This window comes from Pseudopodoces humilis, chromosome 2 (assembly GCF_049639895.1).
Source record: "Pseudopodoces humilis isolate 2021_Gansu_Grassland_sample_001 chromosome 2, ASM4963989v1, whole genome shotgun sequence".
NCBI classification, from domain to species: Eukaryota; Metazoa; Chordata; class Aves; order Passeriformes; family Paridae; genus Pseudopodoces; species Pseudopodoces humilis.
In genome coordinates, this window is record NC_142201.1 from 33481847 (window position 1) to 33553935 (window position 72089).

General features: G+C 38.4%; 1 long non-coding RNA gene across 1 annotated transcript; it reads left to right on the forward strand.

Moving 5' to 3' along the window:
• The first annotated feature begins 18382 nt into the window (after positions 1–18382).
• LOC148184832 (uncharacterized) lies at positions 18383–23894 on the forward strand. Its single transcript, XR_015771956.1, has 4 exons — positions 18383–18561; positions 18718–18749; positions 19096–19162; positions 22941–23894. It is a non-coding gene; the product is annotated as an uncharacterized LOC148184832 (long non-coding RNA).
• The last annotated feature ends 48195 nt before the right edge of the window (positions 23895–72089 follow it).

Here is a 72089-nt window from a genome sequence, read left to right on the forward strand (position 1 = left end):
CATCTTAAATACATATATCCATCATCCTGTCCATTTCAGATAATTTAAGACATTTAAAATTAAATGTGATTCCTTTGCGAGTGCCGTGATTTTTGCACTTTGGTGGAGAAAGAAAACTTCAGAGCCTGTAGGTACAGCTGTAACTCTTACACTGAGTAGTACGTTTTCCTTGTGTTGTCCTACAGCTCCTTCTAGGTACAGCTGTAACATATGTTGGAGACCCTATGATTCATATTAATCTTGAGACAAAAAGCATTTAGGACCATTTGAAGTGGTCCTAAATTTTCTCATTGCATTCTGTCCTTGGGACAGGATATGGCTATTGAATCCTTCAGGTATTTGATTCCACTCACCCTTCTTCATTCCATCTTTCTAGATATGTTTTAGGTCCACAGTTTGAAGATGTTATTCAGCCTCCTCTAGTGAAAACAACTGGAGGACAATCCTTTTGGAAGCTCCTACCTCTTCCCTTAATCACAGGAGGCGTGGTTGGTAAGTGATGTAAGGCTTGCCTGTCCTGAGGGACTGAGCGCTCAAAGCTCCTCCTGATTGCTTGGGGAACAAGAGAGCCAGAGGGGATCCTAAATCAAGCCCTGTCTTTCACTCACCAATGCACCAGTTCCTGCAACAACTCGTTTTCATTAGGAACGTTTTCCTCAATTAAGGGAGGCGTTGTCAAGTGTTCTACTTTTAGAGCTCTTAATTTGTTATCTTTACTGGTAGAATTTGTAATGCCATCTCAGAGTCCATGGCACCTTCTGGGACAATATATCGTCTGCTCCTGTGCCATGACATATCACCATAAAACAGGTCTGTGAGAGCCTATAATAATTTATGAGAGTACATTAAGTACCCATGTATAATTTATCAAATGGGCATTATGGGGGCAGGGCTATGCCTGACTGACAAAGGTTACCTCTGTAAGGGTACTGAGAGAGTTTCTCATGGAACCACACAGGGAACAATCCAGTTGCTGACATTCACTCATTACAACCAAGGTCTTACTCCACAAAATGGGCACTCCAAAAACTGAAGTTGAGAAGCATAAAAATGATTCCTTAATGTTTTGACTCCGAATTGATACTCTCTACAAGATTCAGGTAGGGGTTTCAATACACATGAAACCTGGAGGAAACTAAGTTTTTAAGGGAAGGGTGATATGAAGACCATTCGAACTTGAGCCAGGATCTAATGTAGATTTAGCAAAAACATCTGTGGGGCACATTCAGAATTTATTCAAAACTGAAGTAAGGAACCTGTTGAAACTTTGAGATTCCCATTTCCTAGAGCCTGCTAGAACTACAATAACAGCTCAAACATGACTTCACACAGCTTTTGGGGCTGAGCACTCTTCTACTCAATTATGCTCCCACTGAATGAATATGAATTGACTCATCTTGGAGAAAATCTCAAATGCTGTTGGGTTTGATCCAAACTTAAGTTTTGAATGTTATTCACAGTATTTTTATTTTCTAGGCAGAGAAGTCTGAATAGAGCCCTGAGCAAAGCCTCTGCAGCGTGGTGCAGTACACTTGGTCATATATATGATTACATATTTTTCAGGATAAACTGGCTACACTCTGGGTTGAGCCAGCAATTTATTCACTAGCTGTGCTGCCTTAGCCTTTCTTCTGGTCCTCCTGACCTGACCAGCTGCCAGAAAAATCAATTGATCACACAGCACTGTATATCTAACTTTTTATCCAGTCCTCAGAGAAAGAAAATTATTTACAGCCTGGAGTTACCAAGCATGGCTTCTAGCTCAAAGTTCAGTGGCTGTACTTTTCAGGTTTCTTTACTAAAATCTCTAATTTTGGTATTTTTAATAATAGCAGATGGAAGCTGATAAATTCCTTTTGAATTTGATATCACACAGTAAAAAACTTGCTTGCTGCGACTCTGAACTAAATTTGTTCATTAATTCAGGACTGAAAAGATGCTAATATCCTGAGGAATCTGAATTTTGTGCACTAATATTATTTCCATGGCATCAAAATTATCTGTTTCCTCTGGGGAGGCAAATAACTCATTGGGTGGGCTCTGGTCTGGGATTTAGGGCATTTGAGTTTTCTTGCATTGTGAAACCAGTTGAGAAATACTTTTAATGAGTCACAATTCTCAGAGTACAGTTTTGTTTCCTTTAAAACACTGGAGTTTTTTTTCTCATAAAAATATCATTCCGTTGTAAGCAAAACAAAAATAGTTTCTTTTTTGAAAGCTTGCATTTTACTTACCAATTTCCTTTTATTACTTGTGGAGGAATCATCTTCCTCTCCTTGCTCCTCTTACCCTCCAAATTTTGGATGATGTCACCTTATTACTTCTCTTGGATAAATTCCACCACATATCCTTCTATCTAACTACAAGTACACAGGCCATTACCTGTGCCCTTTGTGATAACGTTAGACTCATCTTCTGGTTCTCTCCCTGAGACAAGTCATCTTATGTCATAACAAGTCATATTAAGAGATGACAAGACACAGAAGTCTAAGACTGAAAACTCAGACACCCTAACTCGTAATAAGAATATCAACTAAATAAGAATATAAGAATATCAACTACTAGATTAAAATCCAGATTTGAAAGTGCTTGGATGTGCAGAATGGGTGGAAAAACATTAAAATATCAGTTATATTTTTTCTGCTCTTGTTTTAGGTAGATTTTTGTGCCCAATTTGAATCAAAAGCAAAAAGGTCTGGAAATGCAAATATCCCTCCAGAACTGAAATCCTGCTTCTTGCACATTGATACAAATGACACATCTGTTAAGATACATATCACAAAAAGTCCAGCCTCAGTTGAATAGAAATAATTAATATGAATAATACATATTATATCATTATATAATACAATATAAATTTCTCTATTTCTTTCATGTTACCTCGGCTGTGTGATCTGGAAATAGTGAAAATGATCCTGGCCTAGTTCCAGCTGGCTTATGCAGTAACACAGGTAGTTATAGGAGTTCAGATTTATAATGCTCATTGGTGGCATACCCTCCAGGAATCAAAATATACTTTTGAAAGGAGTTTTGAAGCCCTTGTTGGGAAGCTTTAAGGAAGAAGTGAGTTTCTTAAAATAATTTAACTTGGTAAACTGAAGATTAATAGCCTCACATGAGGAGATGATAGTACCTTGGGATCTATCTGCAGTACACTTTCATATTTTGTGTGAGATTTATCTAAGAGATTATGAATTACATGCAAAAAAACCTCTGGTATTTTTACTATTTAGAGGAGAGTTTAAAAAAAAAAAAAAAAAAAAAAGCAAGCAAGGCCTGGAAGCTGTTGCCTAGAAGTGTGTACACTTGTTTATTTTCAAAAGTTGGTTGAGGGCTTACAGGGAACAGCAGGGTAATGGAATATTCATGAAGCAAATGCCCTTCACTTAGCAGAGGGCAAAAGAAAGCAGATTGCTAAGCCCCTGCAAACTTCCTGTGCAAGAAGCTCACGCTACAGAATAATGAAACCTGTGTTTGCCACCCTGCAGCACAGCAGTGCTAACCTGGTACCACTCAGCTCTTTCATCTCTCTCTTCCCTTTTGACTCCTCCTCCTATTTTCAAGCATGGATCCCCGATGCTGCTGCACAGTGCCCCTCTGACCACAGCTGCAGCGGCACGGACTTGCAGAACCGATCAGTGCCTCGCAGGAGCCCTCCTGCTTTTGGGGATAGGATGAGAAGATGCAAGGCACCACGGTGCTGCTGCAAGCATGGTCCTCACCTGTCAATACCTGAGCAGGGGGTGGTCAGGGCCCATCACTTGCTGGCCCAGAGATGGAAACCGGTTTTCATGTTGTTTCATGGGTTTATTTTAGAAGCACTGCAGAAACCAGAGGAAAACTTGATCTCCATTATCACTGGACGCAGACAGATTTCAGGACTCAACCAGCTGGTCTCCCACCGTACCCAGGTGCCAGCCATTTTCAGCCCCACAACCACAGAGCATTTTGAACGCCCCCAGCCTTACAGCATCCCAACAAGCCCGGCCTTACAGCATCCCAACAACCCCAGCATTCCAGCTCAGGCAGCCGCAGGGGGACACCCAGGGCCGGCAGCGCTGCTTGTCGCGGCTCCCAAAGCAGCTGAGGGGGCAGTGCCCTGCCCAGGCCCGCCCGTGGCGGCTCGGCGTGGCCAAGCGCAGCGTGTGCGGCCCGGCCCGGCAGATCGGTGTCACAGCCCGCGCCGACAGATCGGTGTTACGGCCCGGCAGAGCGGTGTCACAGCCCGGCAGAGCGGTGTCCCTGCCCAGCAGATCGCTGTCCCGGCCCGACAGATCGGTGTCAGCTGCCCGAGGCCCCGGGCCGCGCTCCCCGGGGGCCCCGCGGGCAGAGGCGGCCGGCGCACAAAACCAGCAGGCACGAAGCAGCAGGTGGCCCCCGCGGAGGTAATCAGGATCACATTCAACGGGAGAGCCGGCTCAATTTTCAGCCCCGTGTATGCCGAGGGGCCTGGAGCTGCCTTGTTAATGCTGCAGGGAACACGTGGGACACATTGACTGCATTAATTGTCCCCACTCATTCAGCGGTGGATGAATTATAATGTTACCACTCCAGGGTAAAGCAAACACCTATCATAACAATCATGTCATTAGTGTGCAGATGCCGGCTGCTCTGCTTAACCTTTTGTATCTTTTTTTTTTTTTTTTTAGGCGTGCAATAAGAATATTTTTTATTGTTTTTCATATAATTGATTTTTAGGTTGCAAGTGTAAACCCTTGAAACAAGCTCGGCACATTACTCAACAGCCAGGAATAAGCGCACGGACTGGCAAAGCACAGATTAAAGTTGCTTTAGAGAGAAGCAGCAAGGCTTTAAAAGTTTATATTTGCAGTTTGGTTTATCCATTGCAGTGTGACTGATACACTCGTTATTCACATAGCCCGCGCTCCAGAAGGACCATTAGGTCCTTAAAAAATGTAACAGCTTTAGAAATGCTTCTAATTTAACTACAGCTACTAGCGACCAAAGATTAGATATGCAACCCCAGATAAATAAGACATTCTGGTTTGAAAATTCATATCCCTGAGGAAATTCTTTTTGTTCACTGTTACATACATATATGCACATATGGAGACACACACACACACACACATTTATATATATATATATACATACATATAGATGTAAATTCCTTTTTATATATGAAACTTTATATTAGTATGTATATTAATCTACATGTAAAATACTATCTTGGCTTTGAGTTGCTTTTATTTATACATGCAGCACAAAGCTTCTTTGAGTGTCGCAACATCATTATCATACAATAAATGATCCTGAGCTGGTGCCATGTTCTCATTTGTCACTCAATCGAGCTCTATTCAGTGTTTAGTGGTATCCTTAAATGGCACTGCCAAGTGTGCTTGGAACTTCCCACTACATGTTCCTAAAGCACTCAAGTACTCTGTCAGATGTGCCCTGAAGTCCCTTGCTTTGCTGATTTGCAAGCAGAGAGCCCACTCCCAGCAACACTTGTACGTGTCATTAGCAATTGCTCATCCAAGCCTCCAGAAAACAATACTGGGGGGGTTGTGAAAGGGTTTTGCAGAGTTTGGCATTTGGTCCTAACTCTGCACTGATGTCTGTCAAAACATGCAGATCCCTTACGCTTGTGCAGACCCTGCTGGAGCCAGGAGCTTTGTGTCACTCTGTATTGCAACACCACAGAGAAGTTAACTGTTCATTTGTCTTCCATACCTGAGCATCAGCATGCATTCTTTGTGAAGGTGGCTCCCCATCTTCCCTCTGCCCTCTCCCACCACTTCTACATGCCCCCTTCATTAGTTAATCAGCTGAGATCCCCAGCTTGTAGACATTTGCCAGTCAAATGCTTGATGTTACCTGCTGCAAATAATTTCCAGAGGTTCAATGGAAATAGCCACATGGTGTAAAACCAAGCTTGCAAACTGATCTTTCAGTGATTTGCACTAAACCATGGCGCAAGAGGTGGGAGAAGTGCATGGAGAGTATCAGTGAGCTGTTTATACAAGCGTAGAGTTGCTTTATTCATCGTTTGATACTATTATAGTGAATTGGGTTTAGAATGAGATCCAACAGTAGACGCAGTGTCATAAAGCAAGATCAGGGCACAGGGGAGGAGCGACTGAGTAGTAGCAACACAATTACTGATCCTAAATACATGTGAAACCATAGCAAGTGTAAGTGCATGGCAGGATGAGGTTAAGGATGAGGTTAAAGTTTTATGGTTATTGTTTTGGTGTTTTTTAAAGTCATTAGATGCTGACTAATTTTGTGTAGGTGCTTGCGGTTTGTGAAATGGAGAAGCCATTTAAAATGCTTTAGTCACATTTTAGCCTTAAATGACTATTTAATTTTTACATATGCATGTAAAACCATGTTGTTTATTGGTATTTCCACTGGAAATTGCTGTGATTCAGCTCTTTTGGATGCATTTCAAAAGTGTAAAGTGGATTTATGTTCCATAATCAGTAGAAGGTGTATTTCTCTGAAATCAAAGAAGCCATTTTTTATTATGATGGTGGATTCATGTGAGAATATAATAGCATTTTCTGGTATGCTATATTTCTATAAAACCAGAATACAGTCGTACATAGTCCTTATAATGCTATATACAACTACATTAAACAGTATAATCTTTTTTCCATACTTCCCCCTTAGCTTGTTTGTGAATGGGAGAATTCATCTTTCAGACTTTCATTTGCTTTATATGTGCAAGTACACACTGTCAGACTAAAAATTCTGCAGTTTCAGAAAAGTGATTTTATGAACAAAATAAAAAATTGCAGTTGTATCCTGTGTGATCATTTTTTCCCCCACCAGATAATATTTATGGCATGTTTTTTCAAGCATGCATATTTGGGTGATGAAAACCAAACAATGTTATTCAGTAGTACTTGGGTGTCTGTGCATGTACTTTCCCCCACTGTAACCTAGGTTAAAATCAACTTTATGCAGATTTTTTTCCCCCCCTCATCTCCAAAAAAATTCTGTAAAAATGAACCCATATGAAAATGAGTTCTTGTATGTAAAATAGTTTCCCACACATTGCTTCTGCTGGATGTTTTCACTTAGCTTGCTGAAAATGGTGTGTCTGCACAAATAATGAATGTGTGCTACCATCACACTGGTTCTTACATTTTCCTATTTGAAAAATATGTATAAAGTATGGACATGCTGTAGTTTGGGAAATAAGTCCTTTCTTTTTGATTGCATAATATTCTACTGCTAATTAGTAAAACATTTGCTGGTAATTTGACCTGCTGCAATATGTTGACATTTGATTACCATTTTTTAAATGTATAAGTATGTGTGTTATTTGCTAGCATATGTGCACGTATTTATTAGCATTCCAGCAGCATGTAGCTATGGACAAGATTGTATCTATGGGTGGAAGAATAATAGATTGTTAGGCACACTTATTATTTCTTAGATATTTTTGCTAATCCCTGGATGATGACCAAAAATCTAACCCAAAGATGAGATATGTTCCAGTTTGCTGTAACAGTTACTCTAGGAATATTATTCAGACATGAAAACCACTTATGGTGAAGTACCACTTATCTGCAAGTAAATAAGCTTATAAACTTAAATACTGAGTTATACCAGCTGAGATTCTACTCTCCAAGATGTTTTTCTTTTCCTTAGTAGTCATGGATTGTTTTATATCCAAATAACTGGATAATTAAAATAGCTTATAGTTCCCCATATAATATCCATTATTCTATTAACAACACTGCTAAGAAACATAAAATTAAATTCAGGGCTGTTTTCTTAAACCCTTCATAAATATTTTAGAAGTTAATTAGGAGACTACAGGTATGAATAGGCCAAGATTTATTCATAATTAAAAATCAGATATCACATGTCACCTCTTCTGATAGAGAAAAACCTTTAATTACCTGTAATTAGGCAATTGTCCCTATAGTTTGCTAAAGAGGATTGAATTGGAATGAACAATGTAAAAAGAGATACTCATGGTAATAAGCTAAGTTTCTTGCATTTTCTTTGTTCAGTTTCTTTTTTTTACATGTTGGTACAGGACACGGTAGAAATAATAAAATATGCATATCTTACTGATACATTAAATCATAGGAAATACCTTTATGTAAAATTTGATATAATTTGGCATCTGACCTTTATCTAATTCCTCATAACTTTACATGCCAATTATTTTGTCTTCCTTTACCAAAATGTGAACAAAAAAATGAGCTCATGAATGACAGTATATTCCTTCAGGAGACCTAAGAGATATTTTTCTAAAGTTGTAATTAGCATTCCAATTTTCTCAACAGATTTTCTAGAGCCCAAATTCTTAGGGTAACTTACTGATCTAAACAAATACCAGACACGTTGTTCAGGTATCTGACCCTGAAATATGGTGGTATGATATTGTGCATAGCTAGAGCAGTTCCAAGAAGATATGGGGTTGGGAAAAAATTATAAACCTACCTTCTTTAATGCAGTCATTTACATTAAAGCATCTTACTATAAATGGTGTAATTTCCTGCAATATGAACATCTACATATTTTACCAAACTCAGTCAGGACTACGTACGCTATTTGATAGTTAAGGCAGTTTTAGCAGAGTTTTTACATCCTGTAAAGACTTGAACATATGCTTTACCTGGCATACTGATTCCTTTTGGAGTCACTGGAACTTCTCACAGTGCACAAAGCTAAATCTGAAGAAGCTGTTGCTGTGTGCAAGCCAAGGGTTTGACTCTGGAATATTCTTGTCCCTATACTAAGTGTCTTTCTAATCAATAAAATATTTTATTTTGCTTAGAAATTCCAAGCTGCAAATCTACTTGGACTTGACTCACCCTCTGTGATCAGGCAGGAAACTCTTATCTCAGACCTGCTGGCCCTTATTCTTTTGGACTAACCCATGCTTTGACAAATGCTCATTCTAATAATATGACTGTGCCAATCTTGTGCCTGCTCTCTTAAACTAAGTAATAAAACAAAGTATTAGTAATTTAGGACAGAAGCATTTCAAGGCATTTCATATCCTTCAGTTAATCATATTTTTCTGCTCAGGTTCAGGTCAGAAATTAGGCATATTTCGGAAGTTCTTTGTATATCTATCAATCTATCTATCTATCTGTCTGTCTGTCTGTCTGTCTAATCTATCTATGTCTATGTCAATGTACCTACATACCTTCCTATATACCTACTAATACATATATATATATAAAAATATGTATTTACATATATATATATTTACATATATATGTATTTATAGATATATATATACTGTTGCTTATACAACTTCTGGATAATGTTCCTTTATTTTGCCCTTTCTAAATAACCTTAAACTCTAATTTTTTTAGGTCTCCAGGATTTATCATCTAGGATATTTTCAATGCTCTTGATATTCCTTACGTTTTTTTGGTTGTTGCTTTTTTTTTTTTCTTCTTTTGCCCTTTGTAGCACCTGTAACTTTGATGGTTTTGTACAGATTTTTAACATTTGCTATTTAGCATTGGCAGAAACTTTGAAATTAGCCCATACTGGTCATCCAGTGCAGAGGGTTGCGATCAGCATCAAAGGCCCGTACAGAATGTCATCAGTCATTTATAGCCTTGTGTTTCGAAGTCTCTGTTACTTTAACCCTGGAGACAGGATTCTTGAAGCCTTCAGGTCACCTTTCAGTATTTGCAGTGTGTACTGCAATGTCCTTTTCTTCCTCTGTCATGTTGCTTTCCAGCTGGCATTTCTTTTCACCTTTCAGTAATATGGGAATACTAAAACTTCTATTAAGGAGCAGTTGCTAAATGGCAATTCTGCCTTCCAACTGTGGGTTTCTGAAGTTGTTGAGAAAACATCTTACTTTAGATTATTATCTTTATCTATTAGAGACACATCCCAATGACATTGAGAAACACAGTAACATGTTAGTTTTTGAGGAGTTTCCAGCGACCTTCCCTACTTACTGCAACCCAGAGTTGGAGTTCCTTAAGATACTTCTCACCAGAACCAGAGGGGCATAAGCATATTTAAAGATACTTGTGATGTTAATGAATTTGTCTTGGTAAGAACTTCTTTTTTACAAGGAGGATATGTCTCAGCCTAATTTCAGCCATCCAACAGTGGGATATCCTATTTCAAGTGGTCATGTAGAGTCCCTTTATAGTCACTGAAGTTAGAGGCACACGTGTTTTGGAGGCAGTTCATTCCATCTATTTTAGATGCTCATTTTAAGGATCAATTGCCCTTTACAGGTTTATTGCTGCTTGCAGTGACATTATATCTAGCCTTGGCGACCAGCTTAGACTGGATGCTCAATTTTCATATTGCTCAAATTATGTGAAATTAATTAAACTTTAGTTTTGTCACATTTGTAGAATTAAAAGCATTTTGATAGCCTATTACATAAAATACAGGGTCAGATTTTGTACTTCTCATTTTGTTGGCAAAATCTGCATGTCCAAAGATAAAATTCAGATTCTTAATTAGCCCTTCCTGGAAGTAACTGAAATCCTGATATAGCAAGTTACCATCTCTAGACAAGAGAAACACGTACTGGGCAAAAATGAGATATGGTCCAGTGCATGTATTGTATGTAAATATGTGCGCAGAGTCATATCCTTGTAGAAATACATGGAGATACAAATTCATACACTCAGAGAGTCGTAGCCCAGTTCTGCTGATAGTGTTGTCAGTTAAATGCATGTGGGCATGGTATGAGTGAATACAAATGTCTGAACAGTGAAAAAAAATAAGGGCTGTGAAGCCATTAAACTTTACAGACCAAATATTAGTTCTCCTTTAATCAAAAAATACCATTGATGGTCTTCCAACAGAGTCTAATATTCTGTATTTCACAACATATTACAATCAGTCACAGAACATCTGCAAAGAGTTAGCTTAGGAATGAATAATTTCCTAGTGGTTTATGGACGTCAAGATTGGTGAATTGTAAGGCATTAAGCCTTTAGAAAGACTTAAAGGAGACTGACAAGAACCTGTGTACTAGTGTATGATTTACAAGCCAAACCACTCTCCATGATATTTGAAGAGTCACGGAAGTCAGGTGAAATCCCAGGTGACTGAAAAAAGGGGAACATTGTACCCATCTTTAAAAAGGGTGGAAAGGAGCACCTTGGGAAAAGTTGACCTGTCCTCCTCACCTCTGTACCTGGGAAGATCATGAAACAGATCCTTCCAGAAACTATGCTAAGACATGGAGAACAGGGAGGTGATTTGAGACATCCAGCAAGACTTCACCAAGGGCATGGTCTGTGTGACCAATTTAGTGACCTTCTGTGATAAAGTGAATACATCGGTGGACAACAGAAGGTCTAATGACATCATTTATCTGGTTTTCTGTAAGCCTTTGACACAATCTCCCATAATATCCTATTTTCTAAGTTAGAGAGAGACCGATTTGATGAGTGGACTGTTTGATGGGCAAGAGAGTGGTTGGATGGTCACATCCAGAATGCAGTGGTCAACATCTCTACATCCCATCTGACATCAGTGACAAGTGGTGCCTGTCAAGAGCCCATACTGGGTCCAGTATTATTTAATATCTTCATCAACTACATAGAAGAGAGTATCAAGGACACCTTCAGCAAATTTTTAGATAACACCAAACTGAGTGGTGCTGCTACCACACCTGAAGGATGGGATGGCATCCAGAGGAACCTGAACAAGAAGTGGGCCCACAGGAATCTCATGAGGATTAACAAAGCCAAGTGCAAGGAATGGCACCTGGGCCAGGGCAACCTCCGGTATCAACGCAGGCTGGGGCATGGACAGATTGAGAACAGCCCTGCTGAGAAGGACTCCGGGGTGCTGGTGGGTGAGAGACTGGACATGAGCCAGCAATGTGCACTCACAGCCCAGAAAGCCAATCAAAATCCTGGGTTGCATCCAAAACAGTGTGGCCAACAGAGCAAGGGAGGGGATTCTGCCCCTCTGCTCTGTCTCTGGTGAGACCCCACCCAGCCACATTTGACGGTGCTCAGAGCAACTTGGTCTAGTGGAAGGTGTCCTTGCCTGTGGCAGGTGAGTCGGAGCTAGGTGATCTTTAAGGTCCCTTCTGACACATGCTATTCTATGATTCTATGACTATGTGATTCTATGATTCTATGGTTCTATGATTATATGATTCTATGATTCTATGACCTAAGCAATCTGGAGGCAAAAATGAAAACTGTAATAAAAGTTTATTTAAGGGAGAGGAAAGAAAACATGCTAGTTTTGAATGGAAAGCTCTTCTTTTGAAACTCCAAACCCATTGTCTCTCTCAGATAGGAGTCATGGCTGGTTATGTTACACCTAAATCTATGTAGCATTTTGGGGGAGTACACAAAAAGTTGAGATGACCTTGGCAAAGAAGCCTACAGGTACTACCTGCAGTGCTACCATTTCCTGCCACCAGGAGAATCTTAGATTCTGTATGGTCAGGCATGACCTAAGGGGCCATTAAAACGTGCTACCACTTAACATGTCCAGAGACAAAACTGACTGGCTGCTTGCAGACTGTGGTCTGCCAAGGAATCTGCTCTCTGGGTACGTGAGGTGAACAGAGGCAAGCCTTGGAGACCAGCAGAAGTACAGCATCAGATACTGTATTTTTCAGCCTTCTGCATAATACCAGTTACAGCTGATGGCACAGTCAGTAGGGAGGGTTCAACAGGCAAACCCCTGACTCAGAGTTGAGCCCCAAATCACAGCCAAAAGGCAAGGTCTCATGACCTCATCAGGTCCTCCACGTGAAACCCAGTCCCAGCAGAGTATCCCCTTGAACTCAATGTAAATGATCTGCTGTTCTTAAACTTAAAGGGGATGTCTGTGTCCAGACAAACTAGTTTGTGGAATGGTATCTGCACACACACCTTTCTCCCAAACTATACCTCTGCGGTGATATTCTATCTGAGGTGTAGATTTGTTGATGTTAATGATGCGGCTGAAAGTCCACACGAGGCAGATATATTTTTAGTGCTCTTTGAATTTTATGAATACCTGAACCACATGCTTTAGATCCTCTTTCTTGAGGTATTTAAATACTTGTCTAAAGTAGAATAATATAATTTAGTGTTAGATTATGATATATATGCATATGTATATTTACATATATTTACCATACAATACCCATACACACACATATAAATTGCTTATATGATTATATGCACATTGTTCATAAATCCAAGTGAAAAGATAAGTGAAAAGTCTCACATTTGAGGAAATTGAAGGTATAGTCTTTCACAATTCCATTGTTCTAATGCTTTGACTTTTATTCTGAATGTAAAAGGATTTTAACAAGTTTCAGTTTGAAAAAAATATTTTTTCAATGCCCCTATGATGTGCTGTTTCTTTATATGATCCATGTTCTGCTTAAAGGGAAGATTTCTAGGCTATGATTACCCAAAATATCTGTTACATTCATATGATCTTTATGGAAATGCATCATATAACAGAGAGATACTGCTGCAGTATTTGTTTTTCCTTCTCCCTAGCAAAAGCACGCAACAATTTTGTGCAGTGTTTTTAAATGAGGACAAACCCATAGCGCAGGTCTGTAAGCCACAATTCTGTGTTTTATTAGAAGACAAAATATGAGAGGGTAAGTGAGCTTTCAAGGAGTTTCTGCAATCTGTAGGACAGTATAAAAGAGACAGTGGTAATAATTAGCCTTTTTAAATAATTCCTCATATCCTTAAGCACATTATGGAAATTTACAGTACACATCAGATGTCTGTGGGGTTATGTGCATGTACGTGCATGTATGGGTAAGTGAGAGAGTAGGGAGAGGTTTCCAGTCGTCTTTTCATGGCTGCATTTGTTACTGAGCTGACATGGTGAAGCAATTTGTAGTGGTGTCAGTTGCTTCTTGTGGGAAGCTCACTGAACACATGTCATTAGGTGCCATACAATTTCCTTGGCTTGTATGGAGATCCTCTGTAACACCATTCATGATATGTTTTTAAAGATTATAGCATTCTTCTCTTTAGAGGTACTAATGTTTGGTTAATCTTAACCAATTCGAAATATTCCACCATTCCCATCCTACCACTGCCAAATAAGCAATCAAAAAACCTTTTCTCCTCTTTGCAGAACTAATGTAATTCCATTATTATGTTAATCAGTAACACATACCAGAGGACAATAAGGTGATGGCCACTTAAGGATTCCAAGCTTTTCACCAGAAAATAAAATTATAGACTCAGGTTCAGGTAGGAATGCTCCTTAAAGATCATCTAGTTCAAACCCCTCTCCCATAGGCAGGGACACCTATCACTACACCTAGTTGCTCAGAGCCCCATCCAACCTGGCCTTGAAGACTTCCAGGGAGGGGGCATACGCACCTTCTATGGGCTACCTCTTTCAGCACTTCATCATCCTCTCAGCAAAGGTGTTTTTTCTAATGTTTCATCTAAACCTACTCTCTTTCTGTTTGAATCCATTACCCCTAGTCCTGTCACTACATGCTCTCATAAAATGTCCCTCTCTGTCCTTTAGACTCCCTTCAGGTACTGAAAGACCACTATTAAGTCCCCCCGAAGCCTTCTCCTTTCCAGGCTGAAGAGTCCTAATTGTCTCTGCCTTTCCTCCTAGAAGAGGTGGTTCATCCCAGTAATCATCTTGATGGCCCTCCTCTGGACTTGCTCCAACAGGTCCATGTCCTTCTTGTGCTGGGAACTGCAGAGCTGGATGCAGCACTGCAGCTGTGGTCTCACCAGAGACAGAGCAGAGGGGCAGAATCCCCTCCCTTGCTCTGTTGGCCACACTGCTTTGGATGTAACCCAGGATTTTGATTGGCTTTCTGGGCTGTGAGTGCACATTGCTGGCTCATGTCCAGTCTCTCACCCACCAGCACCCCGGAGTCCTTCTCAGCAGGGCTGTTCTCAATCTGTCCATGCCCCAGCCTGCGTTGATACCGGAGGTTGCCCTGGCCCAGGTGCCATTCCTTGCACTTGGCCTTGTTAATCCTCATGAGATTCCTGTGGGCCTACTTCTTGAGCTTGTTCAGGTTCCTCTGGATGCCATCCCATCCTTCAGGTGTGGAAACCACACCACTCAGCTTGGTGTCATCCTTGAGTTTGCTGAGGAGGGACTTGATCCCTTTGTGTCACTGAGGAAGATATTAAATAACACTGGTTCTAGTACAGGCTCCTGAGGAACACCACTTGTCACTGATGTCCATTGCCACTGTGAACCATTAACCACTACCCTCTGGATGCAGCTGTCCAACCAATTCCTTATCCTCATTGAACAGTCCACCAATCAAATCCTTTTTCTCCAGTTTAGGGAGAAGGTTGTTGTGAGGAACTGTCACAGCTTTTACAGCCTCGTTGTGTGAGATTATGGGATTGACTTCCAGTTTGAACAACCACATATCCACAGATTTGCTGTGCATATAATAGCTGTTTGTCTAGCACTTTTTGACACCTGGACTTTCAGTAATTACCACCTAGGATATCAGCTTTAGAGAAAAGGATCTGGGAGGTCCTGGAGGATAAATCAAGCATGTGCCAGAAATGTGCCCTTGGAGAGCGTCTGGGGCATGCTGGGCTGTGCTAGCTCTTTCCTTACCTAGTCAGAGGTGGAGAGAATGATCTTTCCCCTCTGTCTGGCATGTGTGAAATATTGTGCCCAGTTTGTGGTTTCCCAGTCCACATAGCAAACTCCGTGCCATATGAGGAAAGGCTGGGGCAGTTGGGTCTGTTAATCCTGGAGAAGAGTTTTCAGAGGGATCTGTTTTCTGTCTACAGCCACCCAGCAAGAAGAAAAGCCAAACTCTTTTCAGATGTGTGTAGGGCTAGGACAGGAGGCAAATGGCACTGTTTGAAACACATGAAAATACAAATATTCTTGATGTAAGACACTGTTTTTTGATCAAACATGAGGTTGGTCAAACACAGGACGAGGTTATCCAGTGAATCTGTGGGATCTCTGTCCTTGGAGTTGTTCAAGATTAAACTGGACATTGTCCTGCACAACCTGATTTGAATAGACCTTCTCTGAATAGAAGGTGGGCCCAGAGAACTCTTGAGGGCCTTTTCAGTCTATGTGGTTGGTTGTCTGATCGTCTGATTCACTGAGTCCCTTCTTCCCCATGGCCCTCGTGCAGTTCCATAAAATATCCTTCATTTTGGAAAATGAGATTAACAGATGGTAGAAGTAGCTGTAAACTGGGAGTTAGGCTATACATTCAATTCTCACAAGTGGTGTGGAATGCATGTCTCCTGTGTCTTATATGGTGCTTTAACTACTGGGCTCTTGGATAAAAGAAGTGAACCATCTCTCTCCTTCTGCAACCTGTCTCTTTGTTTCATTTACTGTTATTTGCAGTGTCTCTAAATGAACTGTTCTGTTCCCAGTTGACCCAAACACGTTTTTTTTTTTATTATTATTATTTCTCATTTCTTTAAGAAGAAACCTGTTTAATTTAGTTCAGTCTGAGACAGCATTTTTTTAAAAAAATGCTCTGATTTGGCAGCTACATGTGAGTGATTCTCACTGCCCTTAAAAAGGAATAGAAAGTTCAGTGGCTTCATTCCCAATTTATGGGCCAAGACAGTGGCTGGGAAGGATTGTTTTACAGCTTTAGACTCCAGCCCAGGGACTGAATTTCATTTCAGTTTATCCTCTGCTTCATGCTCACACTACATCCAATCTTCATAATTTTTTATAGAGATGAAAACAACCAAAATTTAAAAAGATTAAAGTACAAATAACCATTGGCAACCTACCTAGAACTTAAATAGAAATCTCCCTCCTTTGATTGCTTTATGCACTGAAAAGAAAACAGATAGAAAGCAAATATCTAAGTGCATTTCACATTTCTACTTGTTGTTGTTCACAGATTTTCCAGAAGCAATCTAGAAAATTCTAAACTAGAAAACTTCTAATCTAGATTTCTTTTTTCCTGTGTGAAATTATACAAAATATCAGTTCCAACATGCAAATATACCAGTATTCTAGAGCTATTTATTATTTTTATTATTATTATTTAGTAGTAGTAGTAGTAATAGTAGTAGTAATACTACTGCTACTACTACTACTACTACTACTACTACTACTACTACTACTACTACTAAATATTTTAAAAAGAAGGATTAGAGGCTGAGTTAAAATGGTAGAAAAAGTGTGCTACATGGACATGTGCTCCGATGGGAATTGAAGACCATATGTTTCCTGTGGCCTCAAAAGAAAGCCTAGGAGCTCCATTTGCCATTTCTGGAAGCTCAAGGCCATTTATTTTATGCTTTAAAAGCATTGAGCAGAACTCCTTTTGGGGAAGGTGCAAAATTGATGTGTATGAGAGGACTCTTCCTTCATAGAAGTACTGGCCAGGGTTGCACCTCACTGCTTTGAAATTGGTTTTGGTACATGAGACCAAAGTTGGCAGCAATGAGGATTTAGGAAGGCTTCAAGCCTGGCATTGTAAGGTTCTTGTTTGATGCAGCACAGACTGAGGAAGGTACAGGTAGTCGTGTGTTGAATTACATAATACTGTCTTTTATGGACACTTTGATAGATTTTGGTATTATATTTAAGTAAATGCATCCTTGATGGGCCAGACATAACTTTAAAAAAAATAAGTTTTAAAAAAACACCCAAACAAATCAACTGAAAAAAAATGAAAAAACCCCAAAACCCAACAACTTTTCCTTCTATTTTTTCATTTTGCGTTAAGAATTTATGTTATTACAATTTATTTTGTCTTTTTCTCCCAGGAGAAATACACATGAACCTTCTGAATTCATGGAGTGTGAGAGCTATTTTGACTGGAATAAATTTTGTAGAAATTTTTCTAGTGATGTCGTAAGTTTTCTTTTATTCAGTTTCTTCTAAGAATGCTGTAATTCTGTGGACCTTCCCTGGGAAGCTGCTGAATACTTTCACATTCCTGCCACATATCAGGCTTGGCAAGAATACAGGCAAAGTTTGGTGGTGTGTCTGTATCAATTCACACCAACACAAAGAGACTTTAACTAATAGGAAATATTTTGTTTATAATTGTCGTATTAAATAGATTTTTCTAAATTTTGTGTTTATGGACATTAATTATCAACAATTGCATGAAGTCTGAATATTTGTGTAAAATGTGTTTAACCTTCAAAAGTACTGACCACTGTGAGAAGAATGTAATCAGAGTTTGAAAAACATGGAAAGATTTAGCTGGAGAACACTTCTGTATGTGCCAAACTCCACGTACATAAGCCTGTACTTTGTGCTTGGCCAGGCTGGGGTCCTGGTGCTCAGCACCTTGCTAGATCAGTACCTCAGGAAGGACAGATTACCATTAATTCCTTCCTAATTGAGGATGTCTTGTCTCAGCTGCAGCTCTGCCTGGCCAGACCTGTCCTGTTAAACAACTTCAATTCATGAAGATGCTTGGCTGAACAACAAAAAGCTCACACCTGCTTTCCTTCATGGCCATAGTGTCCTTTTCTGCTGCCACTCTAACACCAGGGCTTCCTGCAGCCTCTCTGTCTGTTTTTGCATTGTCTCACTCTGGGGAAGGTGGGAAGCAGGCTAGCAGGAGCTGCAGCCCTGGATGGACTGGAGAAAGCTTGGCTGCCAATCACCCCTCTCTTTAAGCTATGCTACCCTTATTCAATAGAGGTAATGGGTCCAGTGGGCAAGTAATAGGTCCAGTGGGTCTATTACACATTTTTATTGAAAAGCAAAATAAATAGCCCTGTAAAACTCACACAGTGCCCCAGGGCTACAATAATTTATGCAGCTTCTTTTTCCTTCTTTTTCCCTTTGCATTTTCAGGGTTGTTTTAGTGAACCTTTCCAGAATGGCAGGTAAGAGCTTTTGAAAATTCATCACCAGTTGTCTGAATAAGACAGCATTTAAAATACTGCATGTTATGTGGAGAACTGTGTCAGGCTTTTTTTTTATTATACACATGTGTAGTACCAAAGCAGATCACATATTACTCAGCTAAACTTGTTTAATAGAAAGGGTGTAAAAATCAAAGTATGTATAGTATCAGGTTTACTTTCCAGAGAGAATGTGTTTTTCCACAAAACTAAGGAAAGAGTAATTTACCACTCCAACAAGCTGGGAAAAGGAGAACATTCTTTCCTAAACAGCTACAATTATGCATTTGGCAGGCAGTAGTAAAAGCAATTCTGCTTTCTTTCTTAGCCCATAATAAATCTGTACCTGGGACTGATTAGAGAGCAACTGGAGAGGTGATGCTTTTCTTTCCAAGGTCTGTCGATGATTTTTTTCTTTTGTTTGTTCTTTCAGAACATGTTTTAACAGTGGAATTAAGACTGTCTCACCATCTTTGTAGTTGTGTCCCACTTGTTCTTAATTTGTAAAAGTACAGATTTCTTATAGGTGGAGTAGAGAAGAAACCCCAATGTTAGAAAATCAGGATGATATTCTAAAGGACATGATAGAGGAAATAATCCTTATGGGAATCCCTTTATGCTAGCATAAATCTATCTTTTCTTGAGTATCATAGGACCAGTATTTTAAATTGTGCATTGTCTGCTCCAAGCCTGATCCAGATGGTGTAGCACAATACGGAAATGCTGCACCTTTAAACTCTTTAGAGAACACCTTAGCAAGGTAAGCATAGCTTTGCTGTACCAAACTAAATTACTTGCTGCACTTCAGCTCTGTCTCTTAAACCTGTTGCTTCATTAATGACTGCATTAAGCATCTTTGGAAAAATTTACCTTTGCAGTGAGGAAAAAAAGCCTTAACTACATTAATTAGAAGGTAGCATATGCCCAAGACCAAAAGAAAGATATATTTTCTAAAATTCTTTGTTCGTTTTTATCCTTACTGTTAACAATTTGGATAGTCTCATTACCAGGTGTCTGTTGTGCAGGATGATTTTATCTCAAACAGCTGTTTTCCTTTTCTATTTCACTCATGAGAGCAATGCAAGAGGAAAAAAAAATCAATTTAAAATAAATAAATAACCCTTCCTAAATTCAATAGAACACTTTAGGCCGAGTGCTTGAGGCAGATGTTAAGGAAAGAGAAAACACAGCCTCTTTATGATTTACTCCTTCCCCTCTTACAAAATTGTCATTAACACCTAGAAACTGGGAGACAGTAGTAATTATTTCAGACTGCAAAACAGTGAATAAAACTTTATTGAAAATCTCCTGCTAAGATTAGTTCTCAGCTGGAAACTCAGATTGCCATGTGGACAATGCCATGGGATAACATGCATGAAAAGAGATGCAGTGGTGAAACTAAACAGGTATCCAGCATGTGGAAAATAAAAGGATAGTCCTGGGACTGTATCAAGTGAAAGGTCTTGTGTTCTGTAGTGCTCTGCTCATGTAGAGAGGGTTTGGAAGAGGCAGCTGATGGAGGAGAGCAGAAGAGGAAGCTATTACAGTGTGGAAAGTTAATTACTTAAGCTTAAACCAGAAGACAAAATTTAATAAAGAGGAGAACTGTCTTTATGGTGGTATTTTTCTGAAGTGTTTGGTGTTCATATTCTAGTGAAAGCCACCAAGCTAATAGTCCTGAAAGGTGACGTGTCTCCTGGCTGTAAAACTCTAAGAAGGTGACCTGTAGAAGACTGGCTTCCCTACCAAGGTTAGCCTGAAAGACTTCCCAGAGAGATGCAAAAAGATGCAGGTTACTCTCAGGAGTCCTAGATTCCAAGCCTAAATTCTTCTTAATATTTCTTCTAGGCAAACCTCTTGTTTGAGGTGTTTTTCTGACTATTGAAATTATCAGGAACCTCAGAGGTACCATGCTTTCTCTGTTGATAAGAAGTACAGGGGACCTTGGTGGAATGCAGCTGAGATAAATTTAACTCCCTCTGCTCATTCAGCCTAGGAAGCCTTACTGGAGACAGTGATGCAAAGTAAGCTTTTGTCTGCTAGGGCTTGGGTTGCACTGTCCGTGCTTTACTGTGTGAGCACAGCATAAGCAGCCTGATTACCTATTTTGAGTCTTTACAGGACAGATTTCCTTCTGTATGGGGTAATGACTGTGCACCACTATTTGGGAATGGTAGAGAAGCTAAAGCAATAGGAGTGCTACAGGCAGGCAGAAGGAAGTCCCTGAAGAACAGAGGACTTACAGATGGACTAGGGAAATTCAGGTCTAATGTCTGGATTTAATTTAATTTTTATGCTGTTGTTAGAGACAGCCTCGAGTTTCTCTAAAGAATAAGCAAAGATACTGTCCTTTTACACTCCCAGGAGCGTAATCTTAAAAAATATCTTCACTGTTTTTCCAGTGGCTACAGCCTTCCATCACATTGAGTTACCCTGTATAGTGAGGACATGTGGAGGGGATTCAGCCCTCTGGCTCCAAGTGAAATTGGTACTGGTTGTCTCTCACCTTCCACTCTTAAAAACACTTGACAATTTGACATTCTCACTGCTAAATGAAACTGACAGAGGCTCATCAGCAATAGGACATTGTTATCAGCCCTGGCAGAAATCATACCAAGAGCCTTATGCGAAGTGATGACTTGCATTTACTTCCAGCAGGATGAATGCAATTGGGTGTCAAGTGTTCCCAGTGTATGACTAGGGAACAGTGAGGAAGTTACTTAAAGAACTTGTGTTCTTCCTGCTTCCATCTCAGTCATCTTGGAAGTAGATTGCAAATTGTTTAAACCCTAAAATACTGCAGAGTAAATGTCTCGTTATTACACTGTAGTTTGATATGACTAGGAAAAAAAACTCTAATATCGTTCAATGATTGTTTTCAGATGTTGGTCTTTATCAGACTCAAGATGCTGGGCAAAAGATGAAGGCAAATTGCTAGTACCGTTCTGCTTGCCAATAATTCCTTCTTTCTTTTTTTTTTTTTTCTTTCTCTCCTTCCTTTCTTCCTTTTTTCTTTTTCATTTTTTTTTTTATCCAGTTGTATTAATGAGACTAGTTGAGCAAGGCACACTGCCCCTACATATCTGGGACAGGCATACAAACCCTGCCTTTGGCAGAGAGAAGGAAAGCAATTCACATCTGAGGGCTATAAAAAACCAAGCTGAAAAGAATTCTGTCAAGTCAGAGCTGAATTTTTCTTGCAGAAGGATTTTCCTTTCCCTCTACTACTGCCACCCAGCTCTTTTTAAATGGTCCAGGATTGGCTGTTTAATATCTCAGAGTTCCAGGGTCTGGGGCTGTTGGGAATAGAAGGGTTTTATTGATGCCAGCTGATGGTGCTCTCATCAGGTGAATGGAGGTGTATTGACAGTCCTTGGCTGTGTGACTCAGACATTCAGGTTCCTCATGGAACAGTGACCTTGGAGAAAAGTGTATGAAGAAATTAACACAAGAATTTCAAAAGGGTTAGGTTTCCATCCCTGTCATCTCATTTTGTGATACTCACTTAAGAAATAAAGAGATAGGTTAAAAATTTTCCACTCATTTCCCTGTCACTGCGCATGCCTGCTGACAAAAATAAGTAATATAGCATTTGACTAAAAAAAAACCTGACTGAAAGTAGGGCCCTCTCTACTTAAAAAGAGACATTATCATGTTGCATAAAATGAATTGCTGTAAAAACCTTAACTCAGAAAGTGAAGGTTTTTCATCTTCGTCTTTCCTAACAAGAGGTTCTGGTTTTGGTGCTTTTAACCCTTAATTTAAAATGCATTTCTAAAATAGAGGTATATTATTTGAAAGGGCATCTCAATAACAGGAAAATAAGAGTCAAAAAGACCCTCCCAAAGAAGCCATCCACTGTTGTTTATTTTTTGTTTTATTTTTTTTTCTGAACATGGAAGCTGCAGCAAAGGCTATGGGTAGGAAAGAAAGGATGAGGCCTTCAGATTTGTCTCTTGCTATAGCTGCAAGTCTCATGGAAGTCCACCAAGATAGGGTTCTCTGGTGGCCAAATCTTAGTCCTTGGAGCCTCAGAAATGCAGAACCACTAAGTTCTTCTTCATTTCTTTGGCATCCACCGGGAGAAGCTCGAGTAACACTAACCCAAATAAACAGGTGAGAGAGTGCTTAACTGTTACCCACATTATCCTTTGTTTTTTCCTTGTTTTTTAGGTGTGTGGTGCTGTAGGAAACACCTGCATGGGGCTCTGGTCTCTTTCTACCCAGCTGACTTTTTTCAGCCATGCACTGGCTTGGGGTCAGCCCTCTCAAGCAGGTGTTTTCCTTCAGAATAGCTTTCTTGTCTGCATCCAAGTGGATCACAAGGGCCGAACTTCACTGCCAGAGGTCACGGGTCAAACACGGCAGCACGGGGTCCCTTGGGTACTGTGCTTACCAGGTGTTTAATATTATCAGAGGTTATTTGCTGAAACCGTGATAGAGTGTTCTCAGCGATTCAAAATAAATTTAACGAGAACAGTTTTAAAAGCCCCCACATTAGAGGATGTCTGTTCAATGGACAGAGAGGTTAAAGTTAATTTGATCAGGCATATGTACTTTCTCCAAAAGGGAACATATGCACCCAGCGGCTTGGCCCCATTTGTTGCAATTTTGGGTCTCATTTCCATTTGCAAGAAAGATAACTACTTGCATATGGAAGCAATAAATAAGAGAAGTCATTAACATTTCTCTAATTTAGGGGAAGAAAAAAAAAAAGTCTTAACGAAGTAATATCTTTGCCAGGGCAGACAGAAATGTAAATTGGAGATTGGAAGGAAACCTATTAAAGGAATTGCTATGTTACTAGTCTTTTTTAATCTAATGAATTTATGAATTGCCACTTGTTAGGTCATAGACTTCGTTAATTTCCTATGTGTTTAGTTAAGGAGAGAAAGTATGGGGCAGGACGAAGGAGGGGTGAAAGTAAAATGCTTGTGAACAATGAACCTGAGCAAATATTTTTGTACAATGTGTTAAGGCTATTAGGTTCAAAATTTGTGACTAAAACCAGCTTTATTTAGAAAATCTGAGAAATGTTGCTCTGTACATCTATTGAACAGAACAATAGAAGTTTTTAAAACTTTTCCTGCGCTTATTTTTTCATATTCATATGTCCTTGAAAGTTGTAAAGGGTTTAAAGGTTGTGACATTTGCTGAATAATTTTATTGAAAACAAGAAAAAATGTAAGAAAGTAGTGTAACATTATGGTGCCAATTTACTAGTCACATATCTATGGGCAATACTTGCAAAAGTCATAGGTAATCAGATACCTCTTGGGCTTTCTTTGCTGTAAAGCATGAAGAGGAATTTTCATTCTCTTTTTTCCTGTGGATTGCAGAAGCTAAAATAGATTCTGAACCTTGGTTCTCGAGAATCTTAGTACCCAAAGGTAGGAATTCTTTCTAGATTTTTTTTTTTTTAAAGTTAGCCTTTATTTTGAAGGAAATGACAGGAGGACAAACACCAAAAATATTACAGTAAGCCAAGAAAAATAAAGCCCTGTTATCTTCTGTATAATTATTCAATACTGTTCAACAGTGCTTTGTGCAGAGGATATAATTTTGCAATCCCACCCTCTCAGTGCACTGAAAATGTAATGCACTGGTCCTACTTCCATCAATCATTGCAGGCCTTCCCATGGAGCCCTGTCCTGACACACGTAGTGTGAATGAATGATGCCAATTCGGTGGCTCTTTAAAGTGTATGACTTGGAGATAGCAGAGCTAACAACTGCATCGGCAATTGCTCCCTAAACATGCAGCAGCTTTCCCTCCCAGACAGGCAGCTGAGTGAGCAGCATACTGAGCCTGCTGGGTAGCTGCAATTTCCTTCAGTCGTGGAGGCAACCGAGTCTTGAAAGCAATTTCTGAGTTGGCTGGATTCTTGGGTGTTAATGAAAAATGTTCAAATAGCAGCACGTTGAGGTACCAGGTGGCTACTTTCTCATCTCTGGGGGCTGTGGGGGAATTAATTGTAATAGTATCCCTTCTGAATGAGCCAGCAAGAATAGACTGAAAAATAAGTTACACACATATGTGTGCATGCACAAGCGTGTGCACACTCTTGGAAATTCAAACCAAACCTCGATGAGTTTTAGAAAGTCCCCACTGCACTTCACTTCAGCGTAAATCTGTGCTTCTGAGTGACACTTCTGGCTCCACTTAGACCTCTCGAAATGAAGAAAAAACCCAAAACACCCAAACAAAAAACAATCCAAACTCAAAACAAAGGCAGGTTTTGTTGCATTTCTGGCATAAAAGGAAACAGAAACTAATGAAAATTGAACTAAAATATCTGTTCTCAAGAGGCCCATGTCTGCATTCTTGAGGTTTCAGATAGTTTGGATAAGCTCTGTACAAGTATTTGAACTTTTTGGTAGGTCTTCAAACTGAACCTCTGAAGCTTCTGAGGTTCACAGGTGGCTTGCCACTTTTGTGCCATGGAGCTGGACTCAGTCTGCTTTCTCAGGCTCTTGATACTGAAAATATTTACCAGGTTTGCAGAATCCAGAGAAATCATGAGTGTGTCCTTTGGGTTTATTTCACCGCTATAAGGGAAAATTTTTCTGCTAATGAATTAGTCATCAAGAAATTAAATAGGAGTTGTTCAGACACAAGTCTAGGCCAGAAAAGATCTAACTTTGCAGTCAGGTCCTGTTTACTGACCTCCTATGGAAGTTAAGCTGCTCTGAACCTCACTAGTGTGCTTGCTAAAGGGGAATATCTGTGTTACAGCAATGAATTGGTTATTTGTCAGATAGTGTGGAAAGGAGCACATCAGAAAGCCTACAAATCTACTAAGTAATTCCAGAAGGATGAGTAAAATACTGTAGTTTTAGTTGGCTAGTCCTAGGTACAATCCAAGAAGGAAATTCTTAGGAATCCTAATGGACTTAAGTTACTACTTTGCTTGGTGCTCAGTAATGTTTAAAGCAGCTTGGATTTTAAACCACATGAAAAATATGCCACCCTGCTGTTTCCACCAACGTGAGCCAACAACTGAAGATACTACATCTAATTTTTGTGCCAGTAATACATTAATTATGTTTTCAATTACATGTCATACTAACTTCCATGTGTAAAACTGAAAAATATAAGCATACACCCTCAAAGAAATATCCATGTTTTTCTTAGAGCAGGCATTGTATCTTTGAAAGAGACACCTTTCCCCTTGACCTCAGTGGAATAATTCCCAATGAAATGTGTGTGAGTCAGAGTGGGAGTCCTTTTCCTCTTCTGAAAACAAGCAGGCTACAGTAAAACCTTCTGAAGCTGTATAAAGTCAGAGGCACGACTGATGCTGTAGATTATGGAACCTCTTGGGACTAATGACCATTAACACCAGCACTGGAGCCAGTGTGATGGCCTGGAAATAAATTAAATATATCTGTGTTTAAATAAGAAAAGAAGTGAATCTGAGGTGAAGGGGCTTTTAATAGAAATTTCCTGGGTTTTGATAACATTGAAAGTTTTCAATGGCTGAAGTCTGGAGACTTAAGAAGCAACTCTTCATCTAACTTAGAAGACACCCTCAAAATTATCCACATCTGAAGCCTTAGCTTCAGTGTCTTACATGATCTTACATAAGATAATTTCTAAGGAAAGCCAAAGGCACAGTGGAAAAGACTTTTTGGTCTTGCATATCATGGCCTAAAAATACTAGTTGAGAATTATGAGAGATACCTGAAAATTTTTGGGATTTCTTCTAATTTGGACTTCAGGATGCGTGACCCTTCAACGCTGTAATGGTAAAGGTCAAATCTACCTACTATAAATAAAGAGCATTTTGATGGGTTAGTTAGATTTCAAGCACTGAACTCAGCAAAACCTGTCCTTCATCACCTACCTATCCTTCTACTCTGAAAGTAATATATATTCCATATATTTAGAATAAGTAAACATCTGTTACATTTATGCTGAGGTATGTGACTTTATGAAGATACATTTAAAATATTGTAAGATTACTTTATTTTTCTGTTGCATATTAAAGTACTTCATGGAAATTTAGATTATAAAGTATTATCACAATCCTAATGCCATGCTACACATTTTAAGTAAGAGGAAAACTGATGACTTTTGTATTGTTTTGTGTGTGTTCTAGCCAGTCATGTCTTTTCCATTTGTTGCCTCTCTACTACCTCTACTTCTCTATCTTACAAAAGAGATAAATAATATATATTCTTTCTTTTCCATATCAACTACCACTAATCTAATAACAAATTTCTTTGCTGTGATGCATTAACACTGAAAAATAATCTTAGTATAAGAAGGAAAAAAAATCCCAGTCCCTCAGGAGATTGATGGTGCAAAAATATAGGAAAAAGAAGAAAACTATTTTTTAATTTTTCCAGAATACAAATGCATTAACTTTTTTATTTATTTTTTTTTTCTGACAATTACTGGTAGCTGTACAGTTTGCAAAGCTCTATATATGCACATATATGTTTAGTTTCTTACTACTTAAGCAGTTTCACAAACAGAAGCATTGTACAGTTGCAGTATTCTAAGCATAAGTTAAAATAATTTTAAAACCTGTTCAAATAATTTACAAAGACCTACTCACAGATATGAATTACCATATTTTGACATTTACTGAAGATAAGAGCATGGAAAGAGGTAGAGATGGGGCATATCTATTGCATACCTGTGACTGGCACTTCAAATAGCATGTAGCTCCCATGAATGAAACTGGTCCTATCTTCTGTGTCATCATCTTGAAATGATTGTTTCAAAAATGAGATTGAAAAGAGCCATCTAAATTGTACCTACTAATTATTTGAGGTGAACTGAGCAGTTGTAGTTTAACGTAAAGCCTTTCTTTTCTGGTCCAAATCCAGTGGTCCAAAAAAGAGCCTTTACACTTCTTGCTGCCTACACCTCCATCTGTTGTGCCATTTGTTTTTTAGAAGTGGTCTCCATTGGTTCAGTTGACTAAATGTAAGTGCTCAGTGCTATTTGTGATATTCTAGTGCATGCAAAAAATCCTCATAGCTGGTAGAAGCATTACAGGAACTCTGGGACACATATGAGCCCTAGAGATGGAGGCCAGGTAATGTAAGCTAGGGTATCTCAGGGGATAGTAGACAGAAAACTGTATTTAGACAGATACAGTTTAAAACCTGTATCATCAAACCCACTTGGAAACTGCAAAGGTCTTCCCAAAGTCCTGTGTCTTTTCTGCAGTTTATAAGCTAACATTTTGAATACTATGGGGTGTCTCATACAGTGTCCAGTGACATTTGGGAGCACAAATCTTGTCCTCCAGAATTACTGAAAGGATTAACAGGGTTAAATTTATTAAAAAGAAAAATAAAATTTCACCTCAGCCTAAAGTGGACTCTTGTTTTTTCATTAGTTGAAAATTCCTCTAGATTTTTTTGCATCTAATCTTAGATGCCTTGTAGTAACCAAAACATCTGCATGAGGCTGGCAGAGGTGGTATGGGATGCACACACTCTTGGTGACCCATCAATTACTGCTCCATTACTAGAATGGCAACTGGTGTCTTTATCAGGAGGGATGCTCTGCATGGGTTGACAACAACCATGTCAAAGGGTGAGCTATGTATTGAGAAAAATGGATTGCACTGACTACAGTGTGAGCACAGATACCGATCTAGGGATGCCTGCATTTCAACACCTGTTTGTTTCAGATGGATTCCTGCCCCAACTCCCCTGAACTGACTGGGGGGTTGTTCCAGCACAAGGATTTGCTGGTCTTCAGACTGCTACCAAAGTTTTGCCTTGAGTTTCAATCCAGAAAATATTGGTCCTCTGGTGATCACAAAGATATTTTAATTATGGACCTAGCTTTAATTGTCTGACATCGCTAAAATTGTTCATCAGTTTGCAGGAATGAACCTCTAAAACTCATTTTTACTTATTTTGTTATAGGCCAGGCCTATTTCTGATATCACATGAACAAGATGTCAGAACAAAAAAATCTTGCATCAGCTGAGGTGGTTCAGTGATTTGGGATTTGGTTTGAAAAATCTTATTGTCCAATTTCAGTAACTGGGAGAGGAGTTTTTAATATTTTTTAGTAAATTGCCCCCTACACAGTAGAAAGTACAACTCGATTGTTTATCTCTTTATGCTTACAGCTGCCAGTGCTATTTTGTGTTTCAATGGTAAATAACAATTTTATTAGCCTTCTCTGTGGGGACTTTTGGTCATTTATTAGTGACATTCCTCCATACAAATTGTTGAACAGTATTTATATGTTTCCGTGGACCCATTTGCTGTCAATTGATTTCACATTCAGACCATCTGTAATGACTCATTTGTTAGGTCCAGAGTCTCATTATTTGAATGGACTACTTGTATTGATGTCATTAGCCTTGAACAACCTCAGTAGTCCTGTTCATAGTCATGAGCTTTTAAGTTATAAGCTCAGTTCTTATCAGTGTTCATCTGTCAAATTTTCAGTCAGTTCTGATTAGTCTCAGGTGAAAAAAAAAAAAAAAAGGCAACACAGCAACAACGCTCCCCCCTGCCCCCAAGATGCTGAACAACAATTATGACACAATCTTACTGGCCATGATTCCTTCTTTGTCACACATACAGACAGTCATTTCCATGTCAACAGTCCATGAGCATTTTATAATGTCTGAAATGCTTCTAAATATGAATTACATATCTGAAAATTATTAATGACATTCTTGGCATTCCATTAATGTTATTTATTATTTATCGTGAGACGGAACTGCCTAGAGGCCTTTGCAAAGGATCAAGGGCCTGTTGAGCTAATCTCTTGCTAGGAATATCAATCCAGATGGATGAGCAAATGCAGGAGCACATGGCAAACAGCAAAACCTGTTTGTCAGTTCAGCATTTCAGCCTGCAAAATACTGCCATAGTACAGAGGCAGTGGCACAGTTCATGCTAACTGGCAACATCAGCTGTCACAGCTGAAAGGACACAGACTGAACAAAATCAAGCTGTATTTAGACTTATTTACTATGAATTGCCTCATCTGTTCCTTGGCCTGAATGATCATGTTTTCTTAAGAAGGCTTTGAGGGTAGGAGGAAGTCTATGGTTCATTTTTGAACCTGCGATATAGAATCAGAGTGTGGCTGAGTAGAATAATCAGGCTGGGAAATGCAAAATTCATCCTTTGTGCCATATTATTGCATATTATCTTATAGACCTCTTAATTCTGGTGAATGAAGAAACCAATGCTAATGTTGTGCTGCAGTCATTTTGTGAATCACAGAATCTCATAATCAGTCAGACAGGTTAGCAGCAGCGTGGGTCATCTGGTTCAGCCTTATTGTTTAAGCTGGGTCATCCTGGAGCACATGGCACGGGATTGCATCCAGACAGTTATTCAGTATTTCCCATGTGAACTCTCTTTGACATGGGTGGCATTAAAACACTCTTCAGGTCTCTACCACCAGAAATTCCTTCCACCTGCCATCAATAATGTATTTGTTGATATTTTCTAATTTCATACTCTCCATCTTCACACTGCACTATCAGGAGAAAAATGACCTGATATTTAGGACCTGCCCAGTGACCAGGAAGAGTTGGTGTCAATGCTTTTTTCTGTTGTAGGTCTCTGCTATGAGCTGGGGTCACTTGTATGGGATTTCTCAGTCTTTTTTTTTTTTCCTGTGTATTTTATGAAGGATGATGCATTCCTTTGGGACCGTGAGTATTCGTGAACTTTTTATTGACAGGTGGCCTCTTCTTTTCATCTCCTGATCTCCCACATCACTTTTAGCAACCTTTGTTTCATGATGTCAGGAGAATGAAGGGTTAGGAGGCTGGTGATGTCAGATACCAGGAGCTGAAGGGTGGCAAGGGCTGCTATGTGAGGCTTTTGCCAAAAGCCACAGTCTTTTATTAACCATCAAAGTTTCTCCCTTTAGACTGCTTATGCTTAAAGGCCTCTGAAAGCAGCCCAGAAAATACAACTGAAATTAGGAAATTTCCAAATGGTAACAAGGCCCAATAGCCAAATAAAATAAATGAGCTGGCCTAGGAAATCCTTATAACTTGCCACCCAACAACAATAAACTAGCCCTACAACACACAAACTAGAAAGGAAACAAAGAAGTCTTTTATTTATTTACAGTAGTCTTATTGTGGCTCAGTAAACATTGGTCAAGGACTAATAAAGTTAGCCTCAGTAAAGTGGGCTTATGCGGCCATATATAGCCTGTACATGTAACACAGCAGCTTTTTTGACTGGTTCCACCCTAGCATAAATAAAACCTATCTAACAGAAAAGCTGTTAACCTGGGAGATGGTTTTCCACTTACTAGTTTCACTGCAGTTATTTTATAATTAGGTATATTCATTAGGAGTTTTTGCCTTAAAATGAGCAGTCAGGGGGACTACTTTAGAGACAGAAAATGGTGTGCTGGCAGAAGAAAGCCTCCTGTGGTAGGGACAAGATTGTCCCACTGCATCCAGTGGTTTCTCCCAAGCCCTTGGTCTCTACTCTGAGGTGGCTCCTTGTACCTCCTGGGTCTCCCTGTCTCCTTCCAGAAAATCCCTGGGCAGCATGTCTTGTCCCAGGGACAAGGCACATGTGGCATCGAATGTCTCTGACACGCTCTGTGAAGGGCAAGGCAAAAACAGCAAAACCAAACCCACAGTGCCACAAATTCTGAAATGAATATGATTTCCTATTTACTGGAAATAACATTTTACTTTGACCAAGCTAATCTTTTTCAAGAGTCTTTTAATAGATTGTTCCTTCTTTTGCATCAAATCTTCAGCCTTACCTTTAAGGCTCTTTTTGGACTTCCTGTTCTTTATCTTCCACTAGTCCAGTTGTCCTTCTGGTTTCATCTTCTGTATTCCCTAAATTGCTGCAGGCCTATGGGTATGACATATAAACAAGCTGGTATTCAATTCACCTATCTTTTCTTCACAGAACATGACTTTCTGCAGACCTAGTCCTGGTCTCCTGTCCCCTAGTTTTATAGTTGCTAATATTTCCTCCCTTCTTCCACTGCCAAACAGTTAAAAAAGTTGTTCAATAACCAAGAAGGGCTGTTTCACTTTGCTGCTCATGGCTTTTGTAGGCAGCATCTGCCCTGTTAAGCAGACAAAGTTATCACAGGAGACAGGGAATTATGCATTGCCAATCAGGAACTTGGTATTACACAACAATCTAAAAAATATGCAAGTATGGTTTGAATGAGATGCAACAATTGCTGGGCTACCAAACAGATAAGCAGCCAGGAACGTAATTACAAATACAGATAGGAAGAAAGGAAAAAGAAAAAAAAAAAGAACAAACCAAAAACCCACAAAAACCATAGGGAAATGTCTTACAATATTTTCTGGTAATCAGTCAGTAGTTTGCTGTCCTTAGCATGGGTCAAAAAAAAATCCTACAGGTTAAATTCCATTGGGCTTTATGTTATTTTTTAATAAAAAATAATTTAGACAAAGCCCCACAGGAAAAAAAGTCAACAATGTAGTTATCTTTCAGTATATTCAGATGATAATTGTTATTTGGAGCATAGGATATGCCAGATGGTATCACTTCAGCAGTTTATCTAGATTCCAGTGACAGGCTGTATATGATACTGATCACAGAGAGTTTTTCTAACACCCAGCAGAGAGTTTATCATAAACAGTTTTAGCTCTTTTAATAGCCTTTCTCTTAACTAAAGTGTCATTTTCATTGAGTTTATTTAATACTGCTGTTGCTTTGGCAAGAAAGAGAGGAGCAATATTTTTAAAAAACATTCACATAGTAATTTCTAGTAAATCTATGCAGAAAGCATTGACTGTGTCGCAAGTCTAATGTGAAAATACACTTTTAATCAAATGAATGTTATCCCTTTCCATGTTTTGACAGACTTAACAAACTCCAGAAAAAAACCAAGATTATTTCAAGGAGAAAATCATGAAATCAATTTCACTTTGCTAAAAAGCCCCACCATTTTCATTTCAATGTAATCTATTTGTTTTCTTTTGAAATATTGCTTTGTTTGGTTTATTTCCCCAAGGTAACTTAGCAGTGGAAAGGACTTTTTCATCCCAGTAAACCTATTTTGTTCAGGGATTTTTTAGTCTGGTAGCAAAAGCTGGTTATATGGAGAGGAACTTTAATAAGCAAACAAGCACTCATTCTTCCATAATTGCTATTATCTGATGTGACCAATGATTGATATTAATTAATTAATATATCTATATAATAATTAATTAATTAAAATATTAATTAATTAATTTTAAATTGGCACAAAAAAGCCTCAATAATGTAGAAAAACAAAATTATCTGGAAGTCTTACATGACCTTTGGCTGTTAAGGTGAATCTCCATCAGTATTTTGACTCTGCATATTGGTTTGCCTCCTGTTCCAGACAGAAGCTGGGAATTTAGATTCCCATTTTACAGAGACATCCTGTTTGGAGAATAAGATTAATATTTAATTTAAAGATATCCTCCCTCCTTAAAATTTCTGCTGGCTGCATTAGTTGTCCCATCTCACTCTTCCTACCTGTGAATCCCATTCAGAGGCTTTGACTCACACCAAGACAGTCTGATTGGTAAGAGAGCAAAGTGATGTTACGAATTCTGCTCTCAGAGAGGGAGCCTGATAGAACACATCAGTTTCTCTAGGTTGTGTTGTACATGTGTACGGCTCTGCTACGCTCAGTACCCAAACACCAATGAAATTTGGAAAGCCAGTTCTTTCCTGAGACAAGACTGCTACCTCTCCCTTTCTACTGCTGTTTCCATCTCCTCATCTTTTGTATGCACCACTTGGAAAATTCTGCTACCAAAAAAAAGGTTAAGCACTATAAAAATGGTATATAACTCAGCCTGTGGATAGATTTTCTTTCCCCTACCTACTTTATAGCAATTCCTGAGGCGTATGACAACAGACCCTCTTCTTTTCTAGTGATTTATGGACAGCATTAGACCACTAGCATATTTTTAGTTCCTCTCTTCACTCTGTGCTCATGTCAACTTGTAAAGATTTATTTCTCTTTCATGCTTTTGCCCAATGGGAGTTAAAAAAACCTGTAGATTTAAGTCTTAACACCAAAATGATGTGAACAGTGTTCTCTGTCCTAAGTCCTTAAACTTGTATGAGAGGAGAGGAGAGGAGAGGATACCATTTCACAATGGCCTGGTATTTTAAATAAGCATATGCATTTTATCTGGAAATTTATCTAGTTGTTGTATTCAGTCTTGGTTACTTTCATTCCTGTACGCCTTTCAACTAGTTCCATCATTTTAGAAGAACTAACAGACTGAAGTACACAGTGAGTTTCTAAAAACTTCCAGTTGACCTCAGTTGCCTTTCTTGACTGATGTTATTTTTCTATAGCTTCTGGATCTGAGGCAGACATTTTTGTCTTTAGACTTATGCCAGGAAAAGCATCAGGCTCAGATATCAAGTTTTGAGATCCCTTCCCTTCCCTTCCCTTCCCTTCCCTTCCCTTCCCTTCCCTTCCCTTCCCTTCCCTTCCCTTCCCTTCCCTTCCCTTCCCTTCCCTTCCCTTCCCTTCCCTTCCCTTCCCTTCCCTTCCCTTCCCTTCCCTTCCCTTCCCTTCCCTTCCCTTCCCTTCCCCTCCCTTCCCCTCCCTTCCCTTCCCCTTCCCTTCCCTTCCCTTCCCTTCCCTTCCCTTCCCTTCCCTTCCCTTCCCTTCCCTTCCCTTCCCTTCCCTTCCCTTCCCTTCCCTTCCCGCACCTTCCCTTCCCGCACCTTCCCTTCCCTTCCCTTCCCTTCCCGCACCTTCCCGCACCTTCCCGCACCTTCCCGCACCTTCCCTTCCCTTCCCGCACCTTCCCGCACCTTCCCGCACCTTCCCGCACCTTCCCTTCCCGCACCTTCCCGCACCTTCCCTTCCCTTCCCTTCCCTTCCCTTCCCTTCCCTTCCCTTCCCTTCCCTTCCCTTCCCTTCCCTTCCCTTCCCTTCCCTTCCCTTCCCTTCCCTTCCCTTCCCTTCCCTTCCCTTCCCTTCCCTTCCCTTCCCTTCCCTTCCCTTCCCTTCCCTTCCCTTCCCTTCCCTTCCCTTCCCTTCCCTTCCCTTCCCTTCCCTTCCCTTCCCTTCCCTTCCCTTCCCTTCCCTTCCCTTCCCGCACCTTCCCGCACCTTCCCGCACCTTCCCGCACCTTCCCGCACCTTCCCGCACCTTCCCTTCCCTTCCCGCACCTTCCCTTCCCTTCCCGCACCTTCCCGCACCTTCCCGCACCTTCCCGCACCTTCCCGCACCTTCCCGCACCTTCCCTTCCCGCACCTTCCCTTCCCCACAAGAAATAGTGTTTTAGAAGGAAAACAGTCTGCACATAGGCATTAAATATAACTGTAAAGACTTCTCACTCCTAAAGCTGTTCCCAGTATCTGGCTGTCTGAAGATAGGGCAGATAATACAGGGAAAATGGTGATAATAAAACTACAGGATGCCATGTAATATGAGAATATTTATTCTCCTAGCTGAAGCTTTGTAGTTTGGTGAGATTCTCCAAGGTCAATATTACTGTGAATATTACAATGGCTGGAAATCACTAACTATTCTTCCTGAGCAATTAGTGCTGCTAAATCCCACCTTCATTACCCAAAAGAGAATTTCACTGGACTCAGTTGTCTGCTGAGAAAGCAGTTTTTAAAGAGAATTTAGTTTTCTGCATTATTTATCACACAACCGTACAGTTTTAAGGCTATGAGAAAACGAAAATATTTCACAGGTAATATAATAAACTTCAATGCTATGTGCAGTGGTCAGTATTAAAAAAGAAATTCAGCCAATTGTATTTCTTCCACTCAATGTTGTTGGTCTATCACAGAATGAGTACTCAACTCAGAAAGAGTGGCTGACCAATTTCTAAACAGAAATAATTAATTCTCAGTTTTAGTTACACTTTCCACAGATTCACTTAGATTTTTAATGAACAATATGTTGAACTTCAAGCAGTGCAGGATATTGTCCTTCTATGAATGTTCTGACCTTGAAAAACCTTTACAGATTGTTTTTTTCAAAGAGGGAGGGACACATTTTTGAATGTTTCTCCATTTCTTATCTGAAACTTCTTCTGTTCAAAGGAAACTGAAAGATGCTGAGGTACAGACATAAGAAAAGGCATCTTCTAAAGGTTTCCATGTTTTCCCAATCCTGTTTTCATTGAATCAGAATGGTTTGGGTTGCAAGGGACCTTCAAATCCATCCTTCAAATCCATCCAACCCCTCTGCTATGACAAGGGACATCTTCTGCTAGTTCAAGTTGCTCAGAGCCCTGTCCAACCTCACCTTGAATGTTTACAGGGAGGGGGAATCTACCACCTCTCTGGACAACCTATTCTAATGTTTTACCAACCTCTTGTAAAAAAACTTATTCTTTATATAGAATCTAAATTGATCCTCCTTCAGTTTAAAACTATTCCCCCTTGTGCTATTACACCACACCCTACTAAAAAGTTTTGGCTTGTCAAAAGTGTAATATCACCTTAGGCTGGCATTTCTGTTTCCTGCCTTGGCTGCAGATGCTGAAAGAAAGGAGAGGAAGTACTATTAGAATATTTGTTTTGTATAAGAGGGAATTAGAAAGTGGAAGATTTGGAATAATTTTGTTTTCTTCAGTGATTTTTGTCTGAACATATTCCCCCTTCCCAACTCTGTCTTGAAACAGAAGTGTCCTCAGCTGAATAGCTAGAAGTGATTATTCAGTATGAGCTGGATTTACTTATGACTATGCTGGATCAAATTCATTTCTCAGAGGTAATTGCAATCTAGTTGTGTTATTGCAGTTTCTTCATGACTGTATTCATGACTGGCAACAAAACCAGGTAGCTGGCATTGAAAGCTCTTCCCAGGAGGCATTCTTCTTTAATTTTTTGCACTATTTCCTTGATTTCCTAGAAGACTGTGAATCTGATGTGGCCTTGCCAATGATTCTGGGTGCCTGCGCATTAAAATCTTTAACAACCATTTTGCAGATGTTTAGAAGGATCATGATAGTGTATTTGTTATTGCTATGGCAGGGATTTCAAGTTCAGTTTCATATGTGCTGTGAGTAACATTGGAAATCAGATTAAATAATTATTATACAGAGCCCATTATTGTCAGAACATTTCTTATTTTGGTGCATCTTTGGTTGTCCTGAATCCTTTGTTCTGAAATTGCAACAGAAGTTAAGTCAACCCACAAAGTTCAATTTAATTCCTACACTGTTGAGAACGTTTGTATGAGAATGGAACACAACCTTATTGACCATAAATAAAATAAAGGAATATGCTGTGAAAGTTGCTGGGATGCAAGAAATTATTGATCTTCTGTTAGAGGTATCAAAAATTTTCAGTATCAGAAGACAGGCATTGCTGCTATGGCACAAAGCTTTGCAAGATCTCACCTATAATGCTCAACCACTTCCCAGGTTCAAACCAAATAAATTCATCTTGAACAAGGTGAGTTAAGATTGTCACAGGGTGAAGAGCTTGATTAGAAGATAAAGACTTCAACTTGCATAGCTTAGTGGAGAGAGGGTGTAAAGAGCGTGTGATTACAGCAAATAATACAAATGAAAGAATGTGTATGTGGAAACACACAATAGAAAGGGAGAAAAATTCTTTAGACTAATTAATAACATTGTAAATAGAGTAAAAGAAAGTGCTGATACGAAAATGAGGTTCTGTAGCTTGGAGAGGATATGTCAGTAAAAGGACAGAAAACCATAGTCAGACAACTGGGAAGCACACTTGATCACCTATGACATCTGGTGCTCCATTCTTATTCTTTTGGAAAACTTTCTGTCTAAAATGCAAACATTTCTGTGTATTCAGTTTTATGTAGCAGTAATCTGCTAGGGCCAACATAAGGAAATTGCTGGACATGGGATGTTTGACCTTTGTTTCATCCCCAGTGTAGTCAAGCTATATTTTATATATTGAGATCAATAGTATTGTCTTCATCACATCAAAGATGAACTAAATTACACAGAGAGAAAGGTTTATTTATTTTTACATCTTGCTAGAAATAAGTGGTTGCCAATATGTATGAAGGTTCCTTACAAAACTTTTTATTCTTATCACTCCCCCAGGGCTGAATGTTGTTCACAATCCCTTGAAATATCCACCCAATGAGAAGCAGTGATTTCCAGCAAGACATTTAAATTTCACTGGTACTGTCCTGCTGTTTCAGAACAGTGAACCAAGGGAGTGCTCAGCTAAATCTCTGGTAATAATGACAGCTTAGGTTTGATAAGCTCTGTCCTTCCTCCCTTTCTTTTAATTAGGTAAACTAGCATTGTTCCTTACTGTTCTGAAGAGAAGGATGGTCTGTGGTTCCCTTCTCAGGTTTTTCTGTGGTTGTGCCTGGCATTGTGACAGCCATTTCCTCTGTTTAAATGGTGACTAGAATATATATTTTTTTAAATTTTTTCCTATTTAGATACCTAGATCTCTAGGGCAGACTAGCTAAAACAACACTATTTAAAAAATCCTCATGGTTCAAGTGAGGCCCATAATGATATGAATTGCAATTTTGACTGAGATTTAGTCCAGAACATTCACATTATTAAGGCCATTTCATTAAATGCATGGATGATTTTATTCTTAAATCTTCAGTACAAAAGGAAGCTCTCAAAATTTCTCTGCAGCTTGATGCCATCAGTATACATAAATTTCAACTAAACCCAAATTTTGTCTCAATATTTATTTTATTACCAGTTGATGAGTCCATGGGCTGAAGTGCCATTCACAGCACAGGGGTGCTTCATAATAGACTATTTTGCATAAGTACTAAATAATTTACATATATAAATTATATATCAAAATGCTCTCTAGAAACTATTCAATTCAATGATATTGTTGTTTTGTAGCCTTTAATACTGTTGAGTCTTTAATATTTAAATCCAGCACCTCTTCCAAAGTAAACCCACAGGAATTTAAATTTTTTTTTAAGAATTGTAATGACTTTGTTATTAAGACAAAAACTTGAACCTGATTTTGCAGCATTAAGAGAGATACAGATGACTCCATCAGAAGTTTGGGCTTATGAAAAAGCTTCCCTTGAAAAACTTCACATGAAAATTATCTAAATATTAAAAAAAAAAATCTATAAAATGGCAGTTGTTCAGAAAGGTAATTAGATGGTTGTGGAGGTACCGCTTCAGTGATTTCAAGAACCTGCTCTGCTCAATGAGCAATGAAAGCATTACACTCAGAAATGGAAACAAGAAAAACAGCCAGAAGAAGGTCAGAAGAAGGATATTATCCCACCCAAGTTTAAAAAAATGTATAAAATGCTAGCAGAAAATTAAGTACAGCTGGCTGGATTAGAGAAGATCTTCTATAGTTTTTCCAGTGGGTTTTGGAGTTCAGATTCAGTGGGTCTTCACAATGCACATGATGGGTTTTTCATTTGTTGATAAAAACTGCTGAAGAAGAAATATTTGGTTTTGGTTATTAAGCACACTGCATATTAATGATACATTTAACATATAAAACAAATCCTGATTTAAAACCAGTTTTTTAAATTGTTCTATGTATATAGACAGAACTATTTATAACTTTCATAATTAATCTGTTAAAACATTGGGTCAGAGCTGCCACACCATCATTAGCAAATTTACATTTACATATTTATGTAAGTCAAGACTAGACCACAGTATCTTAACCATGCAGTTGTTAAAGCCTGAAATTTTAGACACTTCCAGCCATGGACTAATCTGAAAGTCTTGTGTCATGCCCTGCAGCCCTTGTGAATGTCTAAGACAACATAGGGCACATAAAATATTACTGTTCTCCTGAGTGATTCCAGCCTTAGATGCCCTTTTCGGGATGAGCACATAGCTCTCTGTACTCCATACTCTGCGTAACTGGACATGCTATGATGTCCTAAATCCAAGTATCCATTGCAATCAGGCATGGCTCAACATGCATGAGACCTTGTCCATCAGATGTAGTGTGTCAGCAGAAGATCTGCACCCTTTGGTAGGAGGTGAAATATAATGTCTCAAGGTGTGTGTGAATTGAGCTCTAGATCCTGTTCACTACTGTGAGAGCTTTCACACCTGTCTCAGATGTAAACACCTACTTACATTTGGTTCTTAGCTATCTGCAATCTGGTGCTAAATCCTTTTTCCAAAGCTAGGGGGAATTAATTTTGTTTCTAGTAAACTTGTAAATAAAATCTGTCATTTTTAGCAAGGTTTTGCTTTTACAGATGGTGCTCTGCCATGGGTTAGAAAGCTGCACTACCTGTTTGCTTTATTTTTGACTTACTGAGCTGCATAATATTTTATGTTTTGCATAGCCCCCAGCAGAGCTAAGGCATTGCAAAAAACCCTCCTTTGCTTGAAAAAATTATCTTACAAAAATGGTAGTGAGTTCAAGTCGGCTAGCAAAGGTTCTTTAAAATAGTAAAAGAAGCGGACAAAAAATCAGGAGGACTAGTGTAATACACATTATTTTGACTATCCTAGCAGTTCTTGTGAAGGATTCAGTAGCCTGAACATAAGTGTGTAGTGCTGTTTGATATACCCCAGGATACCCAAGACATCTGCACTGGGCTGACAGGTATGTCACAGGACTTACAAGAGACCTGTGTCCTCCCAGGCAGGCAGCTGGAGACCAGGTGGGGTCGCCTGAGACGTCTCAAGTGGCAACAGATGCCAGTGTTTAAGCAATTGAATTCCAGCCTTTGTGTACAATAGAAGCTGGACCACCGTATGTGTTGCCTTGTCAGACACAATGCAGCTAGCATGAAAGCTTTCTCTCTGACAGGAATCACCATCAATGATTTGTCTTTTAAACCATGCTTAATAAATTATTAAGAAATAAAACCACATGCATTAAAGAAGCTTAGGCTGGGTTCTGAGCTAATATAAATTATTGCAGCTGTACTGACTTCAGTGAACTGACTCCTTTCTTTTAATCAGCTGAGGAGCCAACTCCTAACAGAGTGTATGCGTGTCTTTTACATTTCACATCCACTGACGTGGGATTTCCTTGAGCCAAGAGCATGTGCTGCTTGGCAAAGTGCGTTGGGATGCAGTTGCTGTCATTTGGGTACCTTCAGATATTGTACCTTCCCTAGGCATCATTAGTGTGACTTGCAGCTGCTCTTCTGAGCACGTAGAACAAAATTAAACAAAAAAGAAAGCGAAATGCTCCTTAACTGTGTGTGGGAGCACATGTCCTTCAATCACTGCAAAATGTTTTCGTAGCAATTGGGTCAGATTCCTGAGGGCATGATCCTTCAGGAGGATGTGGTTAGTGGCTGTACTCCTTATTCCTGTGAATGAGTCCTGGCACATCTGGTGGAAAAGATGTATGGCCCCATCCAGGGAGCATCCCACTGTACAATTTTGTTTTTGGAAATTCATTCCTCCAGCAGTATACATGTTGTGTATCCATCCTGCCCATTTTTCAATAAAAGACTGCAAAATTTGGGGTTAAAGATAAGTACCTATTACAAAAATAATGTTTCTACTGCAGTGTGAGCAGGATGTTGGGACTGAAAGGTAACTTTTCCCACTGCTTGATTTTAGCTTTTTGTTAAAAACCTGAACTAGTTCTTGGTTTTACAGTTCCTAAAAAATTCCCAAAAATTGGCCTAGATTGCTTTTGAGATCAGAGAAGGGCAGGTCAGATAAGCAGATGAAAAAAATCTATGTCCATCTAATGAAAAACAGTCTGTTTAATTTAGGCTGATAGTATAGGCATCTGCCTGCTGGAGGCATCTGCCTATTTCTGCAGCAGCTCTAGAGAGCCTAGATGTCAGGACTGTGCACCAAGAAGAACAATTTGGGCATATTTTAGGTGTTACATTTAGTGGCTGTGGATTTCAGCCTGAGTGTCTAAAACCTTTAAGTGTGTACTTTATCTCTTGCAAAGAAGAGCTGTATGTGAGTGACTGGTTTCTTCATTTTTCAGTATAAATTGTCAGTACCTTTTGAAAAAAAACCCAACCTACTTTGTAATAGGAACTATTTTGTTTCTTTTTTCTTTTTATTGGTAGGCAAGTTATTGGTGTTTTAACCTGTTTTTCACTCCCCCCACTTTGTAAATTTAGCTAGCATTTCTTCAAGAAGTATATGATTTAATTATAATTATTATTATAAGTGGCAAAGGGAATTTATATACTATAAATGTAAAACATTATGGTTACCTGCAGGAGAAAAAAAATAATATTCATATTTACTGAAATGACTGTTAAGCAATGGCAGCTGTCAGACCAGGCATGACAGTGGAGCAGAGATATCACATGGATTTGCCAAAAGCCCATTCACATCAGCATTTAGAATTACAATTTTCTGCAGTATTTAGCTGTTTAGAAATTATTTTAGGCTGAATAGCAATTTTAGTTTTGACGTATTACACAGTTACCTGCTTCTCTCCTATCCACAAGGGGAGAACTGGCTTGGCATAATATTTAGTTACTTTTCTGAAGAGACCTTTTGTCTGAGTAATTGGTTCTGGTTAATGGGTGAAGGCTCAGACATGAGGTCCCTGAAATTTATGTGTGAGTTACAACTCAAGGTGAGCTAAGAGCCACTTGCCCATGAACAATGCACGGACAACTCGGGTCTGCTGCCATCATCAGGTTTGTAAGACATGCTGTAGTTTGGCAATGGAGGACTCAAACTCTGTTTCCAGCACATGGGAGATGTGGAGACTGAGCACTTTGAGGGTTTCCAAGTGTTAGGTATGCTTTGCACGGTGATAAGATTTTCAGCCAGCAAGGGAAAACAGCTGGCACGTTGCTGTGCTATGGTGTGCCAACCTGGAGAAGAAAAACCTGTGCCTACACAGTCAGTCTAGGCTTGGGCCAAAACCTCTGGGCATGCTGTTTCCCTTCTTTGGTGTACCACACAAGCACTACAGGAAATGAGTCTTGTTAAGGTATTAGTATAGCTGGACACTTTCCATGCAAGAAAAATGGTGCCTCATCCTAGATACTCCTCTAAGCATGCCAGTAAATTGTTGAGAGAACAAGTGCTGTCTTGTGTTTGCTTACCATGCAAAAAAGAAGTTTGGATTTGTTTCACCAAAAACTTTATTCAAGGTTCACAGAATAAACTGGTTATTTTTCTTAGCATTACACTGCTGTGAAAAACTGTGTTCATGTGAGGTAAGATCCCCTACAGCATTCACATGTTTCTAACAACTCACCCTTCCTCGTTTCACTTCCCACATTGGATTATTTACCATCAAAAGGGAAGGTTATGCTGTATTTGGGTATGATTAGATTATGATTTACTCAGCCATGGCCTGATTCTACATTAAGCAAGATTTTCCTGATTACATCATAAGCTACTCAGTGTGATGTATACATTTCTTTGTCCTGCATGTCAGATATCCCTCATTTCATAGCAAAGGATATATATAAGAAAGGATAAGTTTACTCAGGGGAAAGTGAAAACTAAAACTAGATGTGAGATGTTTTTGCATGAATCAGAGCAAATTATTTTTCCTTTTTGACTTTCTTCCTTCAAGACATACTCTGGATTTCTTTTTTTTTTTCTATATAAGAAGTTCTGTTCCTAATTTGAAGAACAATGGCATGTTTACTTGAGTTTAGTCTAGTAAGAGAAGCAGCTTCTTTAAATCCAGCTGCAAACTGTGTTTAAACATCTATCCTTCATATCAACTGAAAATTGAAAAAGCATGAACTGAAAAGAGATTAAAAATACACCAGAGACTTGTTCAATGAAAAGCTGATAAATATATAAGAACTGTAAAGAACATGAACCAAATGTCCAAAGATATGATACTAATCTGATTTTAAATTTATCTGATAAATTCTGGAAAAATGAGAAGCTCAAACTAAATACAGTGTTTACATGCTGAGATTTATTTTCTAGATTTTTTTGTAGTAGGATGACAAAAATGAAACCTAGAAACACAAGAATTCCTATAGTAGAATGATTGGCTAAAAAGGTAAAATAATGTTTATAAACTCAGTTATGTCCATTTTTTAAATATGTTTGAAGTTATATATACACAACAATACTGCTAGAAAATTATTTTAGAAATTGAGTGTATTTTTCCTTTTGCAAGACAATTGTACAGTCTGCTTGAAAAGCTGGGATCTAAATTAAATAATTTTATAAAATGTATCTAATTCTGTTGATTTACAGTGGAATTAGACTTAATTAGTGGCATTAGAGCTGAAATTGGCCTTTTAAGATTCTACCAGGGTGCTTGATCATCCTGTACTTCCAGGATATCATTAATTCTCTTGGTAGGCTAGAGGAGTTATGAAGGATGTACCCATGTAAACACTTGGATCAAATTTGACCCATCAGAAATAAAAAAAAGATTTTAAATTTACTTCTTTCTAATAATTTGTATAGATCCTTGAATCCTGCAGGCCTCTTTTGATGTATTATGCATAGATTTGATACCCTTTTTCCTTCATCATATTATCAACATATGCATATTCATTTATACCAGTTACAGGGCTAAAATCTAGGAGAGTGCTTGGAAACTAATATATGATATGGTTCCAAATCCTTCTTCTCAAACAGAAATTAAATAGATCAAGTTCATCCCCACTGGTTTCCACAGAGCTACATGAAGAATTAATTTATCATCAGATACCTAAATGGAGTTATTAGTAGGCACTTAAAAATTTGTTTATCCATTTCAAAGTAAATAAACACTCCAGTCAAACTTCATGTTGAGCGTAATTTAACTAAAAGTGATTAGAATTTGCTAGGAGTAAATGCGGTCTCCTACTGTCAAAAATGTTCTCTGATTCACTTTGTGAGCTGAATTTAGGTCAATGATCAAAACTTCCCTTGGAAGATTATGGGCTAAAACAAGTGATGAAATAAAGGGTTATATAAGTAGCTCATTGGACTCATAAAAAGCAATAAATTAGTATACACAGCTTTTATTTACACAAGTTTTGCATTTAATTGGGATTCAAAGACTTTAACCTTAAAAAGAAGAAGAACGTGTGCAGGAAGAAAAGATAAGTATAAAATTAATGAGGTTTGCAATTTTTCAAACTTCCATCCTCCTTGTCTGCAACACCCCCACCGATCTGTTTTGGTTCTTTAATGGAAGTTTATATAAGAATATCTTTTCTGGACAGGCTGTTGCTTTTTCAACAGCAGTTGTCAGATGCTTATCAAAGAGTTTCAAGCAGATTGTATTTAGAGTTATTTCTGCCAAATACAGGATTTTTTTTCTTTCAGCTAGCAATTTAGAGACTTCCTGAGTCAGAGGTCATACAGTCTCCATGATGCTGATAGCCACAAATGGATGTATGCTCCAGGTACCTGTATAATGTTGGAACACGTATATATTTGGCCTCCCTCCTGTCCTGTGCCCATGCCTCTCCTGGCAGAGTCGTGTTCTCTGGGAAGACAAGCTATGGGCTTCACAGCCCTTCACACCTCCTGCCTGATCACTGCCTGCACCTTCAGCCGTGCACTGGGCTTAGAGGCACAATGTGCTACCTTTTCTAAAGGCAGATCACAAATTCAGGACAATGTTTGTAGGGACCTTTTTCAAAGCAGGTGACTGCATTGTACCTCAACTTCTTTCTTAGCAAAATGGTGATGAGCAATATTTAATCACCTTACCAAAAGACTTTCAGATATACTGATTAAGAGGGAAGGTAAACACACATATTTTTATGATGTATGTGAACATTTTTAATTACATGAAAGTTGTACATATTTGTGGAATTCGGTGATGTCCTTGTGGAGGTGGAGGATGGCATGATATATATAATAATTAACCCTCGGGGTTCTTGCACTGTACCAAACATGAGCAAGGAACTTGAGCAAGTCTTATCTCAAGAAAACAATTTTAAACCACCAAATAACATGAATAGAGTTAGTACAGCATTGAAAAGCTCATGTTTCTCATTAGTTTTTGAGACACATTGCTTGTAAGTGGAGTTTGTCAGCCAAGAGATGGGTAATTGAGCTCTGTCTAGTCATGGATTGAGTATGCAGTATGTTGATGTAAGCTCATAAGTGACTTTCATTTACTAAACTGACACACAGCCTTCAGATTGTGGATACTTCCCTAAAATCCCATCTAAGATAGATGATTTCCTTTCAGATTCACTTAAGCAAAGATGTTTGGCCTTGTTTAATTTGCTAAAGTAATTTCCAGATGAGTAGTTTCCTCCAATTGTCCATTAACATTAAGTGAGATTAAGGGAGCTATTAAATACTGATCCTTTTACTCAGGCGATGTCTATGCCTAGACAGCTTTCCTGCTGATATTTGTGAGAACTCTTATGATATACTTCATATGCTAAATATTTTAAATTCCTCCAAAGTGGCAAAGCAGGTGGCTTTGTACTCATTACAAGGAAATCTCATCTTGCGGTCCAAATTAGCTGTGGAACCTAAACAACATAAAATATACGCCCATCTCCCTGATAAATGTTGACAGAACCCTCTAGCCAAAAAGTACATCCATTTAAATCCAAAGTATTATGACTAGTTGTATTCATACAACTTTTATTTACAGTGGGGAATTCTTTGCAATGATCTCTGACAAGCCATCAGACTATGATAAGTGATGGGTGAACTTTGAAAATAGAGTTTAGTAAGGCAACTAACACACTGCTTGTTTATGCAGACTTTTCTAAACCATCTTAGAACACCGGATAAGATCTGGAATTCTCCTGAGATCTTCAGTACCTGCAAATTCTGGCTAAGCTGTGCATTGGAAGTATTCAAGAGGTTTCTCAAATGTAGGTGAGATGGGTTTGGATAGAGGAAATTAAGGCTGCTGCGCAAGTTATGATTGTGTTGTATGAGGCGTCTAGATCTTTTCAATGACCAGTGGAAAACAAGCAAACAATGATAATAATTGGTTTGAACAAGAAAAAATAAGAATTTTGATGAAATTATTAAAAATATTTTGCAGCTCTAAACACTTTAAAAAACCTCTGCAGACTGATTTTAGTTAATTACCTTGAAATATTTACTTGCACCTGCAATTTACTCCATTTCTACAGCTGTAACTGAAAATTCATTTTCCTTCTTTCCTCTCTCTGCATCTGCCATTGCCGTGAACAAGTCTGCTGTGTAACGTGCTGTGTTTTTCAGATCCATTGTTCTGGCATCTTGGGCGAGGGAGCTGCAAAAGGGCAGGGACAAGTTCGAAACGAGTAGGAAAGAGTAAGAACACCTACATCCTGAGTGCAGGGGCGGTGCGCACGGCAGCTGGGTGTATGTCCTGATTCGCTCGGAGGATGCAGCCTGCCATTTGGGAGGCACCCAGAGCAGACCCCGTTTCCAGAGCACCATGCAGGGGACAGAAAGCAGGGACAGGTTCCTGTTTCTGCCCAAAGTGGTGGCTGATGCCTGGCACACGGCAGAAGGGGTCAGATCTGTGTCTGCTGCTCTGCTGTACCATTAACTCCAGTGCATAGCTGTGCACAGGGGCTCTTCCAGCTCTGTCCTGACACACAGAACCTTCTTAGCAGTCCAGCAAATCTTCTTCATGAGGCTTGCCTAGGTGATTGGATGCCCAGTCTCTCTTGGAAAACTGTAGTGAGAGGCACTGCACCACCTTCCATGTCCTTGGTCCAGCAGAAGGATCGGGGCACAAATGCTGGAAGGTTACTGGAAGGTCTGTCCTGCCCAGCTCCACTGAAGGACTTCTGCATCGGTTTCATTTTGATACTTGTCTGAAGAGGTTAGGCAGCTTTCCAAGAGGGCAAGCCAAAGATGAGACTTCTGCAGGAAACGTCAGAACTTAAAATTGCTATGAGTTGACTCTGAGCTTATTAAACACAAATCATTCTCTGGTGTGAAATGGGTTGCTCCTAATCTTAAAAGAAGTGGGTTTTCTGTGCTGAATTTTTATAAGAATTGAAAACCTTTTTCTGCTTTCTTGTGTGACAACTGTAAGTAATTGAATTTGGTTTATTCTAGAATAGATTCCCTGGAAAATACTGAGTTTGAGGTAAGAACATGCTGGTGATGTTTCTAATCTGTGGCCAGTAAATAACCAATATTTAGATTCTTCTGCTAATATTAGTTATACAAATGAGTTTGTACTCTTTTTTTAGGTTTGTTTGTTTGATTTGTTTTGCTGGGATTTTTGTTTTGGTTGTTTTTTTGGGTTTTGGATTTTTTGTTGTTTTGTTTTGGTTGTTGTTTGTAATATTTCTTACTCTTTTGCATGCCAGAACTGAAAGCAAATCTCACTAATTAATGAGATTTAACTTTCTGCTATAGCAATTTTTAATTTTTTTTTCATTTACAGTTGACTCTGGTTAAGTGTTTCATCAAGTATTTAGTTTATCTTATCATAATTTTTTGTATTGATTATATATATATATAGCTAAAAAAATTAAAGCAAATACTCATAAAACCAGACGGGAAATTATATTCTCCTATAAGAATTCCAAGAAGTTAAGAAATTTTCTGTTTCCATTCCAAAAAATTTCTAAATGTTTCTATTAAAAATGAAAATAAATCACTCCAGAGGAACTACTCTTTGAACAGCCCAGGTGATGTCTAAGGAGACATATAGCTGAGTTCCTGTTCCTTCCTACCAATGTCAATTCTTTGTGTTGGATCTACTGCAGTTTTTATAAAACAGTACCTCTGAAATTGGCTTTGAACCTGACTCATCTATGTATCTCCCACACTAAAGTTTAAGAGTAGATGTAATTAGATGTACAGAAGGTTTTAGAAAATTTTGGAGAGCAAAATACTGGCATCTGTGGCATGGTTCTGTTCTCTTTTCTGCTGGTGCAAATGTAGTGGCTTCAGGTGAATAAACATGTGCATGTATTGCATCTGTATCATAGTCTTTTTTCTTTAGTTCCAGCTCTCATAAAATACAAACTATATCAGATAAAATTCAGGTGAATTATTACAATCTATTTCAAAGTTATGAGTCATTAGCTCTCCTGCTCTTCAGATAAGATTGTTATTATTATTATTATTATTATTATTATTATTATTATTATTATTATTATTATGAAAAGGAGAAGTTGAATGCAAGATATTCTTCAAGATGGCTTATTTGTAAAGAAAAATAAAGACCATCAGATAATAAAAGTGATTTTGTAATAGTTATTAAAGATTTTGAAAGAATGAGAGAGTCTAAAAAGGAAGACCATCTTACTTTTCCATTTTATTCAGATAAACAGACCAAAATATGGATGAAAATTCAGCTCTAGGGAATGTGGTAAGAACAGTGAAACTCTCAGAGCTGTGCTTTCTTATGCTACCTAGTGAAATGGAGAGGAATAGGCACTCTGAGGTCACTGTTCATCTGACCTGTTTCAGACACTGTTTGGAAAAGAATGAAGTGCCCGCTTCTTTCAGTTGTCTGTAACAGGAGCCTGCAGTAACAGAGTTATAGAGATCAGGATTGTCATTATTTAGTCAGGTAAACCTCCACCATTAGGAATGCTGTACCTAAGTGCTAGTTGCTCAGGTTTAAAAGTGCTCGCTCACACTTTGGAAGTGTGAGAAAATACAGCAAAGCCATAATTGATGACTTCTGTCTCATGATCCTCTGATCACTCTGGCACGTGTATTATCTGTAAACATCATCTTTACATAAACAACTTGAATTCATTAAGATTATTTCTTTGAGTTATGTTTGTTACTGGTATGTTAGAAAGATGTTGTGGAAATATTTGATCTTAAAAACCAGGTCTTCTTCAAATGTATATTGACTGACGTCTGTTGACTGCTGCAAAAGTTTACAAATTGCCATTTCTATTGGCTCAGCCAATAAATGTGGATCCTGAATTATAATGAAAATGAACTAAGTAACTTCTGTATTGGTGATATATTTTTTATGGAGAAAATAATGGCTCAAAATTAAACAACCAAACTTTTACAGTAATTAAAAAAAAATAAATCTTTTTATTTACCATTTTAGAGACTGAGTACTTTCCCAATGCAAAATTATGATACCCATGTTAAGGGAATGAGCTTTCAGAGTATCCAAGCTCAATCCTGCAAACACTTAGGCACATCAAACTTGATTGTTCTTGCTGACAGAATTATATAATGATTAGATGAAAGGAATGCAGCAGAGGTCATATGTTTGGAATTCAACACAGCATATGTTCTTGTGCCTCATGACATATTACAATGAAAAGTTATTTACAGATTTGCTGTAAAAGAAACTGTAGTATATGTTAATTAGATACCATTCCTTTAAATAGTCTTTACCCTGCCTCACGGGATTCCCTCTTCTCTATTGTTTGCATTTGTACATTTGTTCAAATTACTAAGTATGGTTTCTGGAGTTCAGATGTCATACTTTGCTATATCCCTAATATTATGTTGGATAAAGAGCAAGGACACAAAACTAATGTTTTCCTACTGCCTAAGATTTAGAAGACACTCAAATCTTCCAGGGATCCAGCCACTTTGCAAAGTAAAAGCGCTAATATTGTTAACTATGTGGAAATGCCACGATCATATGGGAAAAGGGTTATGTCTGACTATGCTTTAACTGATCTTAAAGTGTTCATTTCAGTCTTGAAAATGGCTAATTCTTCAGAGTTTGAAATATCTTTTAACAATATTCAGTGTCAAAATTTACTGGTTTTCTATCCTATTGGAAATTTTTTAGAAAGGCAAAAATTTGGTAAGTGTTGCCAAATGCACAGTTTTGCTTCTTATTTTTTAATTTATTTTTATGTTTTTGAAAATATCGTTAAAAAATCAGAGAAATTCAAATGCAGCACTATGAACTTCATAGCAATTTCCTCAGGTAAAAAGTTTAAATCGATTTACAATCCTATTTCAGCAGTATTTATGGGGATTTAAGTTATTTTGGGACTGTGAGGTCATGTGTTATTCAGTTGTCAATTGAAAAGAAGAGAACAATCATAACTTCACTGGATCAGACCAAGGCCCAACAAGCCCACTGTCTTTATGCACATCAGCCTATAACAAGTGTCTAGAAGTAATCCACGAACAAGACTGATATATCATTATAGTTTTCCAAAATAGCCTCTCATCCTTTCTTAGTGATTTATGGCTTCTTTAGTGATTTATGATACGAGGACTTTCTTAGCCATATGTAATGTCTTTGTATTTAAAATTATGTAGTGATAATTTAAAGACCCAAGATCATATTTTTCAAAGTTTCCTATGACTGTATCAGGAAATTCAGACAATGAATGCCTCAAAACATATTATTTTATTTTTAACAAGCTGGCATTCATTTTCATTTGGGTAAATATTTCTATTCCCATATGTAGTTATCTCCATGCCATGAAAAGTCTCACTGAAGCAGGAGTGAACATGTGAGTCCCCTATATAGTATGTCATTGCTCTCAGATGTATGTCAAGTGGCAGTTTAATTTAGCTTTTGCTCACAGCTTCTTTTTGTTTTTAATTATCAAACAGATAATTTGCTCATGAATCATTACAATTTACTATGTGGTTTTGGTTTTTTGGGCTTTTTTTATTTTAATCCCGAGGCATGACAAATGTTAAGAAAAAAATTCTCTTATGCCAAGAATCAAACAAGCAAATGTAGAATTTGATTAAAACCTTTGTAAGTGTCAGGTAAAATGTAAGGGCCTTTCAGATTTTTATTACATACTGGTCTCTTTTGTCAGGTGGTATAAATCAGTCAGCTTCAATTTATGTTAATAGAACTAGTCTGACTTGTACCAGTTGAGGAACTGGCTCTTTCAGCTTCAGCATATGTATGTTAAGTATCAATGTTAAGTCAATCAAAAAATTTTCTATGACAAATGATGAAGGTATGATAGAAACTTGATGGCAGGGAGTTGTGTTATATGGTGTTTTTTAAAATTCAAGGTCAAAGGTGTATATCCTGTTCCAATCACAGAGACTGAGTCTTGAACATCCAGATATTTCCTTTAGAATAGAGGATAAGAAAATATTAAAAAAAAACTAAATTAAAATAATCTGAAATTGCCTGACCATCCCTGTTTGATTGCTTCCCTGAGCTGTCACAAAGAACTGATAGCTCACTGAATTTCAGTGAAAAAGTTGTCACATAAAAATGTCATTGCAATGTGACATCCTGTCATCACTCCAACTGAAGAAACCAAATGGATCACAGAAGCTAAGCTGCTCTTCTTTGGAATGTGTTCTTCCAGGCCAGAGTTAAAAACTTTGGTTACATGAATGAAGACACTCTGAAGGATGTCAATTTAACAACTATTTAACTGTTTTGCATAATTTTCGTTCCACTTGACTGTGGTCTTCTGACTCTCAGGGTGTTGTCCTGCTTTCAGTGGTGTGAACAGAGTCCCCTTTACAGACATTTATTGCATCTGCCTGGGGAGTTATCAGGTTTTATGATGTGCTGAATTCCCTCCAGTGGATTTTGTTTTCCTCCTTGAATACAGAAGAAGTCTAGATGAATGTCCCAGCCTGCTCACAGAGTTTTTGTAGAGTGGAGGATTAAAACCCGGACACAGAGAGCAGAAGATGGGGTTTCTCAGCAGGACTCCTCATGGCAATTGACAGAGCACATCTCCTTTCCACCTGGGTGTTGTAATCACATAACCATCTTGGGTCAGAGCAGTCTCTGCCAACATTTTGGAGACCAGCCACAGCCCAGATGCAAGAGTCAGTAGGCAAAGGGCACTCTGAGTTTCACAGGTACTGTATACAGCCAGTACAAGGTCAGCATTAGGGCTCAGCTTCAGCTCCCAAGCTGGAGACCACATTCAGTATTAAACTGAAAAAATAGACCCTTGGGCAAAAACAACACAACCTCTAGTACTGGTAGTCCCATAGTTCTGACTGGATGGGGTGTGGAACTAGGTCATCTCTGAGCCCCAACTGGTTCTGGTGCCATTACTTACTGCAACAAAAGGAACTGGCATATTTATACTTCACTGACATAAAAATAATAAAATTGGTAATTATTTTTTTTTCAGATATCTGTAGCTGGAAATTAAAAGTTGTAATGATTGCACCACGGAAAGAAGGAGAGCAGTTCATTAACAGAGGCTGTTATAAGGAGCATGTGAAAATTTTTTAATGCTGCTTCCTTCTCGTGGGCAAAAGGATCTACTAGCACCTCCCACGACCTTCCCCCATCTCCATTAGCAACATTCCAAATGGGTTTAATGTTTATATGGATGGTAATAGTTTATTGCTAGATTTTAAATATGTTACATAAAACATGTGTTCTGATTTTCAGTTGATCATGCTGTACCAGAGGGGAGGAAATGCAATTAAAATAAAAACGACACACTAACTGGTATTTCTGAAGGCAATTTTTAGAATTTAAATTGTGACCTCAGTGTAGACCATAAATATAAAATTCATATGTGCTCTGCTTCCTGCATATAATTACCTATCACAAGGTTCATAGTTTAAATGAAATTCTTTATGAAGCAAGAAATAGTATAATAGTGTTTTCTGGCTTAGTGCCCTACAGGATGCATCAAGCAAAGATACTTTTTCTAATTTTAAAAAGAAATAAAAACATGTGGAACACATGCACTTTTGATGCTGTAATCCTATCAGAATATGTTTGTTTTTATTAAATTTTCCTCATTGAATGCTTCCTTTTCTCAGTGCATTCAGGGGTTGACACCATGTTCCACATGAGTTTAATAGTTATATGAGCAATCTGAACGATCTTTCAGATCCTTTTCTTTCCCTCTGTCTATAAATACTTGAAGCCTGCAGTTTGCCTATCGGAAATGTTTCTCTCATCTTGGCACAAAGCCTGAAGAAACAGGATTTGGGTAGGTGAACTGTGTGAGGATTAATCCTGCCAAACAGAATTTGGGTAAGTGAACAATCTAATTTTGCCTAATGCAACATTTTTGCTCATTTAATTGCACTGTCCCAGTTTTGCAGCAGATTAAACCCCTTGTATGTGAACAGGCATGGATTCATCTCTCCATCACAAGAGTCACCATTTTTCTGACTGTTCATCTCTGCATATCAGTGGCTCTGCATCTTTGAAAACCATCTTTAGGGACACTTTACTGCTTTGCTCCCTAGTGCAGAATGTCAAAGATGTACACGTACCAGCTAATGTCACCCTTGGGATTCAAAAGCCATTGCTTTAAATAAACTCCACGTTTATCTTCCTTTTTCCTTCAGCAAATGGGTTAAGCTGATCAGCATAGTTCATTGTCCACATGCAGTACATCAATCACTTCTGTCCTGAAGAACTCTATATTTTCACAGTCTAAAACCTAGCACAAGGCATCAAACCATCAGTGGCCAGGTGACGTAAATGTCCCTGTTGATTTTGGTCACTAAGGAAGCTCAGTTTTTAAAATATTATTTGCTTTTGATACATTGGTCCTCGCTTTCAGTCTTCTAAAACTTTTCTCACTTAAGCACAAGGAAGTGTTTTGGTGGCTCCTACAGTCCTAATTCCAATTGTAGAGAATTCAAAAATATTTACAAATAATGTGGGGTACTTTCTCTCAAAAGATTTTTGCATTCTGTTCCAGCGTGCCGTTTAAATTTGTTCTCATTATGCAGAAACATGTCAGGAAAAGATAATGTTAAAAAAATAGTTTCTCTGCAACTTTGTCATGGAAGTTGGTCTTTAAAAATCTTCAAATGTATATGAATAAATCTGAAGATATATTTTTATGAGACTACTGATTTGAATAGATGCATATGACTACATAAAAGGCATTAAAGAATCAGCAAAATAAGAATGTGTGATAAGCAACAAAATCCTAGATATATTAGATATTATTTATGCTCTCAGAATTATTATGAATTTTGCAATGTATTTTGCTTAAAAATCCCTTGAGTTTCAGTAGCGCCTTGCTCACTAATGTTATTCACATGTATTCTAAAGCTGTGGTAATCTGTTTTGTGGTGCATGCTCAAGAATGTCTGTGGCTATTATGTGCCCAGGGCCACAAAAGAAAATGTGGCAGGTAAAAAGAAATGTATAAAACTTGCGTAGAGATGGCAGCCTACAAAGATGGCAGTGACAGATGTTCTTGTTGCAGTAATCTGATCATGGCAGGGTGACAACAGTAAAAGAACAGAAAGAAAAATGTTTAGAAAACACAGAAATGCTAGAAGTTCTCCTATCAGTGGAACAAATAATGTTTAAGATAGTTTTCAGAGCTCAGTTCTATTGCCTAAATATATTTGTCTAATGCCATGGAAGACCATTGCTATTACAGGCTATGAACCTCTAGTCAATAAAGCAAAAGTTGTCTGAGGATGCTCTCAGCTCAGTCCAGCATAAGCACCAGTGAAGGTCAGCTGTGTAGCTCTCCAGGCTGTGGGGGAAATTCACTAGATTTTCACTGATGAGAGCTTGGAAATATTCCTTGAAATTACATCTGGACACAAATTTCTTGGACTCTTCTGCAGTCTGCAGTTCTTTGGATTTTTTGTGTGGTTTTTGTTTTGTTGTTTTTTGGTTTTTTTTAAATGAATTATTTCCTTGTGTTTACATTGCTTAATATCTAATAATATACAGTCCCTTGATCAAATTACAATTATTCTTCCGTGATTTTATTACTGTAATGTCTTTCTCCTCTGTGCATTCAGTTTTCTGACTCATTCTCTATTTTTTGTCTGAGCAGGGTGTCTCTTTTATCTGAACATTTATTTTAAGAATATGTATAGATACATGATGTCTTTGAAATATTACTTCCCATCAAGGACATTGAAACTGAGCAATAGATTTAGGAGTTACTGGTAGAGTAGGTGGGAAGGACTAACAGAGAAAAAGTGTGATGACATAAGAACACAAAATACATTTTCTTTTTTTCTTTTTTTTTCAGATTGATAACTCTTAAGCTGCTGATATTTATACACAAAAACATTTTTTTGAATGAAGCCATTCTTTCTATTTCCTATGGAGATTTTGGCAGCTCTATATGTATGCAGAGGGAGGATCTTGTTTCACGGGTAGTATTTTGATATTACACTGTTCTATGTTTTGTAAATCTAGAAGGAAATCCATCTCCTTTTTCTTTTGATGGTTGTGTCTTTAAAATTATGTAGTTGCTGATAATAGCTACAAAACATTTTCATTTGTTTAATTCTTCATCTGTCTTTGTAAGAATTAGCACTTCTGATCACCTGTGTACATTCTGTAGGCTTTCCTAAATTTCTTTCAGTTTGTCACTAATGTGGAGAGTGTATTACCATCATTCAACCAAAATGCATATGGCATAAGTCACGTATGCATGCGTCCCCTTGTAGATCTGATGTCTTTTAGTAACATCAGTGAGACAACTTGTGCTTCTCATTTTCCAGGAGCAGATGCAGGCACCATCTTGTTCTTGTATGACAACATAATGCATAACAGAAATTGCCAGTCAGAGCATGGTGAATAGGTAACTACCCAAATCAGAGCGCCTTCTGGCCATGTACAGCAGCATCAGACCATATATTTCTTACTTGTTGTGTTTTTATTGGTAGCCTTTATCATATCTGAATGGAAGACTTGTGTTTATCTCCTTCAAAGCTGAGTGAAATCATGTTGCTTACTACTTATTGAAGAAGTAAATCTTTCTCTTACCTTTGCTCCTCTGCCTGATGTATTGTTTAGAGAAATAAAGCTGTTCTCTTCACTGAAATTGACTTGCCTGAGACTCACCTTATCCCTTTGTATATTAGATACGTGTCTTATCCTTTTAAAATGCGAGAACTAAAAGAAGGTTCTGCTTCTGTTATTCTTCTGCCCTAGGAGCCATTTAAAGTTTTATTTGGGTTAAGCACATTTTAATCCGTCCACAGAAGACAGGCCAGGTACTCACCATTTCAGATGGTTGTCATTAGCTTTTAGTTCAGCTTTTCAGACACCTGTATAAACCACTTTAGCTAGAATCAAGCTCAGCTATAGCACTGTATTTTTGCTGTCTGGTTTGCATTTCTGTCCTGGATCTTCGCATTATTTTTAAGGGTTTGAGTAATGCAAAGTTGCTTATATTTGGGTAAATTCTATCTGGAGGGGACATTATTAAAGACAAACATTATTCGTTCAGCACATGTAATAATGTCTGGAAGTCTCCACGTGCTATGGAGTGATCCCAGGCTTTCCAGCCATGGAGGTATCAGTTGAAAAACCCCTTATCTCCCCCAGGGAGGAAACCTGGGATCCATTTATGTCTTCTTTGTAGTTGATAAAAAGATTACAAATGGCCAGTTAATATTTCAAGATTATTCTAACTTACTGATTAGCATGGTAAATTTCAAAACATTGAAACAAATGAAGACATGCTTTTTAAATATATTTCCATTAATACCCAAAGCTTCTAGGGCAGTTAGTTATAAAGGGCCAAAGGTTGACCGATTGGTTCCAGTCTGGAAATTTAGACGGGGGAAGTTCTTTAGGGCTCCTGCTTTGGATCAGGACCAATTTGAAAGAGCAACAAGCTTGCTTTTCATTGTTTTGCCCTCCCTCCTCCCTCCTTCCCATCCCCCCCAGAAATTGATTAATTTCTTGCTTGAAGAAGTGACAATAATAACACAGGAAGTCCTCACTTCTTCCATGTGGCAATTTGCATCCATAATACTTTGATTTGTCTCTTCCTATTTCTCAGAAAATATATAATAGCAGGGTGTTGTACTGAGATTCAGAACCATTAAGACTTCATTAAAATATACTAAAGCATCCTAAAGCACATGTACTAGTATGTGATGTAATTTCATCATAAATAATGAACTAAATGACAGCTGTCAAAAATATTGCTTACTATGTTCATTAAATTCTTTTAATTATAGGTCTAAACCCTCCGATATCTAGATAGGGATATCAGTGTAATTATATAATGTAGATATGAAATAAATAGTCCTTGTTAATCCTGATGGTGAATAGTGTGGAGGTTCTTCCAGTGCTGAACATTCATATCCCAAGTTCATATATGAATAGCTTTCATTCTCATAAGGAATCAAAATTTCTCATACAACATGTCATATTTTTTTGTTTAAGTTTTTAAAAATTTTGCTAAGCAATTTAGTGTCTGTTTAATTCACTGAAATGAGCACTTTAGATGTGGAATGGGACCAAGAAGAAAGACCCTGACCATCCTACTTAGATGTTCATTCAATAAAGAATTAGCTTATACTCTCTACAGCAATTGCTGACCCTTTCACCTCCTTTATTCTGTTGCCTCTCCAGCCTTCCAGGACAATATTCTGGCTGACAGGAAAGAACAATTGTGTGGCTGAAGCTCCTATTTAATCTCTGTCTGTTGACCCTGTTGGCAAGTAATATCATTCGTCTCCACCTTAAATCTAAATGATTTCTAATTAATTGCTCCATTTATGTCTTCTCTTCATCTAACCAGCTCTCAGGCCAGGGTCTATTTGAACATATTGATCACCTTTTCTCAGTTGCAGGATGGAGGGCATGCCACAGGCACTAACTTACTTAACCCCCAGCAGCAAGAGCACTTAACACTGCAAGGGGCAGGTTCTTCCTCTCCTCTGCCCCTCCAAACTCGAACTGAAATGCAGGGATTCATCTTCTTTGTCCTGATTCCCTACCTTTCTCCTGTATGACTTTCAAAGGAGTTGATATTATTATTACAGTGCTTATTGTCAGAGCCCCTTCTTCTGTCTCTTGAAGTGCCTCCCACGGTCATTGCTGACTCCAGGGCCCCTTCCTGTCAGTTTTTACAGTAATGACATTCCCAGTGTACCTGAAATCTGAAATATTTATGTTTGCAGATGACAATGTTCCTGTTTGCTGCTACTGTCCCCTTCTCTCCTTTGAAAAGACATATGTGATCAAGTAGCTTAATGATATGCAGTACCTCTTTCCTCTCTACCCCTCCCTCTTGACAGAAATATGTCTTTACTCTTTTCCTGCTCACAAATTAGTTACCCTTTTATGCTGCACAAATTTCACAGTTCTAAAAAAGTAGCTTATCTTCTTCCTTAATAAGATGCAAATGTTTTGCATCTACAGAGGGGATCTTTTCAGGTCAGGGCCAAGGACTGTTGGCTCAGCAGCGCAGGAGGAGACCTGTGCTGCTTTGGCTTTGTGGCAGGTTTGGATTTTCAGAACGGCCACACACATGAGCACACATGCAAACATATGCAAATCTGTAAGTGTACCTATGTATATACACAGACGTCTTCCTCCCTCCCCCTAGACTGCAGTGGGGCATCCAGACCTTTCCAAGGGTGCATGCATTTGGGGAGGTGGTGGGGAAGGGGAAGAGAAAGCTTCTTGTCAAATATTATGACTACTTCAAAGGAATGGAGTCCTAATCTATTTAAAATACGAAGTACATTTGGATAAGGCATGTAAATTAATGTTAACTTTGGGAATACTATGAGTAGACAGCTAAAAGGGGTGGAGATTGTTGAGGAAAATTAATTAGAAGAAGAAAAGGAAATCAGGAATTTTTAGTAAGAAAGAAAGAAGGGCAGTTTCAGCACTAGGATATGTATTTTTTCCTGTGAAAATAAAAATGTAACCAGCCAAATCAATGGACAAATCTGTACGGATTAAAAATGAAAAGGAGTGAAAGATAGCTCAGGGGAATGAAAGCTCATCTCTAAGCTGCTAGTTCAAACGAACCCAGTCAGCAAGGACAAGACACCCCGCCCAGCAGTCACTGGAGTACTGAACAGAGATCTGAATGGAAGTTAGCACAGTTTGCTGTTTCCAAGATTCATTTGATGTCTGCTTCTGAGTAGGTGCAAGGGGACATACGCAATAATCATAAGGTAAACAGAGTGGAAAGGATAATCCCAAGAAATATCTGTGATGCTGAGAGAAGGCTCCTTTTGCTGGTGTGAAAATGAAATAGCTCTCAAAACCTACCATGAAATGAACAGGAATGAGAGGCCTCAGAACTCTCTATTCTGCCATTTTCTAACTCCTGGACTTTTTGGAGAAATGAGAAAAAAACCCCTCAACAACAGTGAAGTGTTAGCCCTGTTTGCTGAGGTTTTATTTTCTGTGGTGGTGTTTCTGTGAAATGTCTGAAGACCGTACATAGAAGCTATTTGGCAATATGGGCTGGAAGGAGCACATCAAGCAACATGGAAGGTCTACCCAGAAGAGTGCAGTGGTGTGCAGAGATACCCAAGTTGTCTTAAATTCCAGCAGCTCTCACCACATGAGTGCAGCAGACCCTCATTGAATGCAATGAATGCATTCTTCTCCCCTCTTCAGCCTGAAAAGAGCACTTGGCTGATGTGAAGATTGCTCCCACTTCTCTGCAGATGTGCTCAAAGTCAAAGCTGAGAATACAATATTAATTCCAGAGCTGGAATTACAGCCCCTGAGCTGACAAGAAGTGAAATATTACTGAAGCAGTGGAGAGGAGATATGTAACATCCTTTGAAGCAGGCTGAAAAATGGAGTCAATGTGGCCACCCCTTCTGCCTGTAGAGGATGGTTTCACCTACAAAGGCACTTGTGGTCTTCCCACAGAACCTTTTCTTCAATGAACTACTCCTGTGCCTCTGAGGTCCTCCTGCCTGTGCCAGCTGATCTATAGAGGAAATTACTAACTAGTGTCTAGGCTGGGCAAGTAACTGCATTGTACATCTTCTTTATGGGGGAAAATTGTTTCAGTAAGACAGAAACAAGGTGTAGAAACATACCTACTTTGCACGATCCCAGGTGACACATGCATCTCAGACTTAAACAGATGTTTGCTGTTCTAGTTAGCTCTTCCATGCTTTCAGATTCAAATGACTGTAAAGCAAAATAATAAAAAGTACCACACAATTCCACCTGTAACTCCCTAGAACATTGAGCTACATCCAGTTCATCACAGATCTGACGATAAATGCCAATGAGTGCTCTTGTTGTGTTGAGGCAGGATTCTTGAACTCACCTCAACTTGAAGGGGGAGCCAAACTGCTGCAGTTCAATCCAGTCTTCTTGGGGGAAGTTGTTACCAGTGGAAATTGGCTTTTCAACCACCCAAAGGTTTTGTCTTGGGGAAGGTGGCATTTCCCTTATCAGTCAGAGATCTTTTTTAACATCTAAAAGATCTGAAAGGTGAGGATAAGACTGCCCTCTGAAGGTAGCCTGATCTTTGGCTCTTTTTTACTCAGCAGGATCTGCATACTCTAAGTAATTTTAAGCTTTTGTTTTCAGCTGGCTGAATTATAGAAATTCTGGTGGATGTGGAAGATTACAGGCATTAGATGTTGATCAAGCTGAAAGAATTCCCATCTCTACATGTCTCAGAGGGCTTGTTCTAAATTGTATATCTAAACACTGTGTATATATATATACATGCTATACACACACACACATTTATATATGTATATACACATACTATACATACAACTCAATGCTACTAATTCATCTGTATTTCCACAAGAGGCAGAAACACTGAAGTGGTAAGAATAGTTTAGGATAACATGTAAAATCTATGCACTAACTTTTTGTAGATATGAAAATTTCCAGCATATTTAAATAACATGATAGTTTTGAACTTTGTTCTGTTGGCATCTTGTATAGCCATTCCTATAATTTTCAACAGTCTGTGGAATATTAGCTGGAGTTTACACAGTTCTTCCTCTCTTTTCCTAACTTGTTGAAAAGTAGTATTTTCAACTGTTGAACAGTGATTGAATTTGAGAAAATGCTGTAGTGGTGGATATAGGGTATATGGCTTCTTAATCACTTCAGGACAGGCAATATTACTGTGCATCCTCTGTGGCAGAACCTATTAAATAATTTCTAGGCTACCTGCTGCACCTTATAATAATTCTAATTTTTTTTTTTCTGAATATTTGCTTTGAACTAGTTTCAGCATCTGCTACATAGCAGGTTTTTAATCTTGGTTCTTACCCATACATATTTACCTGAGGCTGTCAAAGAATAAGCACATTCGTTTATTAGCTGCTCTGCTAACCCAATCAGGCTGATAAATGTAGTCTTCAAACAGTAGCAATAAATCAGAAAGCATTTTGGATAAGATATGACTTTGTCCTGTTCAATCAGCTATGTTTGAAATCATTGCATTTGAATATATGCACTGTTCATATGAGAGGCACTGTTTAAAATGAAGGTCAGTGAAGCCTTCAAAGAGCTGACAGGGGTCAAATATTTCTGGGGTTGCACTATGCTGTAAAAATTTTAAAGAAAAAGAAATAGGAAGTCTTGAAAATTCCTTTTTGTATGAAATCTGAGACAATTTCCTGAAAAGGCACACGATGTAGTACTTTGCTCCTTAATTCATGCTACAGAGCTTAGTGGCAAATAGACATGTAACACATACATCTGGAGTAGTGTGGGATAAAAACATGAAGATTCCTTATAGAAATGGTGGTGAATTGGACAGTATAACATTCCTAGAATGCTAAAAGTAGATCAAGATCTCAAGAGTAACCTTATTTACTCAAATGCGACACTGGAATAATGGCTACAGTTCACTGTTTCATTCTCCAGTACAAAATTTTTATATATACATATAAAGTCTGGATCTACTGTCTTTTTAACATTATATTCACAGTAAATCTACATATTTTTTTGCTCACTTTACTATCCCTTTGTCCCTACTTCTTTTAGAATAACCACCTATGAACTGGAGAGGCTGTGCTCATGTTGACATAGTTCACACAACCAGGAACACCACATCGTGCATGAGCAACATCCAGGATATTTGAGTGGTCTCCAGTGAGCCTCAAGCATGACAGCAAACAGAAGGTTTACCCTGTTTGCTGATGCTGATGATGTACAATAAAATAGTAAGAGAATGGAACTTAGATGAAGAAAAATTAGTAATGTAGAAGAGGAATATAAGGATGCTGGGAAAACCTTACTGTGCCCAGTATATGTAACTGGCTGGCAGCCTTAAGGGATTCAGCTACTGTTTGAATCTCTGAAAAGAAACACTGAGGAAAACGGGGAACCCTTTTTGAGCAAATAATTAAAATTAAATCTGTAAGCCAGAAAGCATTTAAGATTGCAGGATGTAGGAGTTGTTTTAAAAAAGAGTACTTGCTTCTATTTCATGAGATATAATTCTGATAGGCAGGAGTGCAGTAATCATTTGTGTTTTCCCTATTATTTTCCCACAGAACAATTTCATATGCTGCTCTGATTGAAAAATGTGTAGGCAGATTTTTCTGGAGATTGAGATATCAGGAAGCTTGTAATTCACACCTTTAAGCAGGGCTACTCTCAGTTAAAACACTCTGTTTCCAATACAAAATACCTGGCAACCTGGCCACAAGAAGATGAAGACTTTCGTGACATCTGATTAGCTTAGCAAAATAGCATACAAACAGTCCTATTCAAGAGCCAGGCAATAAATATAGAAAATATTGCAGTCCAGTCTAACATGGGTTAATACTTCTGTCTTTATAATCTTGTAAAACACATTTAGAGACGTATCCTTGTGTTATTTCAAATTATTTCCTCATTGTTTCTCCATGAGAAATGCACGCACATAAATTGTTTATGAAAGCTCATCTCCGACACCATTTATCCACTTTCCTTCAGATATCTGATTTGCCAAAACCCAAAACCTTGCTTTGTGGTATATGAGACACTTCCTGACAAAATCCCCATTTAAGGACTAGAGACGGGGTGTCTCTTGGGGACTGGTAATGAGATACAGAACAGAATTCTGCAAAAGTTCAAAACAAAAGTATACGCCATGTGAATCGAGCCTGGTTTCATGCCTTGCTGGAATTAAACATTTCATGTTTGCAGAAATCAGACACAGCTCATCATGTGGTCTGATTTGGATATGAAATCGGACATTGCTTGAGCTTTAGCAATGTTTTCCTTTCCAAATGGAATTGTACAAAACACATACTGTAACTGAAAAGATCCTATCAGCATATAAGGAGCTGCAGAGTTTCTGCAGAGCATAGTAATGTACAACAAGGTGTACAAGCTTTTCTAGTGTAAGCTGCAGCATACCAAGGCACTTTCGTGGTGGTTGGATGTAGCTGCCTCTCAGGGCCTCATGTTACAATTGTGTACTACCTAAAACAAATTTAGCTCTGGGAGATATACACACTCTGAAAGGGACAGATGGGATACTGTGGAAGAGCTGAATGCACAATCTGAGAACCCATTAGTACTCTACCCTTTTTGGCTGGGGTAGAGTTAATGTTCTTCATAGTATCTTGCATGGATTTGTGAACAAAGCAGGGGTGGCAATGTACGGGTGTTTTAGCTGTCACTGAGCAAGGCTTGCACAGAGTTGAGGTCTTTTCTACTCCTCACACTGTCCTGCCAGTGAATAGGTTGGGGGTGTACAAAAGATTGGGAGGGGACAGCTAGGACAACTGACTCCAACAAGTATTATTCAAAGGAGTATTTCATACCATATAATGCTGTGCTCAGCAATAAAGGTAGGGGAAAGAGGTGGGGAAGGGGAGATATTTGGGGTTGGGTTGTCTCCCATGAAACCATTAGGTTGCACAGCCTGTGGAAACGGCTAAAAATCTGCTATCCAATGCAAAGTAGTGAATGAAACCCTTATTTTGCTTTGCTTGTGTGTGTATGGCTTTTGCTTTATCTATTAAAAGTTCTTAAACTCATGCCATGAAGTTCTGCATTTTTACTCTCCCAATTTTTTCCCCACATCCCACCTGATGGGAGGAGTGAGCAAGCAGATGGGTGATGCTTAGCTGCTTACAGGGGTTAAACCACAGCAAGGACAGAAGTGTTGTAGGCTTCAAGATATATGGAGTGGTGAGTGGGCTACTCTGAGTCAGCCTCACAGTCCTTCGGTAGGATTTTAGACACCAAGTCTTCTCCTTTCTGCATTTCTTAGTCCAGTAATCTGGAATTGTCTGTTTTTTGGGACACATACCTTGGTTCACTCAGTCAGGGTATGCCAATACATAATGCTGGAAGTGCCCATGAATACTTAAATGGAAATCACAGTCCCAGTCTACAGACTAATCAACAGTGCTGCGTGGGTTGGTTTTGGCAGGTTTGATGGGCATTTTTACCAGAAGTGACTCAGATTCACTTGAGCCTCATCTTGTGCCTCTGGAAGGCCTGAAAAACATGTTTTTTTCTCAGGAAGGACATTAATGGATGTTCCCCAAGTGTTGCTTGGAGCCATTCCTCTTCAAGAATATATAGCATGTACAATACTTTTTTTTCCCTGTGTCTCTGTAATATCACAAATGGAAGTCAAATTAATTTTCTCAGTTTCATGTCCTCAGTTTAGAAGGTTACTTAAACCCAAATAACTCCAGATCATCCTTTTTTCATCAGTACACTTATGGATTTAATTTCATTTCAAGCAATAAGAAAATGAGGTATTTTGGGTTTAGGGAAAAGTAAACAAATTGAGAATACAGATCTTGGATAAAAGCAAAAAAGCAGAAGGAAACATTAAAAAAACCACATCTGCTTCCAAGAGAGACACAGACGATGCAACATACCTTGACACGTGACTAGAAAAAACAAACCTCACAGCTGGCTTGCAGTCAGACACCTGCTCTGAAACCCATGACTCAGTGGATCATGGTTCATTAGCCCACTCAAACTATTTTTTAATTATTGTCACATTTCATTATTCAAAACCTTGGTCACTTCCCAAGGAAAAGGATCATCCTCCAAAAATGTCCTTGAATTCTACTGAGAGGAAAAGAAGAGAAGAACTTGGGGTAAAACCAAATTATGTTATAGTATTGACAGTAAAATATCCAAACCTGGATATTTCTACATTAACAATGAGATTTATCCTGAATGTATAGTTCAGTGGGGAATGCTATTTGTGACCAGAGAAAAGTAAAACTCTTTTGGCACAATTTCATCTAATCTTTAAGTATCTTAAAACACTTGAGAGAATTTTTGGTAACCAAAGCAAACAATGCAGATTTTTTTTCTTTTATTTATCTAGGAAATTATGTATCTCCCATAGACATCCATATCTCATGAATTTTTGGCATGAGCTATGATGTAGCTGTTAGTTTTAGAACACAATTGCTCAAGAATGCTCCCTTTTCCTCATGAAACTGAGCCATTAACTTCCATACCAACTAAGTGGTAAATGTAATGTGTACACAGTGAAAAAAAATCTTAGATCAGCAGGGACATATCACTGTCTTTTAGTGTTTAAAATGAAAAATCAGAGAAATTGAAAACCTTATCATAAGGGAGTTTTGCTCAGATTTTGCTCTAGAGATGACAAAATTCAGAATAATCCCCTATTTCTAGGTTTTCAAGTTCTGTATGTTGGGCACCTTACCCAGCACACAGTACTCTGAGTTGGGGGAGTAAGAATCTCACTGTCTGTAGGCTCCATCGCCTATCAAAACTGTGTAGAAGTCTGAAACCTTACCCAAGTCCACCAGGACCCTCAGGTCCTTCTCTGCAGAGCTGCTTTCCAGCAGGCCAGCCCCTCATCTGTGCTGATGCCTGAGGTTATTATTCTGCTCCAGGTGTAGGAAACTGCATTTCCCTTTGTTGAATTTCAGATGGTTCTTCTCTTCCCCTCTCTCCCTTCTGAAGGGCTGCACACCCAGAACACTGGCATATCAGCAGCTCGTCCCAGCTCGGTGCTGTCGGCAAACTCAGGGAGGAGGCATCTGCCCTTTAATCCAAGTCATTAATAAATAAGTTAAACACTACTGGGCCCAGTATTGAACCTTGGAGGAATCAATTACTGACAGGTCTTCAACTAGACTCTGTGCCATTATGGCCCTTTTACCTTTGTTGTTCAGCCACTTCTCAATCCCTGTCCACTCATCCAGTCCATACTTGTTGAGTTTGCCCATGAGGATGTTGAGAGAGAGCCAGTTTCAAAATCCTTGCTGAAGTTGGTGCAGACAGTGCTCTCCCCTCACCTATTGAGGCAGTTGTTTCATTGTAGAAGGCAGGTCAAGCGTGACCTACCTTTAGTGTAAATCAGTATGCTGACTGCTCTTGACCACCTTCTTGTCATCCACATGGATAGAGATGGCCTCAAGAATCAGGGACTCTATCACCTTTCTAGGGACTGAGGTGAGGCTGACTGGCTGGTATTTCCCTGCATCCTCCCTCTTGCCCCTTTTGAAAGACTGGGGTGACTTTTTTTTCCAGTTCTCAGGCATCTCTCCTGACCTCCATGACCTTTCGAAGATGATGATGAGCAGACTAGCCATGGCATCTGCTAGCTCTGCTAACTCTCTCAACACTCGTGGATGAATCCCGCCAGGGCCCATTGACTTGTGGATGTCAAGTTTTCCTGGGTGTTCTCTAACATAATTCCCTGACCAAGGGAAAGTTTTTTTTTCCAACATTCCTTTACCTTGGTCTACTGGGTCAGAGATACCTGTGGTCAGCTGCTGGCTCATTGTAAGCAACCTCCTGCCCACTTCGTGAAAACACAGCACTGGTCTATTTAGACAATCAATATTCTAGTGCAAAACAGGAGAGATCTGTGCAAATTTTGGTTGTCTAATTGTGTCAGGACACTTCATTTTTGGAAATTTTAGCCTTCAATGCAGCTCAAAGTCATATCTGTACACCTAAATATGACTTCTTAGAAACTCTAAGGACAAAGAAGGAAATTAATCAGGAAATCAGCTTCTTTTTTTAACTGATAGCCTTGATAGAAACCAAGGTTAGAATAGAGTTGCTAATTCTTGTAAATAAATTAATTTGGTCTTTGTTTTTAAGGATATTAGAAAAAACCATGTCTGAGATTTACTTCTAAAAAAGAGATGAAATATAGGTGTAAGATTGTTCATAATAAAAGAATAAAGTAGGACAAATATCAGTAAGACTTGTAGTCAAGATTCCTAGAGGTAGGACAGTGTCTAGTTCTATGATAGAGGAAAAAGTCCATTTAGTACCTGCTCCTTTTTATTTCATGTCAGAGTACTGGTAGTCTATCTTTCAGTACTTTCCAGAGAAAAGAACACATTCCTCTACTAGTGGAATTAATCACCTTTCTTAAATCCCTGGCTTTGGGAAGGAAGGTTTTTTACTTACCCTTATTCAGTCTTAAAAACCTAGTCAGGAGATATGTATTTGTATTCCACACTAATTAACTTTGCCATTTTCAAAAGTTCCACTTAGTTCTGATTATCTTATTTTATTGCTTACTTGTTCTGCATAATATGAATTTGGGGAAACAAAAATAACCTGGCTTTACAACCAGGCCTGAAAATTACTAATGTGCTATTTTCACATTTTTCTTTTCTCTCAATGAACAAATGCTAGGGTTTTGGCTTGTCAGAGGGGTTTTTTGGGGGGGAAAGGTGGGAAGTTATATAGGACTACAAGTGATAGACCTCTCTGATGTTAGCAGTTAGTATAAATTAAGAATCAGAGAAGTTCTGCTCTTGGTGAAGAAGTGAGGTAGCTTCATTTAGGTAGGAATAATTTCGTAGAGTTTAATATCATCACTGGACAGAAAATGAAAATTTGGGTTTTTTCTAAGGGGAGCATAGGTCTTCTAAGAAAATTCACAGTCCAGCAAAAATATGTTATAAGTCTGTTTGGAAACTGAGTATTAAGAATTACTGTAATACTACTAAACATTAAATGGTATTCAGAGCATTGTTTAAACAATAACATTTTACTTTGGGAAAAGTATGCGAGAGAATCAATACACAACTGAAAAAAAATAGTTTCTGTTATAAGTTGAGGGTTATACTGAAAAGAACTTAAAGACAAACTTCTGAAGATCATACCAGCATTTTATACTGCAAAGTGTATTTGACATTTTTCACTCAAGTTTACAACTGAAGGAGTATGTTAGATCTGACATCAGTCCTTTTAAGTAACAGCAATGGACAGAAGCTTTTTTCCATCTCCACTTGGTCATGAAGATGCAGCTGTTTCCTCTAGGTGTAGAGCCCAAAACCATTGCTTGTTTTTTCCCTCATCTATTATTTTGAGGGCTTGTTTCTTGTACTGCTTGCTTGGAAACCCATACCTTGATATCAGAAGGAATGAAATGAGGCTCATTCCTTTTGAACTCTCACTGGGTGCTTTTTTTTAATTAATACTTCTCAGGTCTACATCAAAACTTATAAGCAGAACTTCTGGAGTGAATTCTGTAATAGTTTGTGCAGATCAGTTTTAGTCATTAAGTTGTTTAGAGTACCTTTTGGCCAGAATTTCAATAACCATGAACAGTCCAAATATTCGAGATGGGATTCTATTCAGATTCAAAATCAGGTTTAACTGTCTCTGCAATTAACTTTCCTTCCTTGATGTGCCAGGAATGATTTGTCGATGATGAGAACATGTTGTAAAATTCCTCTCTAGTTTTGTAGGCAGTTTGGGAAATGGAGAATGGACATGTAGGACAGATGAACGAGTCTAAGATTTGTGCTTTGGATGGATGATAGATGATAGGTGTTTAATTAAATTCTTATGTGAGTTTGATATGGAAAATTTTTATTTATTCTACCGGTATACAGAGTAATAAATACATGCATGCTATTGTAATGAATTAAAGATATACAATATATAATTATGCTTATGATTTGTAAGAGAAGCTACAATAAAAAAAAGAATTTGTTCAAATAAATTGGATCTTGAGGACAGTGCATGTCATGAGATCAATAAACAGAATTTATTAAGCAACTCTCTTGTAGAAGAGAGAATTCTGGCTTCACTGAGATCTCACTGGAAATGCAGACAAATGGATGAGGTGGAAGAGACTAAATGTTAAACCACTAATGTAGCTAAGTGGAAAAAATAATGCTATTGAAATGTGTCTACTTGAATTATAATTTAATCAAGATGTCATTTGTCCTCAATTACATAAAGATACCTATAAAAATGCCTATACTATGTCCAGTGCAAGTTTATTACTTTTTAATATGAACCCAATTGGCAGTCATATCCAGTTAAAGGATGAAAAGATGTAAGATGGAAAGTCTTATTGAGAATATTAAGGTGTGTAGATCTGCACTTTTACATTTTTTACCATTCAAATCGCAGTGGAATGCAAGTCTTTGATGCCTGCTAGATCCACTTTTTATGAGACAGAATTTTTAATATTAGAAGTTGGATAACACTACAGGAACTTCTGAATCCCTGTTGGTAGGTAAAAAAAAAAAAAGGAAAAAAAAAAAAGAAGAAAAAAAAAGAAATAAAGAAAAAAGAAAAATTGAGGAATTTGGTGATGAAAATAATTGGATCATGACTTAAGTTCTCATTTCAGCAGTGGTATGTCAACCCATTTTGGAGTGTTTACAAGTAATGGAAAAATAAAGCTGTCTTTAGTGAATGTCCACACTTGAAGGGAGCTAATAAGTGTTTTCTTTATGTGAAACTAGTACTTGCAATTCGCTAGTGCATTTTTCTGTGATGTTTTGATATATCTTAAAATTATGGGCATCAGAAATTTTTGTGCACATTACCTCCATGTTGAAATATATTCCATATTGGGACTTCTGCATTCTTTATTTAACACTGCATCCAAATTGTGAGGAAGCATATGAGTCAGGAAACCAGCAAGCAGGGGTTTAATATCTCAGTTATGTTACCTGAACACAGACATCAATGACATCTGAATTAACTGGGGCACCACAGATATTGATGCCTGGAAGAAACACACATGATCTATGGAAGACCCCAGGAACATCCCTGGGCATTTGGAACCCAAGGAAGACACTCTGTACTATACCCACTTGTCATTTGCCAAGCTGAATGAAGCAAGAATGGAATTCAGGCTTTAGATTCTACAGCCAAAATTTAGCTTTCCCTCCTGGAGACATCCACATGTGAGTAAGGTGTCTGTGCTCCCCGTGAAGATGCATTTAATCTATCTTAAGGACTATTTAGAGCAGCAAGAAATATGTAACCAGAGTTCAATCTATTCAGCCACACTCAAGCGCCTGGTGGTTTTTTTTTTTTAGTCTCCTGAAACTTTGGCCTCCAGCTGTCAATTCAGAAGGGCAAGATATCTCATACATTCTACAATATGTCCAGGAAGTCTGTATGGATCACTGAGGTGTTTCATATGATGTTAGACCACCACATGTGGACAATCAAGTCCTCACATTTAACCTGTTTAATAGCTTAATGTCTGTACCTCACTCATTGTGGCATTTGTTCCCCATTGACATTATATGGGCATTTGAACACTTGTCTCAGATGTTGACACTCTTATTTACATGTTGAATCTGGAACTGGATCTCATTGTTTCTGTGTTTTTTTAGAACAGTCAAAGAGTCATGGTGCCTATGGAAGGCTTAACTGCTGATTAAATAGGGTTCTATGGAAGGCTTAACTGCTGATTAAATAGGGTTCTATAGTTTAAGTTGTTTACACAGGAGTGAATTCCAAACAGGCACCAAATAACAGATTAAACATGCTCATTTTCTCTGAGTATCATGAGATCTCAGCTGAATAGGTTGAATGAGCTTTTTGCCTGGAACACAGAACAGCACTAGCTACAGCTAGATGGTTCCAGTCTGGAATTAATTTTCATCCATGAAGCCTGGATTCTAGGAAGAGAATGCTTGTGTTTGCCCATAAAAGGTATGTGCCTCCTTGAAAGGACTGTGTCTGCAACTTTCCCCTTTGCGATTCTACCAACAGAGGTGAACAGAGTAACCAAACAACCTTCTTCTGGCAAAAAATATTTGTTGCTCTGCATAATGGAAATGAGGCTTTGGAAAATAGAGGAACCTGGAAGATAGTCTATATTATATACTTCTTTATCTCAAGGTTTGACATCTGCTCTTGGGAAGCTGAAGAGGCCCAGCTTTCTTACTATTCAGGCATCTGTGCCCACATGAGAAATTTTGGAACTACATTTCTCAGGTATTAGAAAGATTTTTAACCTGCCTGAATCTTTATTTTCAGTTCCTGCATTTTGGGCTGGTTGAGTAGGGTCACTCAATGTCCTTCTGCAGGACTGACTCTATCCCTTAAAAGTGACTCACCCTCACAACATTTGATTGGATTTTGCTTCCACTCTCTTATTCAGTGATGTGGACATCTTGGAAGACCACTGATTCCACTGCCACCACAACTGTGCATATGTGTAGTCTTGCTTAAATTCTGTAGAGTAGAAAATATAGCCTGTCACTTCCTTCAGTCAATCATCTCTTTTGTTAGTCCCCAGGACAGTGTTCCTGACTGAAAATTCTGAGTATTTAGGCAAATTACTTGTAACAGTACTGTTAAAATTCCCACTGCTGCTACATACTACTCCTAATCGAACTTCGTTTTACTAAGCTAGCTAAAAAGTTTTTAAGTACAACAAAATCAGCTCTATATTGCCAGATATATTAGATAAAAACCATTTTTTAAATTAAAATAACTAATTTTTTTTTAAAAAATATGCTCTCTTAATAAGCAAGTGTTGGATTTTTCCTTTTAAGAATATTTAAGCTGAATTTTTTCATCAAGTGTACCATGTATTATCAAAAAAGAAGGGAAGAAGGATGGATGCAAAAAAACAAACAAACAAACAAACAACAAACCAGTTACTATTGTAATTCATAGTCATCAAATAAACTTCATTATTATCATGGTGAACTTTATGCACTTCCATGGGTGATGATGAAAAATGAGATAAACCTTAGCACACAGCAACTCACTGTTG